Below are 72089 nucleotides of genomic sequence, written 5' to 3' on the forward strand. Positions count from 1 at the left end.
CCACGAATTACACATGATGTTTGTCAATCTTAAAAATAATTTCCATGTAAAAAAGTCACAGTTTGTCGTAAAACTGTTGAAATATAAGACTATGAAAAATACGCAACTAGAAAGACTACAAATCCCAGAATCCCGGTCCCGCATGCTGGCTCCGACTAACTCCCCTTTGTGTATGTACAGCTCTCAACATGCCCAGACTTGTAGTGATTTTCACCTTTTTAATACTTTTCGCCTCATTCTGAAAGAAAGAGGTGAAATGTGCCAACGTGACGGCCGTCTTGGTGTGTGGTGCGAGACGGGAGATGTAGTTCATTGAGCGGTTTCACACAAAAAAAGTGTTACTTCACAGTTTTACGACACATTTTTATTTTTTTGACTTGTAAAATTATCTTTTAAATTGACAAACATCATATGTGTAATTCGTGGCACAATTCAAACGGGATCGAAAGATAATCTTTCTCTTCCATTGACTTCAAACATAATTTTTCCGAAATAAGGTCCCATGGAGGTCCCCCGGAAAGGGAGGGACTTCACCTCTCTATATACTGTAAATGTCACAAGTTGAACAATGTGTGTCAATATTTGTTTTTTTATATTATTTGTTAACAACCCATTTTAACCCTAACTCTTTAAGGACTCACTGACAAGGAACAACCGTAAAAATAGAAATATAAAGAAAGAAAAAAGTAATTAAAGGTGGGGTAGGTAATTTTGGAGAAACCAGCTCTAGTGCGCTAGAATTTGAAAATACACAACCGGAAAAAATCTGCCACTTCCTTACAGAGCCCCTCCTCCAACACACACAACGCACACATGACCAATGAGGGCACGAGATAAGTTTGTGCACAGATGGAAGGCTGACAGGCAGGTAGGCCATCCATATTTTAGCCGGGCCGGCTAAAATGATTGGTCGTGCTTTTTACAGTATTACGGCTTCCACAGATGACATTTTTTATGGATTTTTTGTCAAAGCACTTCAGATATTCATTGCTATCGGGATGTTAAGAGCATTCCATGGAATATAACAAAAAGTGTATCTCGAGCCAGTTTCTCAAACTTACCTACCCCACCTTTAATACTGAAATAGAGCCCTGCTGTTTTGTTAGGGCTTTTTCTTTAAATACAATTTTAAAATGTCGATATAGTAGCTGTCCTTTTTTAAAATGTCTATGCTTAAAGGGGACCTATCATGCAAAATGCACTTTTGTACGTCTTTTATACATGAATATGTGTCCCCGGTGTGTCAGGGAACTCACCAAGTGTCAGAAAACACAACCCTCTCTCTTTTCCTCCATACCCAAATCTCTAAAAAAGGGGCTGCAACGGATCTGATACAGACTGATACAGATTTGAACATTTCTCTGCCGTCAGGACGGAGGAGCTCCGCCTATATGCCAACTCTCCACCTATCAGGGGAATGAGAGGTTGCCGTGGCATGGTAACAGCATGGTAACATGACGCTCGTAACTCGGCCCCCTCCTTTGCAGGGGGGCGTGGTCAGCTGCAGCTCATGCAAAGACAGGGTGGAGGAGAGCAAAATAGAGCGAAATGAGGCATGGCTAAAATGCATGATCTGTTTGGTATTTTGAAAAAGAAAACGTATAAATATACCTTATATAGGTATGGCCCTACAATATATTATTCAAATATAGCATGATAGGTCCACTTTAAGTTTTTATAGGTGTTGCTCTCTGCTTTGTGTAGCGTGGTTCTACGAGCAAGTCAGTGCATTCATTGGGTGGTCTCAGAGAGTTACAAGGGTCTGTAAATGCAATGAAAACAATTGGCCACAGCAAATCATTTATATTAAACATGTCATTTTTACTTTTGAATACTTCAGTACAAAGGATGTATTGAATACTTTAAGTGATATATGTGTATACATACAAATCATGAGTCAAAACAGGGCTACATTTGATTGAATTATAAAAGGTATATGTGGTTAAATGAAGAGCCGTTTGGGAGCCGAAAGAGCCGGCTCTTCTTGGTGAGCCGAGCCAAATGATCCGGCTCACTAAAAAGAGCCGGAATTCCCATCACTAGCATCCATACTCTGATGAAGTCAAAACGCGTTGTACTGTGAAATAAAAAGGAGTTAATGATGACTCGAAGGATGTCAAACAGGGTTTTATTGTATTTATTTTACGTTTGTTTTAGATTTTCAATGTCAACTTCAAAAAGCATTTACATGAGATTTTTGTTTCAAAATGCTCTGATCGATCTGTTCTCTTTATAGAAATATTCTTCGCATCATGGTCACATGTCGGAGGTTCCCTCTGTACGGCACGTGCTTCAAATCATCAGGATTTTCTCTCGCTATATTTCTTTGAAGACTGGACAACAGTGGTGTGAACTGGGTAGATGTTATTACGTGCGTGCAGCCAGCTCCTCCCACAGGATGAGTAAGAGCAGCACTGATGTCCAGACTTCAGCAGGTCAGTAAATGTTCCTCCAGCTACAGAAGAGAGTCTCTCCTTAACCCTGGACTTCCTCCTGTTATTCCTATGTTCTGCTTATCTGATGATGTCATCAAAGGAACTTCAACCTTCTCAACTCTGTATCTTAATAATAAATGATTTGTTACTTGGCAAAATATGTCTTATTCTTTGCCCACAGCTGACACTCATGACTTTGGCTTTTAGTGAGCTATAAAAAGAAAATCAGTTGGGCCAAAGAGCTGAAAGTCCTTTGGGCTCCAACACTAAAAGCAGAGCATCAGACAGCATCTGATCACAACGCCCTGCCGAAGGAAGTCCGTAAACTACTACAACTTTCCAACAACTCAAAACCTTTGGCGGCTTTTCCTTTGAGCTAAGACAGCGTCTTTGGGGCTGAGGTGTGATGGAAGGGACAACACAAGGCTCCAAATTTTAACACCCCCCCACCCCCGCCCCCAGTTTTTCCTCCCCTTCACTGACTCACACCTCCGCCACCTTCCGTCTTCCATTCTTTGTGTTTTGGTCTCTCTCGCAGCGGGCCGTGCTGCCGCTCAGGAGGGGATCATGCCTTTGTTCCTCTTGCGGTCGGCCATGTTGCGGCGGTTGTGGTTGGCCCCGCGGCCCTTGCTGGCCTCCTTCTTGCGTCGGTCCACAACCGTCTCCTGCTTTTGTCCTTGGCCTTTGGGTTGGCCCACCACGTTGTTGGGACGCGGCTCCGGCCGGAAACTGGAAGGGAGGGATGGAGGGAAGTGAACAGAGTGTGGAGGGAAGCAGCAGTGGAAGAGCTACAGGACTTTTATTTAATACAGCGAGAGCATGTTTCTATCCAAGGTCAAAACTAAATGTTCTCGAAATTAAAAATAATTAGCAAAATAACAAGCATAGTCACTGTTTTTTTATTGTGATTTGCTATTTTTTGTATTTCCATTCAGATCATATCCTTTGATATGAAGTGTATTCAGTATTTTAAATTGCATTAGAGGGCTCTTCAATCCTCTAACCTCAATTCCGTATTCATTAAGAGAAAAAGAAACCTTACTGAGAGTGGAAAAAGGATGAGGAAAAATCTAGAGAAGCATTATTTATCATGAAGAATGTTCTTGGATGGATTTCCAGCTGGAGAGTCTTACCCTTTCCTCTGATGCATGTCAGCTCTTCGAGCCTCGGCCCGCTCTCTCAGCAGAGCCGGGTCCTGCACAAACTGGTCCCTGTTTACGTTGTTCTGAAATAAAAATCGATTCACATGTCAACACGGGATTGGAAAAGGCACAAAGGAAACCAAAAACTGTAATTACCGGCTCCAGGTTGTATGCCTCGCCCAGCAGAGGGTAGTTTATTATTTATGGTATGTTTTAAATACATTCCTGCGCTTTGCATATGGTCTTCATTTTAAGCAACATGCAAAAATACTGTAACGATAAAACGTGAAGAAAACATTTTAATCTTATCACTAAGCTTGAGGTCTAAAAGAAGTTTTCTGTAATGTTGGATCTTATTTCAGTAGGTACCTGTAGTGGTTCTTCCTCCTCCTCCTCCTCCACCTCAAATTCTGGTTTGTTTCCTTTTCTGAGGATTTGTGGGATAGTGAAAGGCCTGCAAGGAAATACAAAGTTCAAATGAAACGCATTTGATTAGAATCATCCTATTCCTCATTTAGACAGCATTCCATTAGATATGGCTGTAACAGTCCGTGTCAGTTGATAGAATACACTGTATGATGCGGAACCAAAGTTCACAAGCACGAGTCCACCCCCTCTCCTAGCCGTACCCGGTTAGCAACATATGCTAATAACCACTCGGTTCTTTAATTTTGGTTTTGACTAACATTAGACTCCTTTGTTTACTTCTGTAACATAGTGACATCACTATGTAACACTTGCGCTTCAATTGGCCAGCACTCTAGCACATTGTTCATGATAGTCTAATGGGTGGATTTCTAAGCAGTTGAACAATCACAACAGGAGCTAACAGCTAACCAATCAGAGCAGACTCTGGTTTCCGACAGAGTGTGAGCCTAATATGTCCTCTTTGAAAGGTTCCCCCTTCCCCTCATACACTGTGCCGTACCTCCTGCTCAGCAGACTGTCTCCGTCCGTGTCGTTGGCTCCCACTTGGCCCATGTCGTAGGTGTCGTCGTACTCGTCGTCGTAGTCGTCCAGGCCGTACGCCTCGGGCTCTCTCCAGGCTCCAGGACCACCTCGTCCACCACCGTCTCGTAGGACAGGTAGCGAGCTTTCTGCTCCGCTATGTGCCTGCTTGTCGTTCAGTAACTCTTTGGCGCTCTCCCCTTTCCTGCAAGAATTATAATAACACGGGAGCAGATCACAGGCTAGTCCCACCTTTTCTTCTTTCTTTAAATATGTAAATGATTTTAGCGTTATTAAGAATCCTACTTTGCTTTCACTAAACATTTTGGGTAGGGTTTTTTTAAGCACATAAAGAGGAGTATTCCTTTTCTGTGCTCATTTTACCTCCTGCCTTTCCAGATGCGGGGACATGTCCACCTGGTCTCTGCGGAAAACGTCAAACTCGTCATCATCGAACACGTTGGATCTGACGTTTCAGCACATCTGGAAGTGGCTCCACCACTGGCCTGAAGGGACAGAAGAAGAACGGGAGTCAAACACGGCTTTGAGGATACATTTAGCTTCAAATGATTCACTACACCCATTCTACAAATCATCCTGCAATATATTTGATCATTTGTGGAGTTTGTCCCAAAAAGTATTAACAGCCATTTAGGTTATCAATTAACTGAAGTTATCAAATATATATAATTTAACAAGCAATAATGCTGAAGATTTGAATGTTTCATCTTCTTAAAGGGGCCCTATTATGCTTTTTGGGGGTTTTCCCTTTCCCATAGTGTGTTATAGAGGTTGTGTTGCATGTTAATAGTCTGCAAAGATTAAAATCCTAAAGAATCCTCCAGAGGGAGTCGAGTCCCTCCCTGCCTGAAACGCCTCCATTGGACTCCTTTGTTAACTTATTTTCGATTCGCTAGCGCTCCAATACATTATACGTGATTTGCGTAGGGGCGTGCATCACTATGATAACGCCATCAGAGTAAATAAGAAATTAGAGCAGCAAAAATAAGTGACATTTTTTAACTGAAAGCAATTATTTCTACATGTGCCCCTCTCTATCAAAATCAGACGGATTTTAACTGCGTTCCGAGATAATAAAACTTGTGATTGTGTTATTTTGGGGTTCAGGTTGATTTTAAATAAAGTGTTGAACGTATAATTCTACTCGCCATATTGAGACGATAAAACGTTTTTAAGCTTGTACGGACAGGCTATCAACTTAAGCTCTCACTTACACACACGTTCTTGATGCTACTAGCTTAAAAGTGAGTTAGCCTAATTCATAGGACAGATGACTCTGAACAATAATCTGCTGCCTGTTGAACATCATTGAAGGAACCGCCTGTTAACAAACTTTGTCAATAAAGATTTCAGAATCCAAGCTAATCCAATGCAAGCACCTCTTTTCACCCTCTGTCTGAAACCAGAGCCCAGTCTGCTCTGATTGGTTAGCTGGCCGGCTCTGTTGTGCTTGCTCAACTGCGTAGATATGTCCCGCCTCTTAGGCCATTACGTACAATGTGTTGGAACGCTAGCCGATCTATGTGGCAATAATAAATAATTAGCATTTTTAGGTAAAGGCCCCCCTGGTGTGGGGGTCACCTGCGGCATGGCTCGGTCCCAGCTGCGTCCAGGCTGGGGGCCAGGCGGTCCTCCAGGATGTTGTTGATGACCAGCTCAGAGTTTGTAGTGGTACTCCTTGAGGCAGGCCAGCAGGAAGCCCTCGCCCAGGTCCCGGCAGCAGGTCCCTGATGCAGGTCAGCAGAGACTCCTGCTCCAGCCTCGCTCACCGCACACACCGCTTCCTGAGAGGGACACCACGGCAGAGACTTCATTATCCTTACTGTCATTTAAGTTTTTAATGAATGGATTATAATATTATAGTTGTACTGATAAAGGTGCTGGTATATGTTTTATTGATCTCTACTCTGTTTTTGTTAGTGTGCATCTATTCTGCTTTTTAGATTAACGTTTTTTTTTATGGGTTTTCCTTTGTTTACAAAGATATAATATATACAGGCTTGGGAGTTAATAATTACATGTAACTGGATTACATTACTGCAATATTCCACTTACATTAAAAAAGACATTTCTACAAATGATTGCTAGCAGGATAACAATGTTACAAAACAAAATAAAGGTTTGCAGTATAGTGTTTGTTGTTAAAGATCAGATCTTATCTCTTCCCTGTAAGCTGTACTGTTCAGTAGGCTAATACTTCAAGTGTGAATCTATACGCCTACTACCTGAATCTGCTTTATGGCTTTCTTTCTTTCTTCCATTTGTTATTTTTATAATTCAGAAGTTGAACCTTTATGTTCATTAAATAGTTGTTTATGCGCACACTCGTTAGTAGTCACTATCACTAGTCATGTGATAGTGAACTGAATGTTTTTACTGTTGAACAAAGCAAGACAAATGAAGACATGCTGCTTATGAGATATATAATAATAATTAGAGAACTCACATTGTTCCCTTGTCGGGGAGCGTCCACCATGGCCTCGGCCCCCCTCAGGCCCTCCCCCCCCTCTCTGGCTCTCGGGCCTCAGCAGCACCGCCCGCTGCTCCCTGATACTGACTGTGGGGCCTCCGGTGGCCCACTTGAGTCCCAGGCGCTCTGCACCCCCTGCAGCAGGTAGGAGGTCCGGGTCTCATCTCTGATCGGAGCAGGAAGTTAGTGGAAATAAACCATCAATACTGCAGACATCATTAACCGCTGCTAATATTACAGTATGGCTGTGAGAACATTCGTCCATCCTGAATATCCCTCCACTAAAACTGGTGGTTGACCTGATCTTATTGAAAAGGCAATATTCATCCTACCAATTGCAGTCCTAAAGAGGGTGGTAAGGGATACTATGGCCCTAAATATAAAAAGGCGTATAAGGGCTGCCCCTACACTCAAGAAAAAACATTTGAATGTAATTTCTACCTTTGCAAACACAAAATGTATTATCCATCTTTGTCCCAAATGTGGCTTGATTTGCTCCACTAGCTCAACACAATCTGATGTGGTTATATAGGCTCTATGAACCTACACAAAATAAACTACGAGCTGTGGATCACCAGTGAATCGATTTATCATTTGGTTTATTAAACATCAGAAAAAAGGATACTAGCAATTTCATAAAGCCCAAACATTAAGTAATAGAATGTCAGAAATACAAAATGTACTATAATGTTAGACAAAGAGAACTTTAAAATTCTTACTTTGCAGAAACTGGAAGCATCGGATGGTTTTGAGCTTGAAATACTAAATATTCAGTGATTTTCGAAATAGTTGCTGATTGGTCCATATGGTGCCTTTTTCTGGCAGGCTGGGCACTGGGCAGAGCGTCCTCCCAGCATTTCATCCAAAGAAACGCTCCCAGAGCTTTTATATTATATTTCTTTGACAGTAATATCTTGACAACGTATCACCGCTGCTGTATGACGGACTAGCTTTGCCCTCATGGATTTCATTAGTTGTTTGTGCTACTATATATTCCTTTCACCATATAGCCCCACCGTCATATGCTTCCTCTCACACTCACCTGCAGCTGGCTGATTTGCTTAAACAAATGAGCTTTTCAGTCTTTGTATGATATGGAAAACACAAGGTTGAAAACAAGCTTCTCCTCCTGCTGCGAGGCATGTGGCTCTGTTTCTCATGGAATCAGTTGAAAAAAGAAGGTGGCGCACAGAAAAATCAGCTATGTGGCTCTTATCAACCAAATGCTGCCCCTACACTCAAGAGGAAACCAACATTTTACCCGGTGGAAACATAAAATGTATGGTCCATCTTTGTCCCGAATTTAGACTTGATTTGTTCTACTAGCTCAACAAAAACATGAACTCTGAAAAGATGGTTATTATCTGGTAGAAACCTATTCAGAAAATATATTTTTCGTTTTTCCTGTAGAGCGGTGAAGGATACATGACAGGGAGGGCTTGTTGTAGGAGGCTGATGTAGTCTGCGATGGGGAACTGCTCATCAAAGTCTGACAAGAACCTGAGGGGACAAAGAAAAAGGAATCCCATCATGCACTTTGTTATTGTGTCTCAATAGATGAGCGCAACGCCACGTCACTGCCCGGCCAAATAATCGCCCCGCCCACTTTCAGGTGAAAACAAAGAATCGGCATCAGGCATAACGATTTGTTATCATGCCTAAAAGCTGCTGTGTCTTGTCTTGCACGTCAAACACAACAATCCAAAGTTCAGATGTTCTATATTTTGACTAAAAGGACCGTCAAAGTGAATATCTGTGGCCTCTACAAGAGAGAACTGAGATTGTTATTATTGGGACCCGGTCAGTCATGAATGTACATCTACACTTCCTCACAGCTACATTGTGATGCCAGTAGTAAAAGTAAACATGTGTAAGGCTAAATGTCAAAGTAGTGACTGTAGATGCTGCATTAGAAGATAGAAAAAGTGAGACAACCCACTTTGGAAAAGCCCCCACCCCTAAGAACCAGTAGTTTTACCTTTTCTCAGGTAAAAAAGATGTGAAATGTTTGTAGCAGCTCCTCTGCACATGATTGCATGTTTTCGCCCCTGCAAGAGAACAAATGCAGCGAGTTAATGTTTGCACGTGGATGTCAATTCTGCTAAGATGCATGTAGAGAGTGTGGACGTCTCACCCCTCCAGGATGGGCTGCAGGCAGCTGTGATGCAGCAGCAGCTGGGCCATCTCCACTATCTTACGACAGGAGTGGGACAGCCTTTTCCACAAGTCCTCCTGAAGACTAAAGCATGGTTTGGGACATTATTCATGGGTGGGTGTCAATCTTTTGGCTTTAATTAAGATTTTTTAAATGCAGCAGAAACTCACCCTGTAGCATCAAAGTTCCTCTTCCTCACCGCCTTCTCCAGGTCGGGCATAGCGCTCTCATAAAACGAGACCAGTCTGCAAGAGAGATGAAAACAAAGTGGTGGTGAGAAGCTTTTGTGAAAGGTGCGGCTGCGGTACTACCGGGTCAGTCCATTGTTTACCTGCTGAGGAAGCCGTGGAGTGGAAGCTGGAGCAGGCAGCGGGGAAGATGTCCAGGAAGGCATGGATGGTGGTGGTGGAGTCACACAGGTACAGAACAAGATCTACCAGATCCTGGGACAGAGAAAAAAACCACACATTTATTATCACTGACATGAAGCAGCAGTGTAACTTTCTATGATTTGGTATCTCTAAATTCACTTTTAAAGACCCAGTTTTATAGAATAGAATAAGGGGCGGGCCCTTTTATGTTTTTTGGAGTTTCCCCTTTCCTGTAGAGTGGCCTGCTTTTTAGTACATTTATTCTGTGTGTAATAAAGGTGTTCCGTTTGAATGTAAAAGCAGTTTGTATCTCTGTTGGAAAGGTGCTATATAGATAAAGTGTCTTATTATTATGGTGCTGGTTAGCCTAGTTTCTACACATTTTATAAAATTACTTTTTACATAAATAGTCACTCTTGCAGATTTGTCTCCATGCCAGAACAGTCTGAATTATATTTGTATTTGAGAACACATACATACTGGATATTACAATACGTAGTATCTGTGTATGTGTGTGTGTTTGTGTGTGTGTTACCTGCTGGCTCATGGTCATGGCAGTGGGCTGTTTGTGTGCGTTCAGCTTCATCGGCTCCATGGCTGCGGCCCCCTCACAGTGGAGACCACACTTATCCATGATGGTGTCGAAGATCTAAGGGCAATGGAGAATAACAGAAAGAGAGAATTAGAGGAGAGTCAGTTACAATGTCACTGTAGGACATATACAACACTTTTCAAAATACTATTTATTTTTTGTCTAAGATGCCTGGGGTGCAGATATTGGAAAATTGTGAGTTTTTGATTTCTTTCCATTAATGAGAGTTTAGTGCAATATCCAACAGCAAATTATATATCTGTGCATTATTTGTTTAAAGAAAAAACATGTGTCTTGTGGTGCTGTACAGATGTCTGGGACTGCAAATCGTATTATTTAGACTCCATCAAAAATAGTTTGGTACAGAAAACAAATATCAAACATCATTATAATACATTTTCAATAACATCTTACAATACTTAAAAACTACAATAATCAAGAATCCTAATTTATGACATCCTCTTAATATTTTAAAGAGGCCCTATTATGCTTTTTTTGGCTTTCCCTTTCCTGTAGTATGTTATATAGGTTTGTGTGCATGTTAATGGTCTGCAAAGGCAAAAATCCCAAAGTTCCCTCTCCCACATACGACTCCCCCCTCCCCCCCCCGCCTGAAACGCCTCTGTTTGACTTGTCTGTAAAATAGTGACATCACTAACACTTGCGCTTCGATTGGCTAATACTACAACACAGCGTACATAATAGGCTAAGGCAGTAGACCGATCACAACAGAGCTGACCAGCTAACCAATCAGAGCAGACTGGGCTCTGGTTTCAGACAGAGGGTGAAAAGAGGTGCTGCAGCACAGGCAGTATGATACAAATAAAGAGCTTTTTGAACATTAAAGCTTGTAAACATGTCACAGTAGAGACACAACATACAAATATGAACCTGGAAATGAGCATAATATGTCAAGTCAAAATAAAATGCAATATTTTTTCCGGAGGTTTCTACTGCACTTTTCGTGTAAATATACAGCTGTGTTTTGTAATCATAACCTCACCTGTAACACAGTGGGCACTGTCTCATCCAGGTCGACGTAGTAAGACGGCTGGTGGTAAAGATGTTCTCTGAAAAAGTGAAAACCAATATCAAAGTAACCAAAGAGTGAACACTAGGAGTCTTCACCACGTCTACTCATCTAATGGATACATTTCCCATCAAAATACCCTATGATGATTCAAATGGAACCCATAATAAAAAGTTCACCTATCATCTTGTGCAGCAGCTGGCTGTTGCCCTTCCCAAAGAGCACACACAGATCCAGAAATTTGGGAATGTCAAAAAGGAAGTTCTCATAGATAATTTCTCCGAACACAGACGGAGTGAGGAAGCTCTCCTGAAGAAGAAGGGAGAGTCAGCAAGTGTTAAATCGATACAAAAGTGCTGTCAGAACTGTTTACTAATCAAACTGCTATTTTTAGTGATCAGTAAATGATTCTTTCTTCACATTTGGTTGCAGCTCCTACCTTGGACTCTTTATGCGTGGCCATCCTGAGGAAGGTCAGGAACACCGCCCTGTGGACGCAGCGCTGCATGTCTGCCACCGCCGGGGAGGAGGGCATGGTGGCCAGGTCCAGGCCGCGGGGGGCGTGATGCAGGTATGAGTCTAGGCACCTCTGCAGAGTCTCATCAAACACCACCTGATGGAGGAGAAAGAGCAGAGAAGGGAGGGAAACAACTATTTTAGCTGTCATGACTCAATCTACAGTGGTTTTTTGTTCTGCTGCCATACACTTTTGTGGCTCACGGAGATGAGAGGTTTACTATGAATCAGCCTAGCTAACAACATGTTGAGGCTGGCCAACAAAATGATCTCTGACCCCAACTATGTACTGAACAGCGATTTTATGAATATATGTTATTATCAAAGGAGATACAGGGTCCCACGTTTTAATAAGGTTAGCCTAAAGCAAACTTTTCAAACTCAAGACGTGCAGGACAAATTAGTCCCACCCCCTAATTCTATGTGGCACGCGAGAGTTTTGCAAAAAATATCATTTCTATCAAACTATTCCAAACTATTCAGAACAGTGTCCATAAACTACAAGTCCCACAATGCATGGCATTTTGTGACATGCGCACTGAAGCGTCTCAGGTGTTTTCTAGCAGCATTCTCAACACTGTAACCCACTTTATCAAAACCTATGTTGCTATGGATGTTGCTATGGCAGCATGACAATTTAAATAACCTTAAAATAATGAATGACGCTGATCGTACCACGACGGGGTTCCAGACAGGGGGTTTTCTGTCTCGGCTTTCACATTTATAAACTATTATCGCCTCAATCAAATGATAAATAAAGCGCCTAAATTGTGCTTGAAAATATTTGTGTAATGGTAAACAAACAAAACATAAGCCTATTATATTTGGGCTATTATAATCTCATAAATTCATGGGAGTTATGTTATAATAACACAGATACATGTGAGTGTGTGTTCCTATATCCAATATGAACTAATTGTTTAAATACATTTTACAATTGTTGTTTTAGTTGTTGAATATCTGCTTTTCCCTAGACTTCTGCTTTCAGAGCTAGTTGATTTGACTAAAACAAATAATAATCAAATGCATAGGCAATCATGTAACATTATAACGAGTACATATATTTATATAGTGTCAAAGTTACCACCGGCTCTTTAAGGGCAACCATAATGCTGATGTGGTGCGAGTTTGACAGCCCTGGACTAAAGCATTTTCTGCGCAACAGTCAATCCTACATTTAAATCCCAGTCTTCAGTGATGGTAATAGTATGTTAAATGTCTGTTTTTCTTGAATCTTGTCTTGTCCTTGTTTATGTTGCAAATAGAGCGATACATTTCAGACTTGATCTGAGTATTATGATATTGTATCTTAATGATAACGGCCCCTCACCTGACACCAGAACTTGTCATGGGGCAGTGCCAGCAGCCACTCCAGGTCCTCTGTGATGAATTTGGCATGTTCCAAAAACTCCTCCACCTCAGCGGGAGAGCCGTCTTCTGGAGGGGATTTGTAAGGCACAAAAAAACGGTCCTCCTTCCTTGCCGGGTGCTGATGGGAAACAAAAGGCACATGTTGTCCTTCTGATACAACTTGACTTTAAGAAAGGTGAGTAAGGTGATTCTTTGACTGTTTTTTTGAATAAGATGATGTGATACGACTCACCAATGCAGGCAGTGTCTGCTCTTTTCCCAGCGGGCCCTTCTCAGTCACCTGCTGCTCATCCAGTGGCACTTGGGCACAGGCCATGGCTTTTCTTCTTTAGTTTCTTCTACTACATCAAAACAACACAAAGACAATTCAATTACATTTTTTTTTTTAAAAGGTAGCTCTTATCATGTCATAGTTACACTTTTTTTAAATCATAGAACACACTTTGTAAACTCTTTGTAAAGACAGAAGTGTGATTTGATTTATATTATATTCACCAAAAACAGAACCTGTCATGGATTATTCTTTTTTTTCTTTTTAAACAAAGAGTTTTGTCTATACTTTATTAAATATAATGAGCAATTACAGAACTATAATCTCTCGTATTTTGTTGCCTTCTTTAAAAGCAGGCCACGTCATTTTACTCACCTTCATTTATTATATCACTTGCAACTACTTTTAATCACACTGAAAGACTTCCAGTCCCACAGAATTACAGCATAACGAAAACCCAAACTGTGCAAAGAAGTACTATATAATCAGATTTCTTTGTATTATCCTTAGTCTAAGAGGGTACATTTACATTTGGTTGCATTTATTTACAATTGTTGTATTTGTATTGGCTTTGTGCTATATATTTGTGAATGAACTATACGTCTGTACCTTGTCTTGTATACTGATGTTTGCACCTTATGCTCATTCGTTCAATGTGGTGTTTTGAAAGGCACCTCCATCTTCTTTTCTGCACTGTATAGTAATGGAAAGTATATATTGTGTCTTCCAATGTCTTTAATATAATGTTTAATCAGGAGAAGTACATATTTGTACATCCTGCAATGGAAAGGATGCAGGTAATATAGGGACATCGTTTATTACTCCCTTCTTCTGACCTATTAGCAGTTGGAACGTGTCCAAACTGCTGAAGCAGGGAACTGCTGTTAGCTAGCTAACAGCAGCTGTTTATAAAGTACTAACAGCTTGAGAGTTAGCCAAATTAACTAGCTGTTAGCTCGTTATATCAATGTTAGTTACGACTGCTTATAACAAGTAATATAGCCACCTGTTAACCACCAACGTTACAGCACAACAATTGTCTGCTTACATCGAGACTGTAGGTTAATTATCTAATTTCGACTAAAGAACTGCGTAGATGAGATAGCCTGCTAGCTATCTGCTAATCACCAAGTTACCGAACTGACAGCTCGGCAATGAATGGAGAGAAGCTAACGTTAATGTAACGTGGCTAACCTACCGGTGACTTCAGGACCGTCCCTTTGTGACTCGTATGTACAATAATTGAAACGTTATCGGAAATGAACGCTTTAATAAATATGCTCACCTCTTAATGTGACTGCCTGTAAATCGTTAAAGCCATTTCGTCTAAAAAGACGTAGCAGCTTTCTACAGTTTCATTAGTTAAAATCATTCAAAGTGACCTTTAACATAAATAAAACATCATACAAATCATTAGATGATAATTCATCAACCTTTTTATTTGAGTCAATCAGTCAAACACATAAACAAAGGCCAAATATATTTAAAAAAAACACACAAGCGAGAAAGTTGCTCTAATATTGAATCCAATCAAGTCCCATCCGATTAACAACAAAATCCAACACTCTGTCCTGAAGACAGAACCCAGAGTAACCACTAACCAGGATGACAGTCTGTAACACAGTCAGGAGACCTTTACAAACTGCCCCGCCCCCTCGCACACAGGAGAGAGCTCTCTCGTCTGGATTGGAAAGATCGAAAATAAGATCGAAAATACATCATAGACGCATTTTGTAGTCTTATTGCATATTAGAAACGGAGTTGGCGAAACTAAAACTGCAACATAATGTTCATGTAGCAATAATACATATGACATATATGTTTTAAATGTCTCTACCACTGTCTTTAATAATTCCGGCCCGGGGCCCGTTTAATACCGGGGCTCGGTACCCATCCCTACATGGGGAGAGGCGCAGCATATTGCTAAGGACTACATGCGATGGAGAGTTCTCATCTCAGCTGCAATGACATGTCTGGAAACCCCCTCTCGGGTGCCCCATGCATAGCGCGCCGTCAAAAGCTGCTTCATAAGTTAAGTTTCGTTTCTCCGCACCGCTCCGGGGTAAAAAAATGGTAGTTACATCACAGCTGTACGGCTGGCTGACAGCTGTAGCTATACGTACTGTGTGTATTTCGCGGGTTGCTAAATGCTTTGTGTGTGTTTATGTTGACAAGGAGGTTTAATAACTGTGTGCTACACAAAACGTGCAGTCAGTTTCATTTTCATCGCCGTTCGTAGTAGAGTTAGCAGGGTATTTTTATTTTAACTCTCGTCCCAAATTCGTCCCAAAATTAATTTGTATCCTCCCCGACCCGATTTTTTTCGGCCCCGGGACGACGGGAGGTCCTTAAGCTCGAGCCCTGGCAGCTTTCTACAGTTTCAGTTTCCTAACGTTTCTAATCACCTGTGTCCTGCCCGGAAGTGACGTAATGTTGTTTTGTCTTTTACAGTTGCCTGTCTTTACTGCCCCCTGGTGGGCACCAGAGCGCAGCACAAGAGGGTTCATTTATCAAAAGATACATTTATCTATCTATATACACTAGGTACACTTCTCAATAAATAAGAATATCGTGGAAAGGTTGATTAAAGGTAGGGTATGTAAGTTTGAGAAACCGGCTCGAGATACACTTTTTGTTATATTCCATGGAATGCTCAACCTGTTAAGCCCGAGAGACCCCGGTACCGGGGCACTGCCGCAACATCTTGCAGGAAACAGTGTCTGAGGGCATGTTCATTTAATAAACTATGAATGTTTTATATCCATGTAACGGGAAGAAACTCATCTAACTGATAATTTTTATATTTTTTTCAAAATAAAACCCACAATGCTAACACTGAGCCTCTGAATTAGCAATGAGCGAAAAATGCTAACACCTTACTGCACCGAAAATCACTCACAAAACCTTATTATTTATCTCTTCTCTACATCCATGACATCGTTTCACATCGTGAGGTGACACAGAATCGATGGACACCCACATTATCACTGAATTATACTAAATGGCGACGTTATAAGCAAAAACGGACATCAAAACAGGTGACGCTAGGTAGCTAAAAATGCTAACATTTTTACCTTGGCTCTGTAGTCTCTCCAAAGTGGTCTTCAATGGCATTAAAATGATAAAAACGCTGCTGAAGTTAATCCATAGGTTAATCCAATGTGTCTGTGTCCCTTTGAAATGATTTCTGATAATCCATAAGCATTAAAACTGCTTTTCCGTTTCCAGATGTCAAAGCTAGAGATACAGTAGGTTCACTCTGATGCAAAATTACATGCGTGAAGCCCCCACCTTTTCTCTTCACAATGAGTGTGTGTGGGGGACTCCCCCTTCGATTCTATTGGCTCCAACGGTCAGAAAGAGGTGTCAACCATCAAAATCGACCAAGGGGGGCCAGAGATATAGAAAATCCACCCAAATGACCCCAGAAGTGGTTTCTTTTTGCTAAATCTCTCTATAAAGGTCAAATGTCACTTGTTTTGCATCAATCTTGATACAGGGTACTTATTATATGTTGTACTTTGGATTCCTAAAGCTTTTAGTCTACCTTACCATCATCCAAGGGTAGTTTTCACTATAAGTACAAAATAATTTTTGGACGGACACTATAATTTACAGTTTTTTACTATGTAAAATCTGAATTTTCTTTAAAATAAAAAACATCTATATTGATTCTGAGTTTTCTACATCCAACTCACAGGTTTATCATTACTTTGAGAAAAAAGATTATTAATTTAACCCTTTTAGAAGGGAAGATATGGTCATTTGTTCAGGGAATGTCATTTTCGAGCCTGAGACCTGAAAAACAGGCTCAGGGCTTAACAGGTTAACATCCCGATAGCAATGAATATCTTAAGTGCTTTGACAAAAATCCATACAAAAATGTCATCTGTGGAAGCCGTAATACTGTAAAAAGCACGACCAATCATTTTAGCCGACCCGGCTAAAATAACTGGATGGCCTACCTGCCTGTCAGCCTTCCATCTGTGCACAAACTTATCTCGTGCCCTCATTGGTCATGTGCGCGTTCGTGTGTGTTGGATGAGGGGCTCTATAAGGAAGTGCCAGATTTTCTCCGGTCGTGTATTTTCAAATTCTAGCGATCTCGAGCCGGTTTCTCAAACTTACATACCCTACCTTTAAGTTCAATATTTCTATTAAAAAAGGAAACTCGTATATTATATAGATTCATTTCACAAAAAAATTATTATTTCAAGTGGACCACTGAGCCACAGACCAGTTCCTTTTCTCCTTAGCACAGGTAAGACGCTTCTGAAGTTGTCTCTGGTTCAGGAGTGGCTTGACACGAGGAATGCGACACTTATATCCCATGGATACGTCTGTGCGTGGTGGCTCTTGATGCACTGACTCCAGCCTCAGTCCACTCCTTGTGAAGCTCCCCAGCTTTTTGAATGGCCTTTGCTTGACAATCCTCTCAAGGCTGCGGTTATCCCTGTTGCTTGTGCACCTTTTCCTACCACACTTTTTTCTTCCACTCAGCTTATGAATATGCTTGGATACAGCACTCTGTGAACAGCCAGCTTCTTTAGCAATGACCTTTTGAGGCTTACCCTCCTTGTGGAGGGTGTCAATGACTGTCTTCTGGACAACTGTCAGGTCAGCAGTCTTCCCCATGATTGTGTAGCCTACTGAACCAGATTGAGAGACCATTTATTTAAAGGCTCAGGAAACCTTTGCAGGTGTTTTGAGTTCAGTAGCTGAGTCTACAATATTGCATTTTTTCAATATTCAAATTTTCTGTGAGATACTTAGCTTTTCATTAGCTGCAAGATTAAAACAAATAAACACTTGAAATAATTGAGTTTGTGAAATTAATCTATATAATATATGAGTTTCACATTTTAAATAGAATTACTGAAATGAATCAACATTTCCATGATATTCTAAATGTATTGAGATGAGTAACTGTATAAAGCATCAGGAATGACACTACAAAAAAAAGCTGTAGTGACTATATTACTATACAAATATTGTAATTCTATTATAGTTACATTGTCAATAATTACTTTAAAATATGAATATTTTAAATTATGAAACGTTTTAGGTTAAAGGTGGGGTAGGTAAGTTTGAGAAACCGGCTCGAGATACACTTTTTGTTATATTCCATGGAATGCTCTTAACATCCCGATAGCAATGAATATTTTAAGTGCTTTGACAAAAAATCCATACAAAAATGTCATCTGTGGAAGCCGTAGTACTGTAAAAAGCACGACCAATCATTTTAGCCGGCCCGGCTAAAATAACTGGATGGCCTACCTGCCTGTCAGCCTTCCATCTGTGCACAAACTTATCTCGTGCCCTCATTGGTCATGTGCGCATTCGTGTGTGTTGGAGGAGGGGCTCTGTAAGGAAGTGGCAGATTTTTTCCGGCTGTGTATTTTCAAATTCTAGCGATCTCGAGCTGGTTTCTCCAAAATTACCTACCCCACCTTTAAGTTGTATTTTAAAGTAAGGTACTCCTTTAAAGGGTTAGTGGCTCAAAAAATAAATATAGAATATGAAATCGGTATTTTGAGCTTTGTCTTAAGGGAAAACTTTAAGGAGAACAGTTTATTAGGAATAACATACTTTGGTTAAAAAAACAAGACAATGACACATGATTTTCTAGGAAAAAGGACGTTTATAAAAAAGATTTCCATGACAGAGAAAGCTGATGAGGATTCCCTTAAATTACAATAAGAATATTTTTAAAATCTCAAGAAAAACAAATTGATTGGTTAATTTGACGTTCAAAAAGGGAAACTTCTGTTGTATATGTTACTGCACCGTTGTCGTCCGTGTGCTCCTGAAGGCATCATCTGATTGAATGGTTTGTGTCTGACCTTAATATTACAAAGTTTAGATTATAATAACTGACCAGCAATTCTGCATCTGTGTGTATAAGATCTGACTTTTTAAACTCATTTAAATATGCAATCCAATATCCCATTTAATCAAAATTAAATATTGAAGCAAAGATAAACAAAACAACATTTGTATAGTTACATGTTTTGTAAACTGACACTGAATTCTTCATTTTGAGTTTAAAGCATAAAATAAATATCGTATGGCTCAAACATCGATACATAACCTCCCATACAGCAGCAGTAATACTGTACCTCATGGTACACGTTTAAAAAGCTTTCAGGAAAAACACAAAAAGTGAGGTCTGTCAAGGAGACAGCCATTATGACTTCCAGTTTCTATCTCTAAAACATATATAATAACATGAATTTACAGAACGGTGGGTTTGTTAGTGAGGATGGAACATTTATTCTGCGTTTAATTTTCTCACTAAATATGGATCATATATGGCGAGTGATTTGTGGTCTTAACAGTTCCACAAAAGATGATGTTGCTATGGTGCGAATGGCTGTTTTACCCTTCAAAATAAATACAGATCATAAACCGTTTTCTTTGGCCATAAGTATGTGGATATTAAAGCGGCTTTATTCTGCTCATTTTCAGGGTCATATATATATGTATGTAGTGCCTCTCCTGTGACATGTCTCCATGCTTTAATGTTCAAAAAGCTCTTTATTTTTCTCATGCTGCCTGTGCTGCAGCACCTCTTTTCACCCTCTGTCTGAAACCAGAGCCCAGTCTGCTCTGATTGGTTTTTGTTGACCAACATGGCAAAATGGCTGGAGCCAGTGAGTTTTGCCACAAAACAAACATTAGCATTAACCAAAAAAAGAACTGAAAAAAACATCATTGCAGGGTAAATGGATGAATTGACTAACTGTTTCAGCTATTCATTGAAGTAAGGCTCAACCTAGCTTGTGCTACAATTTGTAGAAATATTTATATTTTGCCTAACAATAGCTGTCAAAGTTCTACAGATATTATATATATTAATCTGTAAATCAAACACAACAGTAATATTTTAGAGGGACAAATTGGAGCCAACAATGAAATACTGCCCCAGACCAAAAGTGCATACAAGCATGTCCACATACTTTGGGCCATGTAATGTAACTCACAGGTTAGTCATAACAACCTAATATATAGTATATGACTTCATTTTTCAGTATTTTGTGTGATTAATATGGATAAGGTTACAGTAAAGAAGGCGAGGTGTGTGTGTGCATAATGATTCAGCTTAAAGTATTTTGAATGTCACTGTAAAAAAAGAAAAAAAATATATATATTCACTGCTAATAAGGGGCACAGATGGTTAACTATATGGAAAAAAATGTTGCCTGGATGAAGCCAAAAACTCTGCTCTTTATGTCGCTTCACATATCCGAACCAGGCCTCATTGAGGAATATCCGACTGCATGCCGAAGAGAAGTTTGCCCACCAAACGTCACTGTGTAGCCCTTCACCATTCTCAATGGCCTGCCCATATTTGGTCTTCAGGTTTTCTTCTCATGTATAAAAAATGAACGCACGAACAACAGAGTCCAGCAGGAAGTCAGTTTGACGTCGAAACTTCATTAAAATTCCAGTTTAGATCCGTAACAAATTATTTTTGGTATGTAATGATAAAAGGAAAAGGAGGGAACAGAACAGTAGAGACTCAATAATGTTATTAATACAGCGGCTGTAACCTGATTGTGCTTTTCCCACCTCCTGAGGAAGCGTTGCGGGCAAAGACCATAAGTGATATAAATACTGTTGAATCTCTACAGTGGTGGCTCAATGACGTACACTGAGGAAAAGAACGAGGGGGGGGGGAATCACAAGAGCAGAAGCCAAAATGGCTGATCAGTAGTCTGGGGAATAGAGAGAAGTGTGACTGGCTGAGTATTGCACATAAGTTCAAAAGTCTTTAACTCGTCCCTGCAGACGATGCTTCAGTTGATATTTCTAGACTTTAAGCAGCTGTCAGGGAAAGGTTGACAAAACCTAAAACAAAGAAGCCTGCCCCCTTCTGTTGGGATCTACTGCACGTGTGAACTTTGAACGAACGGTTACTCAAATATTTACGGTAGAGGAGGTGTGGGTACCTGCCGCACAGCAGCCAAACTACCCAGACTCCGGGGTCCTGGAAACTGGGGATCGGAAAAGAGAAAGTAGTTCCCTCCCCTTGGGGTCAGTTTACCCCAGCACAAACACGCTGACACCTCAGTTTCATTTCATGCTGGTCAGAGTAGGTGTTGGTCCAGAGGAGGCGGGGCTAGCCCAGCTGTATCTGCCCCGAGTACATGGTGAGGAGGAGCATGATGGAGAAGCCCGTCAGCAGGCCGGCGTTCTGGATGGCAAAAATGACAAGGAAGCTGCTGCCGCCCGCATCCTCCTCCTCACGACTCACCTCGTTCATCTCTGGAAACTGAGAAGCAGAAAGAAACAGAGACATTTATATTTTTTTAAACCTCTCTGAACTTATTCTACTTTCTCCAATTCCAAATATGGGGGGAGTTCAAGTCCATCTTAAAAGGACACAGAACAAGAAACCATTGGTCAATATGATTGCTCTTATATCCCCTAATTGAAGTCGTTTTAAAATTGTGCCAGTTTTTAATGTTTTATAACAGTTTATTTTATTTTGACTGGTTAATATGCCATTTCATTTGTGTTTTACGACAGCTGTATTCGTCTGCCTGTATTGTTTTGTGTTCATTTGTTGTAACATGTTTCATGCTGCCCTCTTGGCTAAGTCACTCTTGAAAAAGAGATTTTAATCTCAATGAGGTTAAATAAAGGATCTAAAAATAGCCTCTTCCTAATGTGTTTGGAGAACTTTTTTTCTTAAAGAAGTCTGTATGTCTAATGAGAACCCTCATAATGGCACATCCTCCCTTACAACACTTGTATCTATGTTTTCCCAAGTCACTGACCATGTCTGCCAGAGCGATGTAGAGGAACATTCCCCCCGCCAGGGCAAAGATCCAGTTGGGGGAGAAGCTGTTGCCGGCAAGGATGCCAAAGCCCATGCCCAGGTAACAGCAACAGGCCGACATGAAGTTGAAGAACAGAGCCTGCTGTATGCTCATGCCAGCGTTCAGCAGGATCACAAAGTCTCCTGGAAGAGGACAGAAAGATTACATCATGAAGAGAAGAAATGACATTTATTGGATTTGTAGACGCTCAGGGCAACAACATGCCAATAGGAAACATCGACTGGCTTAAACAGAGTGCTGCAGGAATAAGTCCTACAACCTGGTAGTGAGTTAGCATTTTATTACATCTGGTTCCCTTGTCTCAAAGTTGATGATTTTTTTTACTTGATTTTGATGTGATGCTTGAGATAAGGTGTGTGGTTAACACAAGCACAAGAGATGTTCATGTTTTGTTCTATGACATAAAATAAGACAGTAAATACCAGAGGTGGGGGACTCGAGTCGCATATTTTTGGACTTGAGACTTGCTTGACTAACATTGATATAAGACTTGACTTTGACTTGGTATTCATGACTTGAGACAGATGACTCGAAAGGACTTTACTTTTTTTTATTAAATATTTGCATTTGTTTTTGTATTGTACGGAGCCCCTAAAGGGCAATGAAAAAAAAAGATACTGTATCTCATTCGCACGAGAAAGTTACCGGAGCGCCAAGTAGGAAGTGGAGCACACAGGAGACAACCGTTTCATTGCAGACTGTTATGTTTATGTTGGGAAATGGCAGTATACATTATTTTAGATATATTTCGAACTCGGACTCTCATTCACTTCATGAAATCGCTACAGCACCAGGAGGCAGCGGGACGTGTAACTCCGCCTCTGAGAAGTGCAGCACCAGCGCGCAAAGAGCTGTGCCTTTTACGCAACGCCTTCACTGTGTTTACTTTCATTAGAACAGCGACCACATGCTGGCTATGACACACACACACACACACAACAACACACACACACACACACACACACACCACACACACACACACACACACACACACACACACACACACACACACACACACACACACACACACACACACACACACACACACACACACACACACACACACACACACACACACACCACACACACACACACACACACACACACACCACACACACACACACACACACACACACACACACACACACACACACACACACACCCACACACACACACACACACACAACACACACACACACACACACACACACACAGCATTGGCTTGATGCAATATTCTTTGTGCGCAGACACAGTTAGAAAACAATGAGACAGTGTCATATGGGATCACCTTAGACAGATCATGGAGGAATGCTGTGACCCCGCTGAAGGGGAGCCAGGGCAGGAGGCTTAACATGTTGATGTAAAATATTTGTGTAGTACTCCTGTTATCACTTTAGAGCCCTTTTAGAACTTATAGGGTTATAATTTCAGTGCCCCACTCTCCATTGCTGTTTATGTTGGAAAATAAATCTAAACTTTTCATAACCACAATATTTTTAACTGATTTAAATGCGGTTAAATCAGTTAAAAACTGGGGTTATTCATCAGAATTTCGTATGACTTGACTTGTGATTTGCTTGACCTGAGCAATGACTTGACTTGCTTGACTCTCACCACAGTGACTTGGGACTTGCTTGAGACTTGTAGGTTAAGACTTGAGACTTGCTCATGACTTGCACATGTAGGACTTACTCCCTCCTCTGGTAAATACCCTACTTGTGAACAAAGCTTCTATGTGTCATAAAAACCACAATTGCTAACAAATGGCTAAATGAGACTACAAAACGTCAATACGTCCAACATTAGCCACTTTAGCTTAGCGGTGGTGATGTGCAGCCCATGGGTGTACAAAGAGAACTGGATACAGCGTTGGAGGCGAGACCCTGTTCTTTCCTACGAAAGTTGCTCAGTGAGGCATGAATAAAACATTTCCCGACTCTTGAGAGAAAAAGTATCCTTATCTGGGCCCATAGAGAATGAGCATTTTAGCGCATTTCAAAACTTTTAGACCATAAGGATTTAAATAAGGGCTATACAAGTGGTTTTGCTTGGTAGTTGATTTAGTTCAGAGAAAAAAAAATCCGCTGATTTAGAGACGTCTCTCCCAATGTAAGTATTTTTGGGCCCATTGACATCACAGACTGACACAGAAGTTGTAGTACCATCGTTTGGCCGCTAAAATAATTTGCTTCAACGTCCGGCACACTTTCTGGGGTCTTGTTGCAGCCATGCGACCGTGATATAGCTCATTTTTTGCCAAAAGTTAGCTTTTTACTTCTGGCTAATGCAAATCACAATATGGCGTAAATATCTGGAGATTATCCTGCTGAGCAAAATGTGTAAGTATGATAAACGTTGATTTTTCCGCAATATTCCAAAATCCAATGAAAAGATCCCACTGTGTCTCTTCGCGGGGTTGCTCACTTCTGGGTTTGGCCTACAAAAATACGTCACCACTGCAGTACTGTATAAAGTGCAGACTCACCGAGCTCGTGGGGGAACTCCTCACACAGGATGGCCACGGAGGTGCTGACGCCTTGAAAGACGGAGGAAGTGAAGGAGGCGCCGATGGCCAAGCCGTCGATGAAGTTGTGCAGGCCGTCGCTCAATGTGATCATCCAGGCCAGCGTGCCGATGTCGGAGTATGCGACCCCCTTCAGCCAATAGCAGCCCCTGCCACTGCGGGACCGACCCCCACTTTCTGGGCTCTGGGAGTCCTGGGATGAACAGAGTGACGGACACCCATCAGATGAAAAAAAAATGTATGAACTCACTCTGAGCAAATAAATTCTCAATACTAAGAAAAATGTGTATCAATTAGGTAAAAGAAAACACTTTCTGCCACCCCAGCCTAACCTGTGGTGTCTGTGCGGGGCTGAGCATGAGCTCCCCCTCCCCTGCGTCCACTTTGCCCAGGGCCAGACTGCTGGCCTCTCCGTTCTGCTGCAGCTTCTCCTTCTCGCCCTCCACATCTCCGTCAGGGGTCGAGTAATGATCTGCACTCGGGTAATGACTGTGACCGTGGCCCTGGCCCTGGCCCTGGCCCTGGCCCTGGCCCTGGCCCTGGCCCTGGCCCTGGCCCTGGCCCTGGCCCTGCGATACAGAGAGACAACAGATATCAGGAACAATTCATGAAGTATTATTCATAAGTAATATATATAATAGATATTGGCGTATCTATTATCTAGTATTTTTTACTATATATTTTTTATTATTTTTATTATTTTTCTAGTTCTCTTGTTTTTATGCACCACGACATCAAGTCAAATTCCTCGTACGTGTAAACCTACCTGGTAATAAACCTGTTTCTGATTCTGATTCTGGTTTCTATTGCTTGTGGATCTATTCTTCATGACAAAAAAAATGACCTTGAATCTGTTAAATTAATAAGAGAAAAAACAGAGGAGAATTTACGCTCAAGTTATTTTGAAATGAATCACAAACATAGCGTTCCTTCTGCGTTCTGTGTTACCACTTCCACTTGATTGTTTTTGTTGCCTCTCTCAGGAATACACAACAGCCATGCAAATGCAAGCAGCCAAAACTTTATTTATAGCACATATTCCATTTCAGGTACTTCACACAGAGTGAGCAACCATGGAAGTTGCAGACACAAACACAATATAAATAGCATAAAGAAAAGCACTTTTTAGCTGTTCGGGTTCAAAGTCCAATACAATTGGTTTCCAATAAAAAACTTTACGACAGCTGTATTCGTAAACAAATTATTGTTTTTCATTAAACTTGCATCCTTGGATAACAAAAATAAAATGACAAAAAAGCTCTTTATTTTCCTCATACTGCCTGTGCTGCAGCACCTCTTTTCATCCTCTGTCTGAAACCAGAGCCCTGTCTGCTCTGATTGGTTAACTGGCCCGCTCTGTTGTGATTGGTCAACCGCTTAGACATGTCCCTCCCCTACAATGTGTTGGAACGCTAGCCACTAGAAGCGGCAGTGTTACATAGTGATGTCACAAGGTTGCGTGTTTCAGGCAAGGGGGAGTGTGACCGATTTTTGGAGGGGACTTTGGGATTTTAGCCTTTGCAGAACATTAACATGCACAAACACCTATATAACACACTACAGGAGAGGGAAAGCCCCAAAAGGAATAGTAGGGCCTCTTTAAAAAAGGTCATATTCCGCATGATGGCTTGAGATTCTGACTAATTCTCACAACACTCTATTGTAAAATGATTTGATCACAACAATCACATATTCATTATTTGTTCATCTTATTTAAGTTTGCAGGGACAGTGACTCTAAACCTGGCTCACATCTACCACAAAGTCAAAGCAGGTAAAGTCAAATTCAGTGTTTTGCTCTGTAACACTTCACCAGAATTGTTAAAGGGTTTCTTTTTTGCAGTGAAAGAAAAAAGCTGACAGCAGTACTTGCAGGCGCCAATATGGGTCAAAGAGCGTGTGTAATAGGATCAGCACGTAAACGTGTTAGTTGTTAATTAGGTTGGCTGGACCATATGGCTTAAAGCCGAGTAACCACAAGGTGGAGCAACTTTCCCAGAATCACCACCCATTCACTGCTGCTTTTTGTGAATGAAATCATTCAAGTTTAAGAATCCTATTTTGGGGGAAATGTGTTCTGTAACTTCACAAATGTGACTATAGATTTGCATACCAGTTATCAGAAAACTGTATAAGCAACTGCAACATACATTATCACTGCACTCCATAGTGACATCACCATGTAACAATTGTGCTTCTATTGGCTAGCGCTCCAACACATTGATTGGTTGGCCATCCAGCCAACCAATCAGAACAGACTGGGCTCTGGTTTCAGACAGAGGGTGAAAAGAGGTAAATTCTTGTTTCTTTAATGAAATATGCGCAGCAGAAGGGAAAGAGTTAAACTTTGTGACATCAGTTCGTAAATGAAGTCAAGTGCGTAAAACCTTCACCCAGTAAATGATAAATGATTCCTCTGAGTCGCATATTTTTTTCAGTGCGGCAAACAAGAATTTTCTGTTGACTTTTTAAGCATAGACAGCTGAACATTCCTTTCTGAAGGACACGTAAGAGTATAGTGGGGAGCCAGCTTACATAATGTTAAGATACACTTCCTTTTGGTGAACTACTGTAATCTGAAATCAACTCATCATTGCCTCTGGCCCTAACATCCTGTTCAACTGGTTAAACCAGACACTGATGAACAGATAATACAAGTAACTATTTAAATGTGTTATGAACAAATAACAATCTGATCTGTTGAACTTCTAGATAACGTTACAACGGATTGGTGTGGAGGATCAACACGTAAAATACATAAAATGAATGACCAATTATGGATTTAAAAACCTCACATTCTACTCCACTATAATTTAATCTGCAACGTTATCTCTCAGTAGGATTCAAATATCTTTAGTAACATTATATATATATTTTATTATTCAATTATTTGTGTAAGATCCAATTATTATTCAATATTAATGATTTTTTTTGTCAAATTCATTAAAAAAAGTATCTTATTCACAATTTATTATGGAAACATCATAGGACTCCAGTATTATAATTGTTAAATATTGAGCAAAATAATATTAGTTTTTTTTCTACAGAATTCAGAAATTTCACAGAAAATATGGTTCCAAGCTAATTGTGGTTCAAATCTAGAAAAAATAAAACATTGAAGCATTCTTTTACCGTATGGCATGTTGACTGATAAACTGAAAGACAGTGCAATACACATCAATTTAATATTCTTGCAATGACGTGTACAGTCGCCATATTTTTTAGCTAAACTGGTTTTGGTAAAATGTTCGTTGTACCCTAGACAGTTTTTTCATCCAATTTTTAAAAGTCTTGTTTGGCAGACGTCTTTTTGATCCGTGAGTTGATGGTGCACCTTTTCTTTATTAAGGGAAACCAATGACAGAAAAGGGAACAGAGCACGGTAGGTTCTCCTTTGATTGTTAGTCCTGGTTTCCACAATACCGTTTTGTGTCTTGACCTTGGATACAAGCTGTTTAAAGCTGCCATAAATACCAGCTCTGTGAGGCTGGCAGAGGATCGTTTTGTTGAGACTGTAACAGAGATGTTGATTCAGTGTTACTCTTGTTTATCTTTCTTCGGCCCATCTATATTCGTCAACTCCGGACTTACAACTCACCAAGGCTCACACTGCACCAAGTTAATTTAAAGAAAAACACATTTAACCGATCCATACATTATACGTGATAGTCTAAGGGGCTGAACATCTCTAAGCGGTTTACCAATCACAACAGACTGGGCTCTGGTTTCAGACAGAGGGTGAAAAGAGGTGCTGCAGCACAGACAGTATAAGAAAAATAAAGAGCTTTTTGAACATTAAAGCATGGAGACATGTCCCAATAGAGGCACAAAATACAAATATGAACCTGAAAATGAGCAGAATAGGGACCCTTATAGTGTAATGAAATGAATATCAACAATATATGGATAGACTGGAGCAAATACTTAGATTTAAAGTTCCAATAGGCGCGTTCACACCGCAGTACTTTTCCCACTTTAGTTCCGATGTTGCGTTCACACCAAAAAAATCCGGAACTAAAATTAGTTAATGAGAACCTTTTTACCCCCTTTTCCGTCCCTGCTAGAGAGCAGGTACTTTCGTGGGAGAAAAAGGTTCCTATTTCTGATTGGCTGGGCGGAATGCAAACCACGCCCCGTATAACTCCCAAAAGGTTTTGTGAAGCTGCCATTTTATTATCCTCGCATTAGCATTAATAGCATTAGCATTAGCCCAGCGCACAAACGCAAAGAGACTAACTTATGGCAACACAAAATAAAACATGGGAGCGGTGGAGATGAGGAGGTGTCGGCGTTCTGGCGATTTACTCGGAAGGCTTCAGTAGAAGCTGCTGGGAGTCCCAGCAGCTTCTACTGAAGCCAGTCCCCAACTAGAAGTGTTTCTGACTTAGCATACATTGGGATGTGCTGATTGGCGTTTACAGTAGTCGATAACACTGAATGTGCGTATTCAAAATGGATTTAATGGGAACTTGTTTTTGTAAAACAAAATGCCATAAAACAGATGAATTAATTAACCTTTTAAATATGTGATTTGCAGAATTGGTCATTTTAAAGATAAATGGAGGTGATTATTGCTCAGATTCAGTTTGGTTTTGAGAGCAACTTTTTCATCACATCATTCTTGCTGTTTATGTACTCACCCCATTTTTCTGTTTGAGAAGCACTCTGAGGATCTTTTCAGTGAAGAAGAAGAGGTAAAAGCCAGCGAAGACCACGGCTGATTTGGACACGTAGTTATCCACCATGGGGTTAAAACCAAAGGCCTAGCATTGCAGGAAAGAAGATGATATCAGTTTCTGATGGTTATTTATAGTAGCTGTTATATAATTACTGCCTGGCATCACCTGGTGTGTATATTTTTTAAATGAGGTGTTGCTTGAAACAATTGTCAAATGTCATTTGGCAGGATTTTTCAGTTGAACAATTAGCGGTTAGTGAATGTTTGAACTCTAAGAGGCTGTAGGCTGTGTATTAAGCTGTCATATCAGACAGAAACCTCCTCTTTTTTCTGTGAAATTATGCAATACATTTCACAACAGCTGTAAACTTGGCCATGGTGTCTAGACGGCATTTAAAGCCATAACACACGCTTTCCCATACTTGTGGGTTATACCACTCCTTAAGTAAGGCTTGAGTTTGAACCTTGCTTAAACATGTACCTAAGCTTCCCTTGTTAACCAAACTGATCAAATTCAATGTAAAGAGAAAACAATAATTGATGAATTAGGGTAATTATTCAATTATAAATATTATACAAGTACATCTAAAGGCTTCTAGAGGACTGTAGCCATATTTACTTTTAGTCAGGTTTCTTTCTTAAACTTCAGATACTTAAATGGCGACCAATGTGCAGCATATATCACCAACACACTTGGTCAGTCATATGTCAGCTTTGTTTTAAGGGATAATGTGTGTCTGTTCTATATATAACCCTAGCAAAAGCACCTACATTATTGCAATTAAACCTGTAATTTAGACCACATTTGATTTGGATTTCCTGTAATTGACCAACACAAAAGACCCCTGTGTCTGTTCCAAACACAGGGGGGTTGAATATGTTTGCAAACTTATGATTTATTTTATCATAATTTTTGTGTGATTAACAATTAAGAAATATTTTACCATATTTGGGCCGCCATTTAGCTTATTTGGTAGAACTGGCAACCAATGAACAGGGGATTGTCACCCATGCGGGGTAGGACCTTTTGCCGCATGTCATCCCCACTGTGTCCCCCGTTCATTTCTGTCACTTAATAAAGGTTACCCAAATACAATCAATTTTTTTTGCATCTTCTGCTGGGCATGTTGTGTACATCAAATAATAAAATGTTTCCAAACTCAGCTTAAATTACAGGTTTTGACGCAATAAAGGGAGGTGAAAACATACAGTTTAAACCTCTTTATTTACTCATACTATTCATCCTCTTCCTTTGACTGCCTAGCGACCCTGCACTGTGATGGAGCTGCAGCTAAGGGAGTCACGGCAGCAGCGACACTACCTCTGGGATGAGCTGAAACAGCGCGTTGGAGTAGAGCGTGCCAATGGCCAGGGCTATGAAGAAGAGCAGCAGCCGCTTGTAAAAGGTTTTCCTCATGAAGGGCACCACGCTCGCCCCGACCAGCGAACACAGAGAGATCAGTGTCACACACAGGATCCCATAACCCCACACTGATCAACGAGGAGAGTGGGCGAGAGGAAAAGAAGAGGGAAGGCAAAAAAAGACAGAGAGGTAATTAGTTGAGAACACGGTTTTTTCAGATTAGTCACCAGAGTAAGGAATAAAGAGCACCCGCCAGTAAACACCCTGAAAAGAAAAGAAGAATTGAATGAAATCAACCTGAGGAAAACCAAGAGATTTTTAAAGACACCGGAGAAAACATGCTTATTTGAAAACAGATCAAACACCACCTTTCATCGGTCCTTTGAAGCAGTCATCGCACCCCAAGCATTTTGATAGAGAGGGGAAGTGATTAAAGTGAAATTACAGTTTACTTGCACACACACACACACGCACACGCACACACACTTTTGTCCTAGTCCACTGGGGTGCATCTGTCCCTCTATGCTAGCCCTCGGGGTACACACTAGCTATCACTGCAAACACAAAAGGGGGCAAATGAACTTAAAATAGCCAGTGAGAATGGAGCATTCTTAACAAGGGGATGCCTTTACATTTGAAGGACACTGATGTTGCGCCCCAGCTACCCTGGTTTGTGTCACACAAACTGAAATTATGAGCCAAAAAATTGAATGTGTGTTTTCATGCGAGTCTGCTTCAGCCGTTCTTCATGCTGCAGCGGTAAAAAAAAAAAAAAGAGAAGGGGGGACTGTCTTTCAGAGAAAAACGTCATAGCTGGCCTACATCTACAGGTCCAGAAATGGTGCAGATACAAACATGCAGTTCACACAAAGAGAAAAGCACCGCAGATGATAGGTGATGCAGTGTGGGGAGATCGAAACCAAAAGGCCAAGTACAGTGCTTATAAGACCCCAAAGTTGCACTAGTTTCATAAGTGTGAATTAAAGAGGTTTTCAACCGTGTTTTTTTATTTGATTTGGAAAGTAAAATTGTATGGCCCAAAACATTTCCATTACTAGAAACGCGAAAAGTTGGCCAACAGTCACTGGAAATGTATCTAAAATCTAAAAGATCTGCTGTAAGATAGTTCACTAACATAGCTAACCTATTCATTTCAAATATACTGACAAAACACCTACAATTATGAAACAGACTGACTCTGCCAACAGTGATAAATGGCCAACTTTATAATCCTGTCAAGTTGGTGAAGATGTTTCTGCATTTGCATGGGCCAATTTGAGTTTTTTTATTATCATTGTTTTTGAAAGTGCAGCCCGTTTCACCTAATGGAAGTGTTTTGGGACGTTGAAGTGAGTTTGCACCGTAAAAATGTGATGTGAAAAGATGCAAAATGTGGATGGATGGATGGATGTATGGATGGCTGTATGGATGGATGGATGTATGTATGGATGGATGGATGTATGGATGGCTGTATGGATGGATGGATGTATGGATGGCTGTATGGATGGATGGATGGATGTATGGATGGATGGATGGATGGATGGATGGATGCATGTATGGATGGATGGATTGATGGATGGCAAACCTCTGGCAGGAGCTGCAGGATGGCAGTGGAGAACAGCGTGCCAATGGCAAGAGCGATGAAAAAGGTGAGCGCGTGTTTCATATAGCGCGTCTTCATCAGGGGCATGATGAAGACTCCGGTGAGGGAGAATAGATTGATGATTGTGACGCTCAGGAAAGAAAAACCCCACACTAGAGGTTTGAGTGGCAGGAAGGTTGGATGGGAGAGGAAGATGTAACATTAAAACATGCACATGTTATTTTTTTGCCCACAATACAGAAATATGTAAATTGTTGAAAAGGGTTGCAAGTGGCTTTTAAGGGTCAAAAGCCAGAAATGGGAAACCACTGCTTTAACAAACACCTGTAAAAACTAAATAAGGTTAGTGAAAATTAGTTAAAACTTTTACTGTCATTTTTGGCTGAAGAACCTGTGAAGTTTATGGGAAAGAAAGGTTCAAATTAGGAGAGATTTCTGACTAATCAGATGCTGTTAAATACTGTACCTTCTCATAGCTAAGAAAGGAGACCGAATCTAGATTAGGGGGTTTGTGGTAAAGCAAAGGCAAACCTCTATAAAGTACAACTCAAAAACAAAGTAAAAGTTTGCTTTTAAGTTAAAGTGCTATCAAAATGGTGCCCCTAGATTAGCTACATCTCAAATTTGGCCTGTGCAGCACCGACACAAATCTCTGATTGGTCCATATTCCACCTTGATCAATCTCGATCAATCTCGATCAACTCAATCACTAGTTTCTTCAACTCCTGTGTTTTTTTCCTGCTGAATTTCATAATACGAACTGAAGTTATTCATGTTACAAGAAACTAGAGAACTCTTCTTCAAAAAAGATAACACCAAAGTAGTTTCGCGGGTCATTTGAAAACAGCCGGCCTGTAGGTAGCAGTTGATAATGAACATCTTAAGATAGTTGCTAGGCATGGTGTCAAAAGGGATAAATAGTAGACATAGCAAAGATAATACTAAATCAGCATCAACACCCTAAAACAAGTAAAATCGTGCCGTTTGTGGTTTGACTTTACCATGACCAGTGAAAAACATCACATTTAGGTAATGAGAAAGGATCAAGATATACGAGAGAGAGTTGAATTTCCATGGCTTCCGCCTCCCTGCTGCAGGCAGACCTTCACAGCCAAGGCAAAGAAAACAGATCTCAGGCCAAAATAAGCGGTCTACAAGGGCGAGTGTGAGGCCAGCTGAGGGAATGAGAGAGTGATAAGAAAAATAAACATGTATCAGTGGAAGGGGAGAGATAGCTAACATATTTCTCCTCTACCCGATGAAGAATGAGATGTGTGGTTAAACTAACTGACATGTGAGAGTTGGTTTACCAAGGCTACGATGGCTTCATATATTTGAAGTTTATCAACTGTGCAAGTGTTACATAGTGATGTCACTATGTTGTGGAAGTAAACAAAGGAGTCCGTTTGAGGCAGGAGGGGAGTGTGTGGGAGAGAAACTCTCTCTGGAGGAACTTTGGGATTTTAGCCTTTGCAGACCATTCACAAAAACCTATATAAAGAACTACAGTAAAGGGAAAAACCCAAAAAAGCTGAATAAGGCAATTTTAAGCATTGCTGCTTTTTGACAATCGAGGGCAGGACATAGCACAAGATGGCCACGTTCTCAAAGTCTGTCATCAGCTAGCTTCTTATGAGAGCCACATACTGCAATTCAAATTAAGTTTCCACTCAACTATAGCTCTTGTTAAATTGGATGGAGAGACCAAAATGACTTCCAGGGCTCGCAAGGACGTCCTAATGGTTGTGTAAAGTAAGCAGTCCGTGTGGAGTTACAATGAGTCAGCAGCCAAGGAAAGAGGAGCAGTTTGTGGCAGGCATGGTTTCCTGTCCCACTGTCTTTACCTGGAGGACATCTCTGCTTTCCATCTGATGTGCTGACTGAGGCACGATTTCAGGATGTGTTGCTTTTGTAGCCAAACTGAGAAATCTAATCTGAGCCTTGGCTATCTGTGCGTGATTGTTATGGCTTTCATCTCGTTTGGGGACATCATGATAGCACTGTCTCCAGGCAACAATACACACAATTTGGAGCTCAGATCTGATGGAGAAATGTGTTTTTTAAAGCCTCCATGTATTAGCTGAAAATACAGTTGTAAAAAAAAGAGAGACGAGGACAAACTTTCAAAAGTTAGTGATTGAAAGTAATGATGATGTAGTCTCTCTAGAATAGGCAGAATTTAGTTAGTTACACAATGAACAGATACAAAAGCTGTAAAAAGAAATATCAACAAACTGCAAAGTTGTTTACCAACAGACAACACAAATGCAATTAAGTACATTTAGAGTACAGTACAGTTAAAGAATAAATTCAAAGGATAAGGCTGCTGAGACTTTTTTCTTTAGTCAACAAATTCATTGGAAAGACCAAAACAAATATTATCTCATTAAAGGGGCCCTAATTTGCACATTTTAAGGTTCATACTTTGTATTTAGTGCCTCTACTGTGACATGTCTCCATGCTTTAATGTTCAGAAAGATGTTCATACTGCCTGTGCTGCAGCACCTCTTTTCACCTTCTGTCTGAAACCAGAGCCCAGTCTGCTCTGATTGGTCAGCTGGCCGTCTCTGTTGGGATTGGTCATGCTTGGAGATGTGTCGAAAATGTCCCGACCCTTAGCCTACAATGTGTTGGAGCCCTAGCCAATAGAAGCGCAAGTGTTGCATAGTGACGCACTATGTTACAGAAGTGAACAAAGTATTCCAATGGAGATGCAGTGGGGGGGGGGAGTGTGTGGGAGAGAAACTCCCTCTCGAGGGAACGCCGGGATTTTAGCCATTGCAGACCATTAACATGTACAAAAACCTATATAACACACTACAGGAAAGGGAAAACTCCAAAAGTCATAATAGGGCCTCTTTAGTTATTAAAATGATCATTGGAATATGCTCCGTTAGTACAATTAATTAATTGTTAGTTTTGGTCTTTTCATTGGATTTGTTGTTATCCTCTAGATCAGGGGTTTTCAAAGTGTGGGAAGGTGAGCCTCCCCCCAGAGAACATAAGAACAGCCGCGCCACCCCCTCCCAATTATTATTGCTATTATTATTATTATTGTTGTTGTTGCTATAATGCAGGGGTATTCAATTGCATTTCGAAGAGGTCCAGTAAGAGGGGGGGGGGGGGCGCTAGTGAACTGTCAACGGGGGGGAGCCTCGCTGCGGGGAAACGGTGGACCTTTGTCGCCTGTCAGCGCAACTTCAATGATGCCGTTTAAAAACATAAAAAATGAAGGGCGGTGCCGGCCGTCAGCGAACCGAGCCGGCCGTCAGCGAACCGAGCCGGCCGTCAACGGCCCTTGACGACCGGCCGTTCTGCGATTCTACAGATTCTACAGAGGACCAGTCTGCCCCAAGTGACACACGCTTTCTGCCAGACGCTGTCTCCTCTCTCACTTTAGGTAACTTCACAAAAAATCGATCCATGTTGCCGCTCGCATAAAGTTAGTTGAAGTTAACTACCTAGATTTCACTGTTTCTCGTAAAAAGATTCTGACGCTGCGCCTCCCCTGAAGCTCTCTGGTATGAAGGTAGATATGGTGCAAAATGCGAGAACGTGTAAAACCTGATGTGAGCACTTGCAGAAAAAAATCTGAGCTTGTGTGCATACATTTACACTTGTATAAAATATCCACGTATCTGTGAACCACATTTGAAGTCACAGAAGAAAAAAAAAAGTTTTGTAGCTTGTAGAAAAAAAATGAACTCAGTGATGAAATGTTCACTTGCAGAAAAATATATATTTTTAAAATATATTTTCCATTACAACTGCAACTTGGTTATTACGACCTCTCAAATCAGTCATTACAACTTCACGAATCTGCTCTGTGACAGTATAAATTGACGAATCTGCGGCCTTGACTTTTGCTACACTTCTTGCGATGAATGTGTCGCTAAAGTAATTTTCACCTGTAGATGTGGGGGGAGGGAGGGGGGTTGGAGCGAAGGGGCGGAGCTATCAGAACGACGAGGCGCAAGCTCGGGTCAGTCACACACAAACAAGTGACTACTGTTGCCCCTTTCACACCAACGCAGCTCCCGTTCTAGCTCCGTGCTTCGCTCACAACAACAATGGGGGACTGCGTCTACAAGCTACAAAACTTATTTTTTTCTTCTGTGACTCCAAATTTGGTTCACAGATACGTGGATATTTTATACAAGTGTAAATGTATGCACACAGTGCTCACATCAGGTTTTACAGGCTCTCGCATTTTGCACCATATCTACCTTCATATCTGGCGCCCCCGCGGGGAGGCGCGCCTCACACTTTGAAAACCGCTGCTCTAAATCAAAAGAATGTAACCTAGTGTTCATTACAGGAATCTTAAAAGAAACATATGTTGATTGTTCTTAAGATCGATAAATACCTAAATAGCGTGTTAAAGATAAGTATCAAATCCGTGCTCACCTTCGCCGTCCGTTGGCCTGGGGCCAATGCTTGACTCCTCCTCTTTTTGCGCCCTGCAGGTGCCAGCATCCAGCTGCTGCAGCATGGTGGGGCACAGCTCCTGGAGGCCCCGCCCATCCAGCCGCGACTGCTCACTGATGCTGTAAATGGCCAGTGTGTCTGCAGCTAAGCACTGGAAATTAAAGTCAGCCAGTTAGCCTAAAGAAGTTAGCATTTTATTTTAAAATATTGTTTTAGCCAGGCTTAGGCAGTAACAGATTACATTTCGAAAAAATTGGATTACTAGCAGGCAGTGGCGAGCCGTGAGCTTTATACCTAGGCCCTCTGACCCCCACCCCTTCCCTCGAAAAAAAGAAAAAAAAAAGAGTTATTACGTCACAGCGTATACTTCAGCGGAATATCAAAACAACGGCCCAGGGTGCAAAACGCATCAATGACAGCGACCCTCTACCACACAAAACAACACCTGTGAACCCAATTTGTGTTCTTTGACATTGAAAATGATATTGCATTGTGTTTGTTACTTTCGTTGCAGTTGTATGTCTTAAGTGTAATTTGGCATGGTTTTATTTTGAAGGCGAGTTCACGCTGTTGACAGGAAGTTGTTGTTGCTATGGAAACAAGAAAAGTTTCACAGCGGGCGGAACTCGTCATAAAGTCCGCGATAATAAAACCCACCCATTTAGAGGGAAGATATGATTGGTCAATTGTACTGTCATTTGACATTACTCTCTCGTTCAGTTACTATAGAGTGGCGAAGTCCCTCCCCTTCCGGTTGAGCCCCATGGGACCTTATTTCGGAAAAGTTATGCATTGAAGTCAATGGAGAGAGAAAGATTATCTTTCGATCCCGTTTGAATTGTGCCACGAATTACACATATGATGTTTGTCAATTTAAAAGATAATTTTGCAAGTCAAAAAAATTAAAATGTGTCGTAAAACTGTGAAGTAACACATTTGTTTGTGTGAAAGGCTCAATGAACTACATCTCTGGTCAACCACACACGTCACCAAGATGGCCGTCACTACTGTCTTGTCAACAAACGATTGACTATCACCACAATGAAACACGTCCTGAAGAATGTCATGCAAAGCTGCCTGCCTGCCTTCCTTTGATTCTCTCTGAACTGCCTGGTCGTTTTAATGTTTAATGTCAACCATTTGTGCAGATAGCATGAAGTAGAAAAGATCGCCGATGCTAACGTTAGCGTTAGCATTTCTCCCCCGGAATTAAATGGTGTATTATAGAATGATCACACCGGTGACAGTACTATTCAAAGGGTTCACGAAATATGACTACTACTCTTACTGTTTAACATTTTGGGTTACTTAATGTTACTTCATGTTAAGGCTAATAAAATGACAAGGCTGTAATGCTAACTAACGTGCTAGCTACTAGCTAGGTAGCTAACTTGATCAAGCCACTCCTGGTCGTTTCATCAGACGGGAAGCAAAAGAACGAGCAAGACCCATTGCTGGTATAATAACAACCTGGTACTAAGCACACAGGCATCTTGTTAAAGTTATCTTATCTTAGCCAGCGCCATATAGATAGATTATATCTATATTGCGCTGATCTTAGGTATCTGAATGGTGGAGGTAAACAATTGTGACATCACTTACGCGACTCTGGGATTTGTAGTCTTTCTAGTTACGTATTTTTCATAGTCTTATATTTCAACAGTTTTACGACAAACTGTGACTTTTTTGACATGGAAATGATTTTTTTAAGATTGACAAACATCATATGTGTAATTCATGGCACAATTCAAACGGGATCGAAAGATAAGTTTTCTCTCCCCATTGACTTCAATGCATAACTTTTCCGGAATAAGGTCCCATACCCCGGAAGTAAGTGGGAGGGACTTCGCCACTCTATAGCGGGCCCTCTGTGAATCGCAGAGAGGTCCGCTATAGTAACTGACATTCAAACAGAGACTGAACAGGCAGATTCGAAGGATTTATTTCTTTGGAAATGTTATTTTATTAAATCAAGTTTTTTTTCGGTAAAACTAATGAAAAATATAACAAAAATAATATTAAAAAAATATATATTTAAAAAAAATATTTTTTTTTTAATGTTTTTAAATATTATTTTTTGGAATATCTTAGGCCCTCACAGAGGGCCTAGAGGGCCCTGACGGCTCGCCACTGCTAGCAGGATTACAATGTTACAAAAAAACAGCTTATAGTGTTTGTTGTAAAAGGATCAGATGTTATTTCTTCTTTGTAAGCTGTATTGTTCTGTAGGCTAAGTGTGAATCTATACAACGTCTGGCTGAATTTGCTTTATGGTTTTCATTTTCTTTTATTCATTTGTTTCAATGCAATAGGTGAACCTATATGTTCATAAAATAGTGTGTGTGAACTTAACTATGTTTTACACTAAAACAGATTGAGGTTGTACAAAATTAATCAGTATTCAGGTAACATTTTGAAACTCAGATTAGGTTACTGAAACATGTTTTTTAAAGTAAGCCTTGTTTGGTTCCAGCTGGATTAGACAAAAAAAACACATGTGAACACATCACATTAGGCTTTGGTGTATTTGAAGTGTCATTCATCACATAATAAAAAAAGAAAAATAGTAAGATGAGACAGTATTGATTATTTTCCTTAACCGACCCAAACCTAGTATGTTTTCTGCTTCTTTTCATCAATTCTATATAAGTTTAAATAAAGCTAGAAATTGGCATTTATCCTCATTTGACTTTCAAACCGTCTGTAATTCTAAGGTGTTCTAAGCTTGCCATTTCTAAAATCTATTTAATGTATGTATCCAACCGTAAAGCTCACATTGAAAAGTCAATAGATACTGTATCAGTGTAAATAATATTGAATTTCCCTATTTTCTTCCTGAGGAAGAAAAAAAGTGAAGCTGAAACACAAGAGGTGCTTTTGACAACAGCAGTAAATGTATTCAATATGCTATTCAACGATTGTATGTTAAACTGTTCTCAGAAAAACAAGATACATTTCACTGTGGCATCTGTGAATAATGGAATGCAGTGTGTACAGTGACGAGCAGCTGCCTCTGAAAGGTAATTACAGGCGACACGTGACTAAACACGTTGCTGAAGCGAGTCTCACACCTTACCCACAACAGGAACTCCCTACGTTTGTTCTGTATGACAGCAGCACACAATGGTGTGAATCCATTGCAAACGTCTGACCTTAGCCTTTTGTTCCATTTCATTTCTCAGAAGTGTTCAGAACTTTGCCAACATTACTCAGATTAAATCTATTCAAAAGCAGATCAGCAAGTGAGTCAATCATTGACGACAATAAGCATGGGAAATATGCTAAGTATTTCAGCTATTTGGTACCGGTGGCTCCTGCTTCCTCCAGGCAGGAGTAAAGCTGGATTTACCATGCCTGCTTCAGTGTGGCAGGGACTCTGAGGCTCCACCAAAAGAATTGAAACTGCTACAACTTTTAAAAAAAAGAAGGTGAATACTCAAAAGGCTAAGGAGACACTCCATGGAGGATATAAGAACACCCTTACATGGTTATTTTGCTAGAAGTGATCTCTTTAATGTTACAAATATTTAGAGATTAAGTGATTTAGAAACAGCCAGAATTGAGATTAATTTAAATAGCCTTTAAAGAGCCACCTGCTTAATGGCTAGAGTTTGAATTTACCAGCCATTCAAAAGATTACCATCGTTTTTTTGTGTCTGGTGGTGAGTAATGCAAATCTAGTGCCGTTTGCATATTTGACCAACATTTGGAAACACCAATTCTGGTAATATAATGTTAGGGTTGGGTCATTTTTGGGTGGTTCTTTTGACAATTTAAGACTTAAGCTGCTTTCACATGATACGCTGTAAAACACACGCACTAAAATATCGCCAATTCCAGTTGTTGGGCTGCCTGTTGAAATGTTAGCATATCGCGCAACACTATTTGATGCATCAAAATAAATGTGCAGCTTTGTTAGAAAAGACTACTTTTACTCATGCAATTAACCCAAGATCAAAAGAGCATGAGCACAGATCTGATTTGATTGAATTTAGACCAGGTCCCACTCTTTCAGAAGATCTCTAACTCATAATGGGACGACCTTGGAGCAAGCCCATGTCAGGAGCCATCTTTAAAGAAGGCAATAAAAGGAACCTTATCACCTATAGGGTTAGGGAACTGCAGCTCTGATATGATTACTCTGAACCAAGCTTTGTATTCAGCAGCAAGTCCCACGAATTACATGATCATTCCATTGACAAGAAAAAAAACACAATAACAAAAAAAAAGAAGATCAATAGTTATTATAATGTTGTAGTATATCAAATATCTTTGGGTTTTGACTGCTGGTCAGCAAACAAAGAAACGTGGGCTATTTTCTGACATTTTTCAGTTTAAAAGATTGATTCACACTGAAGGGATAACAGGGAATAGTTGTGTGAGTAATGGTCAAAGATGGACTGTCGTCTCTACTCATGTTTCCTAATTAACACTTATAGGGGAAACATCAAATCATATCAAGGTAAAACAACATTTGACTGTTTCATATATTCATATTGCTAACACAAGATGTGCTTTTGTTCTCACCTTGGAGCTGTTGGTTTTGTGGGGCGTGGTTGTTTTAGGTATCTCGGGCACATTGCTGCTGATGTTGTCCCCTTCAGCCTGACCCTGGCTGAGCAGGGCCAGCAGGGAGCGCAGCTGGGGCACCGTGATGGTGCTGTTGTCCCCATAGCGGGAGAGCAGGTCCTGCAGCACCTGGGCAGGGGACTGTGTCTGACCTTCCCCCTTACATGTCACCTGGCCATAGGGGCAGAAAAGGACAGCCAGGACCAGAACAAACATCAGCTTGGACTGGAGGGGGGTGGTGGTCACTGCGGCACAGCCACGAGGTGACCAGATAAGCATGGCTTCTTCACTGGCTGGGGGACGTTGATGACCTGGGGGTGTCAAGGATAAGAACAATAGTTGAACCAAACCTTTGAAATGACAAATACACAATGCTGATACTCTTTACTCTACACAGAAGGCAGCTAGAGCTCAGTCTGTAGGGACTTCAAAACAAATGGTCGCTAGCTCAAGTCCAGATTGGTGTCCAGGAGTGGGAGGGAACTCCCTCTGGAGGGAACTTTGGGATTTTAGCCTTTGCCGATAATTAACAAAAACCTATATATCAACTACAGGGAAGGGAAAATCCTAAAAAGCTAAATAGGGCCCCTTTAATGAATGCATGTGTATAGGTCCTGTTTGTGCATGTGCATACTATGTGTGATTGAATCTAAATAACAGAGCTCAAATAAACGTTTCCTTGGGAATGATCTCTCCTTCTCAATACACTATAGCAATAGCACTGAATATAAACAACTTTGTTTTCAAAATAAACCCAAATACTTTTGTTGTAAAATTGTGGTTTTACTAATCTACACATACAGTAATAAAATAACATTGCATAGATAAAAAAGTTTATTAAAGCCTAAATGATGCTGATCAACTAACAAGTCATGACAAGTTTAAAGAAACACTTGCTGCCCATTTTTAGTAGTCCCAGAAAGCTGTGGGTCAGAACCATTGACTGTATATAGTCAGAACTGAAAAAAAGGGAGCATTGATAACTATGCTATGTACTGATATTTATTGCATCAATTGTTGAGTAGAAAAGGGGTGCCCCTATAGCAAATGAAACCCCCAAAGTGTTCAAAGGCCCAGTGTTAGGCCGTTGCCTGAGGCTCAAAACACAGAGGGAGGAGGAAACTGGTGGGATAAATACAGCCGCCAATTACACACAATTATAGCAACACATTCACCACACAATACACCAATGTAATAACCCAGCAAAGGATTACAGTAACGCTCTTTTAAACACAAAATGCACTGATAATTCAGAATATCTGAACAAATACTTTAAAGTGATATCAGCTTTTATTATAATGGGTTGTTAGGTGCCCGGTTTCAATGCACACACAGCAGGATTACAAACTATTTTTTTTATAAATCAGCCAAAAAATTATGCAAGCATTTCAACTGCATAGTGCATGCACTTTAGCCATCTCCGACACAAAACTTCAAATGTACACAGCACAAACACATATGGAAAACTGTTCCCGTGTGGTTCAATGCACAGAGCACTGATTCATTACAGTGCACCCTGCAGGTCCACACGCAAAAGTGGGCTGAATAATCACACCCATTCATTTTTGTGTGAAAAACGCACACCTTTTCCTACAGAGCCTCTAATGATAACTGGGTCTGTCTGCCTGGAGGCTCCGAGCGTGCTGAGTAATGCCCACAGGTTACCTGGGAGCAGCGAGGGGGTCTGGGGAAATAGCGAGCGGAGAGGAAGAAACGCCTGAGGAAAGCATCAAGCTCCTCAGAAGTGCAGTGGACTGTAGAGGAGAGAGACAGACGGTAAAACGGAGGTTACGATTCACCGGTGGGGAAATCTGACATGGCAGCTGCCATCTTAAATGTTCTGTATTCACTCTACCGTGGACTTTTTCAGATTCCAAACACTCCAGCACTGAGCCAAACCCACACCATTCCTTTTCTAAATCTGCAATGAGCTTCCCTTATTAATCCTAAATAAAGAAATGGCAATTTAGTTAGGAATCTGACAGGGATATACTGCAGCTGTATATTGCAAGCCAATATAATCAAGTTTATGTCACTGAGGGCTTAGGAACTCCAGAGAAGTTGTTTATAAAGCCAGGAGAGTCGAAAGAAAGAGAGTCCTCTCTTTTTAAATACTGCTGTGATGCCCTTGAGCAAACAGAACTTGAAAATGGATAGTCTGTCTGCCTTCTCCTTCATGTCATAGGCCAACTGTTTCCCTCTCTGAGGAGGCAAAGAGAAGACTCTCCTAATATGTCAACTTCTACCAATGAACTGTATCCTCCTCTACTTGCTTTATTAAGTGTTTTTTGGACGTATCTTTAGCTTCATTTGTTTCCCTTTCCCTGCACTTTGCTTTCATAAAATCATTGTAAAAGTAAGAGGAGCTCTGAACCTTAACCTCCTTACTGTATGGCTGCTATTGTAACATAGGTCAAAGCCAGGTGTAAAAAGAAACTAGCAATCATATCAAAATATGGAAAATATGATAGACATATTTGGGACTTTTTGTAGGCATTTTGTAGAATGTATAATAACAATAATAGATACAAGTATTCCATTACAGTACGTCATTCTAAAGTAAAATACGTAATCCCTATTATGCTCATTCTCATGTTTCATTCATCATTGTATTTTATGCCTCTACTGTGACATGTCTCCATGCTTTCAATGTTCAAAAATCTCTTTTCACCCTCTGTCTGAAACCAGAGCCCAGTCTGCTCTGATTGGTTAGCTGGCCAGCTCTGTTGTGATTGGTAAACTGCTTAGAGATGTCCCGCCTCTAAGCATATCATGTACAATATGTTGGCGCGCTAGCCAATAGAAGTGAGAGTGTTACATAGGGTGCGTTTCACTTCTCTTATTTTTCATTTCCTCGCTTCTCGGTCTCGGTATCACCGGAAGTTGATTTGTCTGCGCCATTTTGAGTAGCGTCCCAGTGGCCTTATTTGTGCCGGGGGATCGAGGATCGAGGAGCGAGGAGCGAGGATCGAGGAGCGATAACGGAGGAGCGATAATCGAGGAACTACCAGACCATCCTCCGGTGAAATCCTCAGACACTCGCCCCGCCCCCTTACTGTGTATCGCTCACTGATTGGACGATGCAGCGCATGCACTGATCTGGCTGCTGTCAGACGATCAGCTGTGCGGCGTCATCACAAACGGACGTCGCTTCACGTGACGCTCCGGAGGAAACGACGTCCCATTGCTCTTAAAACTCATTTCCCTGCTTCTCGTGGTTTCCTTGCGTCTCTCCATGCTTCCCTGGTGGGAATAGTGTCACTATGGAGTCCAGTGGAGACGTTTCAGGCAGGGGAGTGTGTGGGAGAGAAACTCCATCTGGATGGAACTTTTAGCCTTTGCAGACCATTTACGTCCACACTACAGGAAACACCAACATGCATAATGGGGCCTGTTTAATGAAATAAGAGATGGGAATTAGTGGGTTAGGGTTAGTTAGTTAATATTTCCAAAGTATTGGATTTGAGTTGATATACGTAAATGTATCAAACCTTTTTTACTTTATTTCCATGCCTTTTACGTAATATGGCATCAGTTTCTTTGTGACGCGAAGCTATGCTAAAATGAACCCTGGCAGGTGAAGATCAACGTGGGCTTTCTGTTTGTTTGTCGAAGTTAAAGTCGAGGATCATAACCACGCAGACGTTCGACATGCTAAGCCGTTACTTCATGAAAAGATGTGTTTAAAATGATTTGTTATTTTGTTTCTGTACATCACTAAACGGACTACCGTTTCCACCAAATCCAAACTTAAACTCCTTACAAATCATAACAACTACATCACTTTAATGTCACTTAGTTATTGCCCCCGACTCGCAGAATTGTTAGAAATGTGTGAACACAACCAGAGCAATGGGACAGCTCAAATAAATCTGAAAACCCTGGTCCTTTGGTGGTTTCCAGCACATTTTTTATTTTAAGTCTTTATATCAATGGGACTTACATGGTTATAAAAATATTGAACCAAAAAAGAACACAACCTTCCAACTATGAGCCCTGCTTGTCTTCCTCCAACCCGCCTCTGGCTGCAGGAAATCAGCCAGAGGTAAAGTGATATGGCTCTCCTTCTCCACATTTATTTTTTATTAAGAGAGATAGGAGAGGCAAGGTGTTGGAGAACATTTTTAGGAGAGGCAGCAGCAAAACATAAAGACAGCCATGCCCTGGATAAACATGGACCTTTTGATTGTTAACATGTGTGCACTACTGCAATCTCATATATGATTTATTCTACAAACACAGGTCAAAAAGCAGAGTACATTAGCATAAACATTACATATTACATATATTAGACATGTAACAGTTAATACTGTGGACAATACCCACAGGAGCGAATTAAGCTTACTTCCTGCTAGTCCCGTTCTTGATAAGATTTCATTGGCCATTAGATGGTGATCATGGCAATAATCATAGTTATTATAAGGCTCTTTTTAAATGCATGTTTTCTTTTTGTAGGTAGTAAAACTCATCATGGGTCAATTTTGGCCTATCAGTATTCAAGGTTTAAAAAATGATTCTGATTCTGAACGATATCATTTTCAAATATAGAATCTGCTCTATTCACCAAAGAGCAAGATAACCGTGTGTTATGTCGTTTTTTGTGCATGTAAATGGTCTGCAAAGGCTTACATCCCAAAGTTCCATCCAGAGAGAGTTTCTCTGGAGTCCTTATTTTGCCGAGGAGAGATACAGCTCCAAACAGCAAAGCTAAAAGTAAACACGAAAGGAGCAGAATCCTTGTTCACTGGCAGACATTTGCCTTGGTCTCAGTGTGGCTACGGTCCAATTTAAACAATACAAACTGCTTTTAAATGTCAGCATGTCAGGTCAGACTGATGTCACCGCAATCTCAGACACACATGCATTTGGAGTCCAAGACCTATTTGTAGCAGTGGAGATAAAAGGGTGGCGAGGAAAGACGGCAGGCAGTCTGCAGAAGGGAAGTCCTTCACCACGACAATGAAGGTCGCTGCCATGGAGTTAAATATGAGTTTTACAAGAGAGCCAGCAGCAGAGGAGAATGAGAATAGAGTGGTGTAATGATGAGGTATTTTTGTAGATGGACCCAGAAGGCTCCCTCTAGGAAAAGCAATGGGATTGATCCATTGGATTTTGGAATATTTCAGAAGATAAGATATTTGGCACACCTTTATGATGCTTACACGTATTGTGCAGCAGGATTCTTCCACATATTAGAATCCCTTTTATTAAATTTGAAGCGTAAATCGCCAAGAGTAAATAGTAGGGCTGCTCGATTATGGCAAAAATCATAATCTTGATTATTTGGGTCAATAATTGATATCACGATTATTAAAAACGATTATCCATTTACTTTGAAAACATCCATTTATTGAAAAAAAATATTTGAACAGTATGTTTTTAACAGTTGATTACCCTGAACTTTAAGTATAATTCAACTGAAAAACCAATACAAAAATAATAAAAAAATAAATAATCGTTGACTTCCACACAAGGGAGCCCTAAAGTGAAAAAATCCAGACTCATTTCCGGGTTTTAGGACTCATTCCTGCACCATTCTACAGAGGGTAGAGAAGGACAGGAAAATGCTTGGTCACAGTCTGCTGGATTCAATTCCCAGAGGCAGGCAGATGGTTTTACTCTGCTCAGCCTTTCAAATATGTCACTATTCTTTAGGGATGCTCCGATCACCAATTTTGGGGCCGATCGCCGGAATCAGTATCGGCCGATACCGATCGCCGATCCGATCGAGTGGGCGGGGCCTATGGGGATCTTCCATTTAAAACTCAGTTAATGGGGCTCATTCACTGGCGCTTCCACAAACAACAACCAACATAATTATTACATTCAAATTAAGTACATTATTCAAGTTTACATTAACTTTGGATAATAACACAGGAGAAATTAGTGGAAGCGCTCTCTTTTCCTCTCTCTCTAGCCCGTCAGTATCGTCTCATGCAGCTCACTGATCCAGTAATGAGTGACCCGACAGTGAAGAATAAATATATTTATAACTAGTTTAGCTTGTTCCAGAGGTAGATCAAATAGCTAAGTGTGTTAGGTCTAACTCTTAGTGTGTGTTTCGCTCCGCTCACGGGTCCGTCACAGCGGGTGGAGCTGCAGGATTTCTGCTTCACACACACATTGCATACCGCTGTTTTATTGTCATTTTCGGACACTTAAAATAATGCCAGACCGGTGAAGCCATTTTGGCGAGCTTGTTTTGCCGCGCACAGAGAAAAGTGTCATGTATTTTACGTCATGCGATCGGCTCTCGTGATCGGAATTTTTAGAGAGCACCGATCGATCGGCAGAGTGAGTATCGGCCGATATCGATCGGAGCATCCCTACTATTCTTATAAAGTCACCTGTTTGCCCTGCTTTGAATTTTACACTTCCCTCTCATGACGTTGCTGTCAGATAAGAAACCACAAACAAAACAGGCGACTGCTAGACAAGCCACGAGCTAGGATGTAATAAAGAAAGAAAAGGTGGTAGACAAACACATTTTACTTTCATCACCATTGTCACCAGGAAGTCTGAGCACCGAATTTGAGTGAATTAGCACGTGTGGTGATTAGGCTTCATCAGGCAAACAACAGTGTTATCAGAATTAGCGTCACATCGTCGTCACACAAGAGAATGTTCCCTTGCCATCATCACCGCCTGCCTGAGAAAGCTCTTGATTGGTCACAAGTCTATCAGGAGCTGAGGCAGGAGACGCAGCCAATTCAAACACTTATCCACCAGCCTGTGAACGCCACATGGAAAAAGGAGATTAGAACAAAATTAGGTGCACGAGGGACCACTTTCTGCACTTGCCAGGATTTAAAAGCAAACAAATCGCCACCACTCAAGACAAACACCTTTCAACAAATGAGAATAATTTAGCTTCTTATGTATCTTGGAAAAGTGTTGTTTTATTTAGAGCTGCTTATCAATTCACCATTACAGTATGTCTAAATAAAAGGAGTTTCCCTCAAGGCGAAGCAATCTATGACTGATAAAAGGGCTGATATAAACTTGGCGTAGTAATCAGCAGCAAACCGCTTCAACACGTGTATTTCGGTTTATTCACGGCATTCATTTTGTTATTCTACAGTATTGTTGTTTTATAGTTATGTGTTAATGTATACAACCCAATTTGTGTTCTTTGAAATTGAAAAGGATATTGCATTTTGTTTGTTACTTTCGTTGCAGTTGTATATGTCTTAAGTGTAATTTGGCTTGGCTTCCTATTTTGTATGGATATGCTTTTATTTTGAAGGAGAGTTAGCGCTGTTGACAGGAAGTTGTTGTTGTTGCTATGGAAACAACGTGACGGAGATTAACGGAGAAAAGTCATATCTACATATAAAGACGGAGAAAGTAAACGATAAAGTGTATGGTTAAGTATTAGCACCCCCCGAAGAGGCACAAGCTCTTACGTTGATATTGGAGATTTCAATAAATTCCATTTGAGAAAAAAAACAAAACGAATATCCGAATAACGAAATTGAAACCCGAATAGTACTCCAACGAACGAATATTCGGATATTCGGGTACAGCCCTACTGTGAGTACACCTCAAATGCATTTAAATTAATGTAGCCCAAAGATTTTTGACATTGCTTTGTCTTCTGGATACTAAATAATCCGATTTTGATGTAATAAATAAATAGAAAAAGACTGGCGCAAGAGGAATAAAGTCAAGACACAATCTTATGGATCAAAACAAGTTTCTCTTAGTGGACACATTTGAAGTGGAAGAGGCTACCACATTACAATTTAATTTATCAAAAAAGTCAGCAACCACGAAAAGTATTTAAGCCTGCATTTTCAAATGAATTTCTTTATAGATTATTCAACTGGTAGCTTTCTTTCTATATTCATTGTTTGTTCTCCGAAATTTCAGAAAAATGTGTCAGGTCATGTTTTGCCAAAAACACAAAGATATTCAGCTAACTGACAAGACACAGAGCATCTTTTGAAATGGATATCATGATTATTTATTCGATAGGTGTGGTGATCCCACCCTTAAATTCAACAGAATGTGTTTAACTATCTGCAGCACCTACATATCCCTTTAACAAATATGACAGTTATTACCTAGTTCTCAAAGCGCCACGTGTGTGGAAGCCGACTCAGAATCAGACCCCAGCAGTGATTACTCTCCTTAGTGCTCCTCTCAGCTGTTCTGGTGTCAGTATCAGAAAAGAAACATGTCTGATCATTCAGAAAGGATAAAGCAAGGCATGTTAAATAGCACATTGGGCTCGCGAATCTAGTAAATCTAGCAAGTTAAAATGTAGGAAAAAACAGCACTATTGAACCCGGATAAAGCATTGCCTACCTTTTATGATTAAGGACACAAACGGCAGCAGTCCCTCGCTTGTTCCCTCACAATTTAGGAGCAATATGTTCCTTAGAGAGAGAGTGGTTCGTCCTCTCACATCTGTGCTCTCCACTGTTTCATCAGGGTTCACCTTATATACCGTTAGAGCAGGGGGATGTTCACCTGAACATCGACTCATCCACCTTCACCCAAGGCCCATAATTATTGCTAAGTCCTCAGGCTGATATCATAAACCAAGACTATCATTAGATGAGAGAAGGATGGCTACGGGCATGATGTCGGGGTTCACTTAACGAATTATCTACTCATCCTGAGTGTACAACAAGGCACCATTCACCATCAATTAAAGGGTTCCAACATGACTTGGTTTGTCTCAACCCCTCACTTTTACCCAGAGGTCAGCTTAGAGGTCAGAGACCAGGAAGCAGAAAGCCACAGGGCACATGTAACCTACTTCCTGCACCTGAGAACAGTTATGAAGTGTCAGTTTTAATTTGTTTTACAATTTTACAGTTCTGCAATACATTTGAAGGAGACTTTTGGTTATTTTGACTAGTTACATTCATCCAACAGGAGCAGTTAAAAAAAAAAAATGAATACAACATAACTGATAACCAACACCCTAAAACTCAACTCCACATCACTCCTGTTTTAGCAGCATTGCACTGGCTACCAGTTAAGTCCAGGATTGATTTTTAAATACTTTTACTCACATACAAAGCGCTCAATGGTCAGGGACCATCCTACCTACAGGATATTTTAATCTCCTATTGCCCCTCTAGGGCATTAAGATCCCAGAGTGCAGGTCTGTTGGTGGTTCCCAGAGTCCACAAAAAAAGGTCAGGTGCTAGAGCTTTCGGCTACCAAGCCCCGTTCCTCTGGAATCAACTTCCAGTGACGATTAGGGAGGCAGACAGTGTCCACACATTTAAGAGTAGGTTAAAGACTTTCCTCTTTAGTACAGCGTACAGTTAAGACTGGTTTTAAACCCCCTTTTCTACATCCTCATGGAGCCTTCGTTTTATGGAATTGTATTTATTGTACTCTAACTGTATTTGTGTCATTGTGTTATGTTCCTTTTTAAATTACGTTTGTTATTTTTACATTGTTTTACATTGCCAATTGTGTTTGTTGACTTGTGAAGCCCTCTGAGACAAATAGGATTTGTGATTTTGGGCTATATAAATAAACTTGAATTGAACTCCCCTTGAATGGCAAACATGTCAGTTTTGATTCCGATTACAGAATTGCTCAAGCTGCAAATGTATTTGTATGGCTTTTCTGTGGTTTGAAACCAATTCCATAAAGAAGGCTCTACAAATTAAGTATACAAGTAAATTGTTGCATTGTTGGAAGAGCCAAGTTCCTTCTTAAAAAGGGCACTATTTTGCTTTGGGGGGTTTTCCCTTTTCCTCCCTTTCCACACTCCCCCCTGCCTGAAACACCTCCATTGGACTCCTTTGTTAACTTCTGTAACATAGTGACATCACTATAACTCGCTCTTCTATTGGCTAGCGCTCCAACATATTGTACATGGTTAAGGGGCGGGACATCTCTAAGCGGTTGACCAATCACAACAGAGCCAGCCAGCTAACCAATCAGAGCAGACTGGGCTCTGGTTTCAGACAGAGGGTGAAAAGAGGTGCTGCAGCACAGGCAGTATGAGAAAAATGAAGAGCTTTTTGAACATTAAAGCATGGAGACATGTCACAATAGAGGCACTAAATACAAATATGAACCTGAAAATGAGCAAAATAGAGCACCTTTATATCTTAAATCTTCCATAGACCTGGAGGAAACAAATGACTGTTCTAGGTTGATCATGGTCATCTGAACCATGATTGCTAGTTCTCCTCAGGGATTTGAGCCCTTTTCTCACCACTACAGAGACCACAGGAAGGCTGTCAGATGACTGAGATTTCTTTATAATTATGCTGACTGTGTTAGAATGTAACTAAGCACGTGTAAAGTGTTCCCTTATGTGCTTAAAAAATACTTAATTTCTTAGGCTAAAAAATATATAGATTATGATACATTGCTGTATATTAAACTACACAATAGTATATTAAAAATAAAAAAAACAACCTTTAACATTTGTAGCAGTAAAATACAAAATATACATTAATGCAGCATTTATAATAACCAGTGATGTTAAGTAAACTTTACTCAAGTACTGTGCTTAAGTACAATTTTAAGGGATTTGTAATTTCCTTAAGTATTTCGATTTTATGCAACTTAGTACTTCTATCCCACTACAATTTAGAGGTAAATCGTGTACTTTTACTCCACTACATTTATTGAATACTTTTAGTTAAAGGTGGGGTAGGTAAGTTTGAGAAACCAGCTCGAGGTACACTTTTTGTTATATTCCATGGAATGCTCTTAACATCCCGATAGCAATGAATATCTTAAGTGCTTTGACAAAAAATCCATAACAACATTTCATCTGTGGAAGCCGTAATACTGTAAAAAGCACGACCAATCATTTTAGCCGGCCCGGCTAAAATAACTGGATGGCCTGCCTGCCTGTCAGCCTTCCATCTGTGCACAAACTTATCTCGTGCCCTCATTGGTCACGTGCGCGTTTGTGTGTGTTGGAGGAGGGGCTCTGTAAGGAAGTGGCAGATTTTTTCCGGTTGTGTATTTTCAAATTCCAGCGCACTCGAGCTGGTTTCTCCAAAATCACCTACCCCACCTTTAATTTGCAGATTTGGATTAATGATGTGAAATATAATAAACACTTAAATAAGACTTTAGTTACACCTGAGTAGAAGTCAACAGCTACCCTGCAGTATACAAAGTCATTCAAACTAGCTGCACCTTTACCAGCTTCGAGAACACTTTAATGCATCAATAATTAAAATCAAAATATATATTATTATGAAATGGGCCGATCTGCATATTGAGTACTTCTACTTTGTGTACTTTAAGTATATTTTGATTGCAGGACATTTGACTCAAATCACGGATGCAAACTTGTCACCTCTCGGCGAAATTCGCCGTTTTGAATCCAAAATAGGTTGTTTGTGTGATTCATGTAGATCTGCAATAAAAATATTTTTGGGGTATGGGGGGGGTCTGGGACCCGGAGTAATCTGCGGCCGCGAGCTGTTATGTGCCATCATGACACGCATGGTGTTATTTTTTTATATATTATAATGAAGCGCGAGCTGTGTGCTCGAGTCTTTCTGCTTGTCGGCTCTGCTCATGGATGTATAATAAAAGGCTCTGCTGCTCCGGGATGATGGTCTAGCTTCAGCAGCTACATTACCTACGGGTGCGTTCGTTAATATTAACTGTGTGGTCCGGAGTCACTGTGGCACAGACTGGACCGCTGGTGAACAGGTGTTAGAACGGGCCGTTCAGGTGTTCAGAGCAGAGCTCCCTGTCGGAGCGGCAGAGCGTGATGTGCACTGAAAAGTTTTTCTGTCGCAATATTATCGTTGAGCTAGCTAACTAGCATACATTGTCACTATCTGCTAACGTTAGCTTTAGCCTTCGTTTTCTAATAGTTTTTTTCATAGGCTATAAACGGAGGTGGTATAAGTATATATCTTGTACTTGAGTAAAAGTAGAAGCACTCAGATATTGTACTAGAGTAAAAGTAGAAGTACTCAGGTCTTGTACTTGAGTAAAAGTAGAAGTACTCAGGTCTTGTACTTGAGTAAAAGTAGAAGTACTCAGGTCTTGTACTTGAGTAAAAGTAGAAGTACTCAGGTCTTGTACTTGAGTAAAAGTAGAAGTACTCAGGTCTTGTACTTGAGTAAAAGTAGAAGTACTCAGGTCTTGTACTTGAGTAAAAGTAGAAGTAGAAGTCCTGCATTCAAAATGTTCCTCAAGTAAAAGTAGAAAAGTATTCTTATCAAAATATAGTTAAAGTAGCGACAGTAAAAGTAGTCGTTGTGCAGATTGGTCCATTTCAGAATAATATATATGATATGTTTTATAATGATTGATCATGAAAGTGTTCTCAAAGCTGGTAAAGGTGCAGCTAGTTTGAATGACTTTGTATACTGCAGGGTAGCTTGTGAATTTACTCCAGGTGGAACTAAAGTCTGATTTAACACTTGATTATATTTCACATCATTCATCCACATCTGTAGAGTAACTAAAGGTATTAAATACATGTAGTGGAGTAGAAGTACACCATTTACCTCTGAACTGTGGTGAAGTAGAAGAACAAAGTAGCAACACATTGAAATACTTAAATAAAGTACAAGTATCTCAAAATTGTACCCAAGTATAGTACTTGTTGAGTTTATGAACTTAGTTACTTTACACCACTGGCTATAAAGATAGAAAGACTAAGCCTTACACAGAGGCATGCAAATACATTTTCAAAATGCTCAACAGTGCTGCCAAAATTATAAACTGACTGCTACACAATTCAAATAAATGCTTTTATACATTTCTATTAGATGTGGCTCTTTGGCGTTTCTGTTATTATTAACTGCTTTAGTTGTTCTGACTGCTAAAATCCTCTGTTATTCCTCACTTTAAAGCCGATATTCCGTGGGGTCGGGGGGCTCGGATCCTTGTCACCTTTTTCATACCTGATGAGTTTGCATCCCTGCAAATACAAGATCTGAGTACTTCTTCCACCTCTGATGATAACAAATAAACATATCGTAAAATACTGACAGGGACCACTGTCAATAAATAGCTTTGATCCTTTATGTAGGCTGCATTCTGCTGATACATACTGACTTAAATCATGTTTTGAATGCAGGGCTTTTCCTCCTATTAGTATGTTGACAGAGTGGCATTATTGTCAAGTAAATTATCTGATTGCTCCTTCCCCATCAAAAACAGGAATGATTTTAAGGGGTGCATAAAACACTAACCTAACCTAAGTTATACTATGCTTTGAATGGAGGATTACCCATTGAAAGCTTTTCCTATATCTCGCCTTTAGACCCACAAGTTTGCCCTCGCACTATTTTTGATTTGTATTTTCACAATAGTAAAACACCGAATGATGGATACAAGTGAATGAGCAAGATAATTGTAGTCTTTCTTTAGCTACCTTAGGTTAGCTTCTATAGCAAGTCTTGACTCAACCACGCTCCACTATTGGTAAGCTAACCAAGTGCGAGAAACCTCTGATATTTGAATCTACGTCTCACGGTCAATAGTGAGCCGGTTACAGTTAGCTAGCTAAGGAAGAGCCAGGTAACACTAGCCGGTTTCTTCCTATTAGCCGTGACAATTAGCTTACCCGGTGATGCTGTTGAGGGCAGAAAACCGCTTGACGTCCACTCCTCTCTTGGCTCTGACAAGACCAGAGGTGTCACACAAACATACACGGGTAAATAAAATGTCTCTTGGTACGTTCACTCATTCACAGACGGACAGATTTTTCCTCCCATTCAATCACATCTCAGCAGCAGCAGCGTGGAGGATGTGGGGGTCATGCTCGCTGGTGACGTCGACACCTCGTCCTCCAAACGGCTGTGTCTCCCTCTCCCGGCCGATAGCGAGTACTGCAAGACCACACGTTTTGATTGATTGATTGATTGAAAAGTTTATTAACAGCTTGTATATTGGGTACAGTACAGTACAGCTCAAAACATACAATTGTTAAGGGGATGCAGACCAGAGAAAGACTTTCGTCTTGTTTACATCAGGGTCCCCCATTTCCAATTCATCATATCATTTAAGACATATAAGACATATTTGACATACAGATGGCTTATTTACAATTTACATACAGGTGGTTTTTTACATACAGATGGCTTATTTACAATTTTCCTTTTAGATTTCGTTCTAATACATCCTAACCGGACATTTAAGACATACCAAGTCTACAGATATACAGTTAGTAACAGAGTCTAAAATGCGAGTATATACATAGATGGGGGGGGGGAAGCTGTCCATTGTACGACAGGTTGAGATTTGTACCATTACCGGGGCCAGTTTTGCAATGCTTTCCCCCGAAGGTGCTCTTTAAGAGAGGTTTTGAAGGTAAGTATAGTTTTACTTTCCTTTACAGTTGTGGGAAGAGCGTTCCACCTTGATGTGGCATAATTGCGAAACGTGTATTCCCCTTTTTTTGTGCCAAATCTGGGTTTTACATGATTTGTGGAGCTCCCTCTGGTGTTATGATCATGGTATTCCTTGACCTTTGGGAAGAATTTTGACATGTACATGGGTACCATAGAGGTGTAGTGGATCTTGTAGACCAGGCCCATTGCAAGTAGCTGTACTCTGTCATCTACTCTAAGCCATCCTAGGTTGTCAAAGTGGGCAGAGGTGAGGTGGGTTCTAGATGAAAGGTCAAGCAGTAGTCTGACCAGTTTATTTTGCGATGTTTTAAATAAGTCGCTTTCCATTGGGCATATTACAAATATAAAAACACATTTATTTTAAATATAATGTGTTATCATATTGAAAAACAGCACTTTAAACCTTTATACATGAAACAACCATAGTAGTTAACCATAGTTCGACAATGAAAATTATCCTTAAAGATGACAACATAAAAAGGAAACATAAACATACACTGTATAGGCTACAGACATAACCGTGAACAAGGGAGATGTATGCTATAACAAATACTGTACACAGTACACATTTTTAAATGTTTCCGATTATTTCAGGAGTCTTAATACGTTTTTTATTGTTTGCTAAGAGAAATGTTTTATTGAGAAATGTACAAAGTCTAGACCTACTTGTGGTTGGCTTGGATATACTCAGTGCCACCACGTATGCGGATACTTGTCACTGTATACAAGTCTAACCCATGGTTTTATCATATTAATCTTAGAAGTATTATATAAGTGGTGAGAAAGAACATCGTGTGCAGAAACCATGCGATGTATAAATGTAGTAACTTTTAACAAACGATGGGCTCGTCCGGGATTTGAACCCGGGACCTCTCGCACCCAAAGCGAGAATCATACCCCTAGACCAACGAGCCACACTTTTACAAGAAGATGTTTGCGTTCAGAAAGTAAAACTGTTTAAATTGTTAAAGGTATTGAGGCTTTCTAGCAATTGAATGGCATTACACATATTTCCAAGTACAGCCTTAGGTAGTGCAATTGTAGCTTACTACTACATTTTCCTTTTAATCAAATATTGCAAATAATTATCTGTTTTCAAACGAACGATTTCAATCTAAGATAAATTATTATTTACTATGCTAGCTCGTATTGAATGGTGGGACAGAGCAGTAGGACCAAATGCAACCACTGTTACAAATCAATAATATATTAGCTAATATTAGTGGTTTTTGTATAATTAATTTGCTAAAAAATATTACATTATTAGTTGTTTTCTTTTTTTCATATTGATATGTTTACCTCTGCCAAGGAGGTTATGTCGTACGGTTGTTTGTTGATTTATTTGTCAGCAGGATTGTGGAAAAACTTAAATTCAACCTGATTTCCTGTCTTTTTGAATTCTCAAAATAAAGTTATGTCTAAAAACCCTGCAAGCTGAAAAGTGTTTGTTACATTAATCTTGTTGACATTAAATAAAGAATTTTGTGTGTGTGCGCGAGGAGGGCCGGCCCTAGGCACTGGCGAACTAGCCGCTCGCCTAGGGCGCCAGATCTGGAGGGGCGCTGCGCTGGGAGAAAAAGAACAATAATAAAAAAATAAAAATAATAATAATTTTTAATTTTTATTCTGCCTAATTTTCTGCCCTTGATGTAATACATTTACATTAATAGTTGAATAAAGTAAACACCCTTTGCACCCCGGGCCGGAAACATTTTGCATTTGCCCTGTACGATGGGCGCTGTAAGTGATGAAAGTGGGGGATGTTGACTTATCAGGCGCCCGCAGCTCACAGCCAAAGTGCGAGCGAGCCTCCGAGCGAGCAAGAGAGATCTCTAGAGAGAGGGTGCGCATGCATCGGTACCGCAGATTGTTGTTGGATTGAGGCTGCTAGTAACTACAGCTCAGTGAGGTAAAGGACTCTGAGTGTTTAGATAGTTCACTTTAGTCTAAAGGCCGCTACACACCCACCTGAGACCAAATAACGCGTACCGAAGGCGTACCGAAGGCGTCCCGACTTTTACGTCAGCTTCGTCGCCTGCGTCGGCTACGCCGCCCGCTACGCTGCCCGCCTGCGAACACACCGCAAATACTTCAGTCGACGAGTGGCAATAACTGTCCTTACCAGCAGGCAGCGGTAGTGTGAACAGCCAATCAGAGTGATTGCTTGGGCCGACTTTCTCTGACCTCCCGAGGCATCGGGAGGTGTGAAAAGGTGCCGTAAAGAGACGACGGTGCGGGACACACCAACCTGAGTAGGGCGCCGCGAATGCCCGACTGCCTCTGACGGCCTCTGACTCCCAAAATCGGGTTGGTGTGTTGCCAACAAATATTTCCAAGGCACACCTTTATAATTATTAGGATAACTAAAAACAGGTTTGAAATCATTCCAATGTATACTATAGGACAGTAACCAAAAATATCGTTTAAAACTGGAGATATGAAAAAATATGCATGAATAAATAAATGTTAACTAGGTAAAATAAGATATGAATGAACAACAAATAATAAAATACGTTATATTTATTTTTTATTGGCTATGGTAGGTTATTGGTTATGTTCACATACTTATTTGGTTATTAAAATATAAACCGATCTTTTTCATATGGGTGTTTAGAGTTGTACCCCCTAGAGATCTAGTCTCTAGTAATTCTGCTCAAAGTGCACCAGATTGGGGGGGGGCACCAAATCATAATCTCGCCTAGGGCACCAAAATGTCTAGGGCCGGCCCTGTGCGCGAGCGAGAGAGAGAGAGAGAGCGCACCGGTACCGGAGATCGTTGTTGTTAGCTTCTGGTGCTAGCGAGCTAGTTGCCGGGTCTCAAACGTTTTGGTCACAATTATTATTATTATTAATGTAAACAATTATTTCCGAGGCACACGTTTATATGACCATTATAGTTGTAAAAAAATAAGGGAATACATGAAAAACAGGTATGAAACACTATATGACAGTAAAAAAAGAATAAAGTTTAAAAGGTGAGTGATTTGTAAAATATCCATAAAGAAAGAGTAAATCTGTTTACAGTTCTGTTTCATATGGGTGTTGGGTTAGGGTTAGAGATGTATCCATAGATCTCTTCATTTTGCTCTCAAAGTGCACCAGATTGATGCTTTTAACTTCAACATTTAAAAAGAAATCTTCCCGGGGGAGCATGCCCCCGGACCCGGGTACACTGTGTATTTGCGTGGGGAATGTTGCAGTAGAAAATTCCACTGTAGCGACCGGTACATTAATGGGAAACCCTAAATGTTTGAGCACCCTCTATGAAACGTCAAGCTACCCCACAGCACCCCCAAAATAAATCTCTGGCGCCGCCACTGAGCCTGCAACCCCGTTTTGAAGAAATGTGCAGTGCAAAACAGGCTCATTGCAGCCACTAATGCTGTGATAAGACACACTTTCTTGCCACATATCAGCATTTTCTTTCTTTTCATTTTTTTGCATAGATTGCAAAGTGGCAAAGTATTATAACTTATTGTTCTAGCAAAGGGATTGCACAATTGTATTATGTATTTATTTTTTTGAGCACACAGACTTATGGAGCATTGTTTTATTATCACTGTTCTAGCAAAGGAATGCTCACGTTCATATTGATGTATTTTAATAAATGTTAACTTGGCCCATTACGTGACTAATTGTGTTGGGGGGGGCCCAACTTTTTTTTTTCTCCAAAGGGGGGGTGACAGAAAAGGTTTGAGAACCACTGCTCTACTGTGACATGTTTCCATGCTTTAATGTTCAAAAAGGTCTTAATTTTTCTCATTCTGCCTGTGCTGCAGCACCTCTTTTCACCCTCCGTCTGAAACCAGAGTCCAGTCTGCTCTGATTGGTTAGCTGGCCATCTCTGTTGTGATTGGTTAACCGCTTAGAAAAAAAGAAAAACCTAATCATCCAACTGGAACCTAAACCCGCATTAATCATGTGATGATACATTCTAGACTAAAGGTTATTTAGTAGCTGTATTGAAGCTTTTGACCATATCACATTTTCATCATCATCAGATTGATTTTGCTCAGTTCGAATTTCACAAATAAAACAACTTTTAAATAATACAAAACAATTAGTCCAGCAGTATTTCTCTTCTATAGTTTCACCACACATCACAAAGGCATTTTTTAAGTTACTCAATATTTGTACTGACAAGATAACTTAAAAACACTTCACTAAATGAACATGACATGTTGGTGGAAACAGGAGAAGAGAGCTTTTCTGATGCTCTTCAAAAATCAACTGACACCGCCCTTTCTCTCATTGCTCGTCACTTTGAGGACCTCTGAACAACCACAAAGAATCAGTAGTGTAGTAGTGTAATAAAAAAAATACAAACACATGAGACTATGAAGACATTTGACATGTGACCAACCTCGTTTGAGCTGCCCCGCCCTCCTCATCCTCAAGTTTCACAGACAAGCGTTCTGGATGAGCAAAAACTGTTTCCTCTAAAGGAGTCATGGCATTGAAAGCAACACTTTGGACGCTCTCGTTCTGTGAGGAAAGCTACGGTGTGACGCTCGGCTCAGCCTCTCTCATGTCTGTCCATTATCAGGTTTTCAGTGTTGGTGTGTTTGCTGACTTCAGTGTGCTGCTCCTCAGAGAATAATGGATGCTCCAGCACTTTAAAGGTCACCTATTATGCAAAATCCACGTTTTCATGTCTTTTATAAATAAACATGTGTCCCCTCTGTGTAAAGAGATTCTGAAACAGAGGGAATTATGGGACGCTACAATGCATGATCTGTTTGGTATTTCAGCCAAACACTTCAGAGACATGTTTTGTATATATCTGAGACCTGACAGATAGACAGACAGACAGACAGACACACAGACAAACAGCTACCTTATGTCTCCAGGTCTGCTGATCTAGCTCCCCTCACTGTTGAAGACGAGGCTGTTTTTTTTGTCTGCAGTTCAACAGGTAATCTGGAGGCTGACCCACCAAGTCCATAATGTGTTTCAGCGCATCATACTCGTGTTCTGCGGGGGGGAAAGCAAAGCCTGCAGCAATTCATGCAGAGACCCCATGTCTATATGCTCGCTGAAGTCCATTCCCAGGATGACCTCTGGTACCCTGAGAGAAGAGGAGAACTTCTTGTTCACTTTTGTTTCTTTTCCGGTAAAGAAACAGACTTCTAACGTTTGCAACAAAGCCACAGTTTCCATGCCACATGTTTTATTATCTCCAGTTCCCGTACCTAGCTATACCACAGACTCTGCACAGCTGTCCCTGGAACAGCCTCAGAAACGTGGCGAGCCAGGCCGAAGTCAATGAGCTTGACTTGCAGCGGCTGCTGACAGCGGTTCACGACCATGATGTTTCAGGCTTTAAGTCGGCATGCATGGTTTCCAGGGCCTTGAGATGGAGCAGGCTGTTCAGCTGAAGAAACACAAAGATTGAGATTCACTAGGATCACAACAATTAACATGTTTAACTTTTCCTATTACATGTTAAGTCTTTTAAGGATACTTCTGAATAAAGTAATAATTCCACATTGTAGGAGCCAATTAACACTGTTTGTATAGTCAAAGTCAACTTTAATGTCAATCTTCCAGTTTGTGTGTACAGACAGAGAGATCGAAATACTGTTTCCCACAATCCCGAATATAAAAACAATGTATATAGAATATAACATATTAAAATATGTGTCCAAATATGTATGTATATATTATACACAGTGAAGGACACATTTGTACATGTGCACACATTAAGACCTAAATAAAAACACAACAATCAATACAAAATAACAGTCACTTCAATATTTTGAGAATGTACATTAGTGCAGATTGTCCATTGAATGTGCAAAAATAAATATTAGTGCAAATTGTCCAGAATGTGCATTATTGCAATATTGTCCACAGCAGCGTAAAAAGTGTTTGGTGCTGGATTTGAGTGTCTGGGGGAGTTATAGTCCAGTGGGGGCAGGGGGGAGAGGGCGGAGAGAGGGGAGAGAGTTCAGCCTGCTGACAGCCTGGTGTAAAAAACTGTTCTTTAGTCGGGTGGTGCTCGACCTCAGGCTGCGGAACCTCCTCCCTGGAGGCAGGAGGGTGAAGAGGCAGGTGGAGGGATGGGTGGGGTCACCAGCGATGCTGAGTGCTCTGCGGGTGAGGCGGGTGTTGTACAGTAGATGTCCAGGAGTGATGGGAGTGAGGCACCGATGATCCTCTCATAAAGGTAGGAACCAATGTTTGTGGTTAGAGGTTCCGCCGGAAGGCCAAACACGGAGGACACACACACACACACACACACACACACACACACACACACACACACACACACACACACACACACACACACACACACACACACACACAAACACACAAACGGGATTACAAGCATTTGCTAAAGGTATTGTGTAAACCGTAATATTATGTATGGTGAATGAGAAAATAAGCAAGTTAAATGGACACCAGTACAAGGAAATAAATGGACTATATTTAACTGGAAACTTTGTATCGGACTTTTATTCACCTGGCAAACTTTGTGTGCGTCAATTACGCCAAGATAGTGGATCCTCAGAGGCTAAAGCGTTGGCTTAGCCTCTACACTACAGTTAGTCAAAAACTGTATGGCCTTCCGGCGGAACCTCTAACCACAAACATTGGTTCCTACCTTTATACCCACAGAGCCACAGTGTTCATTTGCTCCTACACACATACTTGATGTAAGACTGGGCAGATAGAATGAGCCATACCATTTGACCAGACTACATGTGTCTGCATCCAGAGTCTGCAGCTTTTGGAGAATTTGAATCTGTGGAAGACATCAAAAACGTGATTACTCCCATTTGCTGCCATCTTCAATACAAGGTTGTCGGGATCTCATTGCAAATATCTAAACCAGCATATTCCAGCTTTATAATAAGAGTTCGTACTCTCTCTTTCTCGCTCAAAGAAAAAGGGGTCATCTTTGGTTATCTTGATGGCCTTCTCGGTTACAACGTCCACACACATCGTCACCTTCCCAAAGCAGCCCTGCACATATTTGAGAAACACACTCTGAACATAAGTTTTGTAATTTCCAGATTGACATGGCTGAGAAATGAATAAGCAAAACACAAGTATTGAACAAAGAAATATTACTTTGATATGAGAAATGTTAGGACATTTCTGAGGTGATTTAGAAATAAATTAGCCTGTAATTATCAACAAAAACATTACCTTATTACCTTATTAAACCTGTTTTAACACACATTTCCCCCCAGAATAAAGTACTAATTTTGTACTTGAAAGAACAAAATATCAGGATAGACAATAGTTACCGTGTGTGATATGGTGGAGGGAGCTGGGCAGGAGTTAGCAGGTGAGGGGCTGTATTCCAAAAAAACATTAATGTGTGAAGTGAAGAATTAACAAAACGTATCCAAAAGCGTTTATTTCTCAAATGTTATTCTTTTAAAATAAAATGAGGACATGGCCTGGCCGGGAACAAAAAGCTTGGCAGTAGGCAGTCTGTTTCTTGTCGGGCGGTAATATATGTAACCTCATCCGGTGATTCAAAAGTTAGCTTGACGCTATCATTAGTTTGTGGTGTCTGTTTTACTGTCGTGATGCCTTCTGAAAATCTACGATGGGAAACATTACAGGCGTTAAAAAATTCACCAAAGGGAAATATCACTTTTGACCCGTACTGGTCGGAAAGGGGCGAGGTGAGTTGAAGTAATACTAAGATAAAATAGACATTAGCTGGCTGGCTAATGGCTAGTTAGTGTTAGCCGGACCAAGTTGTAGTGAGTTAGTTTCATAGCTTAACAAATGTATTTATTCATCTAATTTAAGTGATCCTTTAACCATATATACCAACAAAAACAATATGTAGTGAGGGCATTGCATTACCAAAGTAAAACCACCATTAAGACTAATATAAAGCAGGTGGAAGCACTTTCTCTTTTGATTTGAGTTAAAATAATACACCTAACAAATAGGATACCATAACCTACTCAAATAAAGAGACAAACGCAAGCATACTAAGAATATGACAAAATAAATAAATACATGTAATAGAATCCCTAAGCTAATTCAAATAATTAAGTTGACCGTATCGATATATATTATAAACCGGAATATACATATGATGATATACACCCACTCTTCCGCATTCCATGTTGTGTTGTTATACTTTGTAATGGTTTATAGCACGTTAGTTCCTACTCACTTACTTTGAATTTCAATATTGACTTTTACACAAACATTGTGTTTATAATGTGACGACAACTTTCAAACCCATCATATTTTTTAAAGATTTACATTTAAAATAAGTGATTGCTCATTGCCATTTTTAGATATTATTCCAACAAACTTGCAACTTATGGACAATTTAAAAAGTAAATTAAGTTATTTGACTATTGCATGGCCACACTAAGCCACTTTTTTCAATTTCAAACAAAGTTTAAAAACAATGTACAGCTAATATTTGTACATTTTAACCTTAAAGCAGGCTTTGTGAATGACGTACACCTGAGTTTGAATGTCTCTTATTTGTGTGTCTTTCAGCCCATTTTGTCAGGATGCAAAGAGCCCCTCAGCCTGTCCCCTCACTCGGGGGTCATCCTGGAGCGTCTCTGCGCCTTGCCCCTGCAGAAGGCCTCCTTCCTGGGCTCCAGCTCCGGAGACTCCAGCCCCGGCCTCTCTGAGGATATTTTCACCTCCCTTTCCTCCACTGGGTCCATCCCCGACCTCAACGCCAGGCGCACCCCGTCTCTGAAGACGGAGCGCGAGCAGGCGAGTCTGGCATCCCGAAAACACGCTGACCCAACCTGGTTTTAGCACCAATCTGTTTGGGAGTAGATTAAAGGACATGCAGTCAGTCAGTTTATTATATAGCCCAATATCACAAATGTACATTTGTCTCAGGGGGCTTTACAGTTTATACAGAATATTATTGTGAATACAACAGCAGAGAGCGAAAACTCGTCCACATTAATACATATATGGTTTAAATGTATTTATGGTGCTTTAAGATTGGCTACTGTCTGCTCAGTGTGCTTCTCTTTGTTTGCAGCAAGCAGGAAAGTAAACAGTTTTTTGAAGCACAGTGAAAATGTTGTTTATGAAAGGCTAAACGCAAAAAAAATATAGGTTGAAGCAGTATATTTGTTAAGATAAAAAAAAAAAAATCGTGAGGTTTAGAAATGATTACGTTTCACTTTTTGGAGTACATTTTGACTTTTCAGACTTTACAACGGTCAGGTCATGCAGCCATCACTGACATCTAAGTCTATAAATGTATAATACTAATCATTTTAATGTAGCCTAAGCACTTTCTAAAAGAAATACATTTTAAACAGATTGAATATATCTACGTATGTCTACGCTATGAATTACGCTTATAACCACTTAAATATTCAGTATGTATATATATTTGATCAAATCTACTGCACATTTCTCTTTTGTAGTATTATTTTTATTTGATTTAATTCATTATTATTCTATGTACTATTGCTTTTAGAAAGTAATAACGTTTGTTATCAGTTTGAGGTTTTCAAGACTTGGATTTTTTTGTTGTCAATTTCCCTTATTATTTTTAACTTAGCTGCACAAAGTTTATATACATTTCTGTGACTTGGTTTGATCTCTTAATTCCTCCCTCCTGTCTGTGCTGCAGGCTGTCAGTGATGAGGCTAGGGATGAAGATCCGGAGGAAGATGTCAGCGAGGTTTCCAGTCCCGCATCTCTACCTTCCATTTCCCTTCTGTCGCCTAAAGCCATGGAGACGGCAGGCCAAATTATCCGATTTGCAGCAGAACAGCAAGATAAAGCAAAGGTCAGACATAATAATATCACCTTCGCTTGTAGTGTGTTATACATGTTTTTGTGCATGTCAAATGAAATCCCAAAGTTCACACCACAACTCATTTGATCCAAAATTAATAATAATGTTTATGATGAACGATTAGTGGTTTATCCCATTAAACCCAAAATAAGTTTTAGGATTTTTTGTCTCATTCTACTCACTGTAGCCTTGTTTATCACTGCTACAAAACACTTTATGGAAACATCACTAACATGGTTATTATTAGTAAAAATTACTAGTTACTTCAAATGACAGTTATAATCAACAGGTTGAAATTCTTTAATACTATCATTTTAAAGAATGAATACAATATATATTCGAGTTTCCTCAAGTTTGACCGATATTGGAAAACATTTAGACTCCACATGATTTACATATTGATTGAGATTTCAGCTTCTTTAGCCTGCAGTCAAGTCAAACATTCGTTGCTTTCCAGTTACGACGAGGAGCATGACATTGAATATGTTGACAACAATTGGTCAATGCATTTGGGTTATTTTTGGTAACATTTTGAAACAAAATGTTGAACCGAGCCATGTTGGTTTTTAAAAAGCTGACTTTTCAAAATGAGGTGGAGCACTTTTGAGTGAGAGATGAAGAACAAAGTGATTTTTGATGGTATAACACTATTTTAAGCCATTTTTACAGTATGATAAATGGTTTTATTATGGCAAAAACATACCTTTCAAACACATTAAATCAGCACATCCAAGGGATTGTGGGTATCAGAGGGTTAAAGAAAAAAATAACAAATGTTTTATAAAAAGAGACTTGTCTTAACAATTAGTTTACTACAGGGGTAGGCAAGTAAGTTTGGCCGTGGGCCAATTTTTTGCTGAGCCACAAGATGGCGGGCCAGAACATAATCGAAGCCTAATTCAAGGAATTGATTTTGGTAAGAGGGCGCAGCGCCCCTGTTCCCCGGTTCAGAAAAAACTCTGATATCGCTGATAACCCTCCCCATCAACACTCTGATGCGCAGTCAGATCCGCTGATTGGTTCACTGATGATATAGGCGCCCAATCCAGAGCCTCTGGATAGACCCGCCCAAAGGGAGGCTCGTCGTCTCTAGCCCCATTTCAGTCCCATGTTAAAAGTCAGGGCTATTATCTGTATTTTAACAGACTTATCTTTTAAATTGAGGTGTATTTATTGTTCTCTTCAAAGTTTATTTTTTTCTGAAATTTTAGGGAGGATGGTCCTCCCTTTCTTCAATGGACGAGCCTCCACTGAGTGAGTTATTAACTAGGTAGCAGTGTTATTTAACATACTTTTATTCTGATAAGTATTGTCAAGTTCTCTGGGTTTTTGGCATTTATTTGAGTGTTTGCCCACATTTGAGAGGCTTGAGGGGCAACAGAGGACGCATGGACAACTGGAATCCTTTTTCCTTTTCTTTATTTCAACTTTTCAAGGACACATTAGGATTCTTTCAGGTTGAAAACCTTTAAAAAATACAAAATAAATAAATTACAGCATGTTTTGCTTTGCAATTTATTTAATATATTATAACCTAAATTAATCAGTAACCAAGTATTTTACTCAAACTCAATGTATTTAATAGTTAAAGGGGACCTATCATGCAAAATGCACTTTTGTACGTCTTGTATACATGAATATGTGTCCCCGGTGTTCCAGGGAACTCACCAAGTGTCAGAAAACACAACCCTCTCTATTTTCCTCCATACCCAAATCTCTAAAAAAGGGGCTGCAACGGATCTGATAAAAACTGATCCAGATTTGAACACTGTCCTGACGTCAGGACGGTGGCGCTACGGCTATTGGGCCAACTCTCCACCTATCAGGGGAATGTGGGGTTGGGCCACGGCCGGCCATTGCCGCTCGAAAGCGCTGGAGACGCTGTAGTACATATGCCAGGCCTGTAAGTGGCGCTGTAGTCTGCCACAAAAGCAGCGAAGAAGACTTCCCGCGCATGGTTGCCATGGTTACCCTTCTGTTTATTCTCCGCTGTGGCTTTTGTTCTCCCTCCCCGAGGCAAGCACTGTAATTCTCTCCGGTTAGTCCACCAGCAGATGACAAACACCCACCTCTCCGTCTCTTCCAAGGAACGAGGGGACCGTGCGGCAGAGTTTCAGTTAGGTTTTCTTTCGCCGGTCAAGATGTCCGTTAAAGTTTAAATCTTCCGGACAAAATTAGAAAAGTGCCGGTCAAAGGTCTTCTTTGTTATTTATTGAGCTTTAAAACAAATGAATAACAACTCTATATAATAATATAAGAATAAAACACGGAGGACGGAGATTTCTTTTTCTCCCCCTCTTCTGACTTGATCAGAGCACGCTCCCCTCTCCTGCAGGGGGGCGTGGTCAGCTGCAGCTCACAGAATCAGCCCCCTGCAAAAACAGGGCTGGAGAACAGCAAATAGAGTGAAATGAGGCATGGCTAAAATGCATGATCTGTTTGGTATTTTGAAAACAGAAACGTATAAATATACCTTATATAGGTATGGCCCTACAATATATAATTTAAATATAGCATGATAGGTGTCCTTTAAATAAGTACTTTAATTGACGTCAGTGCACCCCGCTGCCTGATTGTGCCTGTGCTGTATGTCATTCATTCTCAACATAGATAAAAGTACAATAAGCATTCTTCAGGTGTAGGTAGATTCTCTATTCGGACATTATAGCCTATATGTGCGACTGTCGGTCCGATGTTGTAAAAAAAAAAAAAAAAAAAAAATCTCAAAATATTTTTTTATTTTTTATTCTCAAAATTACGGGCCAAATATTATTGCTGGCGGGCCAACAATGGCCCGCGGGCCGCCTGTTGCCGACCCATGGTTTACTACTTGGAAAAAAATATTTATTTTTCAACATGACCTATTTTCTTTGTCATTTTATTGTAATTGAGTTTTTTTCCTTTTTCTGGCTTGATATACTTATTAGTTTATCGAGATTGAATGTTTGTTTATCGTTTCTTTTTCTTTTTAACTGAAATGTATGATTTTTAGAAATAAACCAATTTGAAGGCTCATTAGTCAAGGACTTCATTCTTCCTTCGCACCAAACCAATATATATGTAATCTGTTAACTATAAGGCAAAATAACCGTCACACATAGACAGGAAGCTCTGTGATCTCACCTGATGGATGTCTTGACCCTCAGATGGCGCTGAGGCTGCGGCAGGAGATGCAGGAGAAGCTGGTGGCGGAGGTGGCGGAGGTGGCCAGTGAGCAGCTGAAGCGTTTCGAGGAGTTCATGGAGCTGAAGCAGAGGCAGGAGTTCCAGAGCATGAGGGACATGCTGAACAGAGAGTAAGGTCGCATTCACACCTAATAGTCCGTTTCTCTAGTACGCACCAGACGATAGTTTGTTACATTGTTTCATTTTTCAGAAGGTTCGGTTTGTGTTCACACGGGCAAAACTCAAACGGACTATAAACTTTAAACACAAGTCATGTGCTCGGAAATGCTGTTCAATAATTGGTCAGACATTAAGGGGTGAAAATGCAAATCCCGGCAATTTCTACCGGAGCCTCCGCCATGGAGCATTGGCAGGTTATTTTCATGCTGTTGTTAATCTGGAGAGCATATCAACAGCAACGGCGCATATGATTATATTATCAGACAACGTGCGATAAAAAACATTATAACACATATAATGAGAGACGTTCTGCAGTAAGGAGGGGGTTTCACCGACGGCAGGTGGCTCTGACTTTTATGTATAGTTTTTAGTTTGATAGTTGTTTTTACTTTCCACGTCACTGTTCAACACTTCATTCTGCTTCACTCTTTCGCTAACGATTTTGAAGACACCCGCGTTCTTATGACACGTAAATACTACGCTTCCTATGTTTTGGAGCGGACTGCGTTCATACCAGCGATGAACCGCTCCAGAGTTCACTAGCAAGCGGTCCGAGAACACGTATTTTAGCGGACCAGAGTCCGGTTGTTTAGTTCACTTAAGAGGTCTCGGACTGCGTTCACACCGACCCAAACTAACCACACCAAGCGGTTAAACGCACCAGGGTTTGATTCAACCGGACTATAAAAGGCTGGTGTGAATGCGACCTTGAGTCTAAGTGGAAATAGAAAGGATATACAGCTCTGGAAAAGAGACCACTGCAAAATGATCAGTTTCTCTGGTTTAACTATTTATAGGTATGTGTTTGAGTAGACATTTACGTTTTTATTTTCTTCTATAAACTACTGACAACATTGTTCTGTGTTGGAATTCAACCGACACTGGAATGGAATGGCTGCCATACATGTAGAGATTGAGATTTAAGAAAACACTTGAGTGGTCTCTTAATTACTTCAGCATTTGTATTGCAAACTTGTTATGCAAATAAGTCAACCAAGATTAGTTAGAACATGTTTTCAACTTGAATTGACTGCATTTATTTGAAAATTGGCCGTATTAACACTGAAACAACAATGAATACTGTGTAATATATGGTTACATGTATATATTTTAGAAGTACAATGTAAGACGAGCACAAGTTTCATGTGTGGGCCATATTCCATTATACTTTAATAATTTGCTGTGGGCCGCAAAACAGAACATAGGCCACAGTTGGCCCCTGGGCCATAGTTTGGACACCCCTGCCCTAAATTATGTTTAACACAGAATAGAATCAAATGAAAATGTGTATTCAGCTCGCCATTTTCTTGAACGTTTTTTTCAATGCGATTAAAACGGGTCTGGGTTTCCACTTCCTGCAGAACTAAAGAGAGCATCGGGCGTCAAGAGAAGCTGAAGGAAGAGCAGCGACACAGATTGAAGGTATGATCATCAGCTACAGGAAGGCATGTTGTTATAAAGGTCTGGAATCACCATGACGTTAAGGGGCTTTTTTTCAAGCATCTTATAGCAGAAAATCAGCCCTACCTGTCCAAAATGCATTCATACTTTTTGCCTAAAAGGGAGTTTTTCTTATACTACATTGAGCCTTGGGTAAATGGAACTGATGTTTTGTCTATGTATGTCATGATATTTTATTTCTTGGGATAACAAAGTTTTCTCGTGCCAAAAGACTCAATGTAGTATGATAAGAAAATGAATTTATCTCAGAAACTACTAGAAGCACAATCAAGTTAAATACAAAGATATGCACATAAGCAGCGTAAACAATGAATGAAATACTTTTTGAATAAACACAAAAATATCATTATCTTTTTTTAATTATTTTTAATTGCACATTTTAGCTACATAAATACCTGATGTTCTCCTCCAGGTTTGCATGTTTTCAACAGTATTAATAATAAGTGTTTCGGAGAGAAACTCCCTCTAGAGGGAACGTTGGGATTTAAAGGGGACCTATCATGCAAAATGCACTTTTGCACGTCTTTTATACATGAATATGTGTTCCAGGGAACTCACCAAGTGTCAGAAAACAAAACCCTCTCTATTTTCCTCCATACCCAAATCTCTAAAAAAGGGGCTGCAACGGATCTGATAAAAACTGATCCAGATTTGAACACTGTCAGGACGGTGGCGCTACGGCTATTGGGCCAACTCTCCACCTATCAGGGGAATGTGGGGTTGGGCCACGGCCGGCCATTGCCGCTCGAAAGCGCTGGAGACGCTGTAGTACATATGCCAGGCCTGTAAGTGGCACTGTAGTCTGCCACAAAAGCAGCGAAGAAGACTTCCCGCGCATAGTTACCATGGTTACCCTTCTGTTTATTCTCCGCTGTGGCTTTTTTTCTCCCTCCCCGAGGCAAGTGTTTGCTCCCGCTGCTTTAATTCAATGCAATCCCTCCCCGTCGAGGCAAGCACTGTAATTCTCTCCGGTTAGTCCACCAGCAGATGACAAACACCCACCTCTCCGCCTCTTCCAAGGAACGAGGGGACCGTGCGGCAGAGTTTCAGTTAGGTTTTCTTTCGCCGGTCAAGATGTCCGTTAAAGTTTAAATCTTCCGGACAAAATTAGAAAAGTGCCGGTCAAAGGTCTTCTTTGTTATTTATTGAGCTTTAAAACAAATGAATAACGACTCTATAGGCCTATAATAATATAATAAAACACGGAGGACGGAGATCTATTTTTCTCCCCCTACCTTATATAGGTATGGCCCTACAATATATAATTTAAATATAGCATGATAGGTCCACTTTAAGTCTTTGTAGACCCTTTACATGCACAAAAACCTTTATAACACACTACAGGAAAAGGAAAACGCCCCAAAAGCATAATAGGGCCTCTTTAAAGTGAATTTGAGGTGTGTTTCTCCAGAATGCTAAGCAACAGTTAAACCCATGTTTACTTCAAGAGCCAATAAACTAAGACACATTCAGATTGTTAATATTCTCCCAACCTCTGTGAGCAGTTTTGTTCAAACACATCTTCTGTCCTCTGCTTCAGATCCTCAACCTGCGCCTGAGGGAGGCGGAGCAGCAGCGCCTGCGGGAGGCGGAGCATGAGCGGCTGCGGCAGAGCGACGGCAGGGAGCGGCTGCGGAACCTCAACACCATCCAGGAGGAGATCCTGCAGCTCAACCAGCTGCTGGAGCCCTCCACCCAGACCAGGAGCGACCTCCCCCCCGCCAGCCTCAGCTGCTTCTCCACCCGCGGGAACCAGCTGTGCTCCCAGCTGTCGGAGGTGGTGCGCAAGACGGCAGAGGTCAGTTTCACTCCGGATTATTGGGTCCTTTCATACACTGAGAAGGAGGAAAGATTAATAACTGTTCTGT

The 72089-nt window shown here is 40.5% G+C and overlaps 3 protein-coding genes and 1 non-coding gene across 9 annotated transcripts in view; 1 reads left to right on the plus strand and 3 right to left on the minus strand.

Annotated features, from left to right (window-relative positions):
• Positions 1-1788: 1788 nt before the first annotated feature.
• Positions 1789-14681, minus strand: ascc2 (activating signal cointegrator 1 complex subunit 2). The gene is given in 30 exon segments (XM_034117525.1): positions 1789-3164; positions 3569-3660; positions 3947-4031; positions 4506-4611; positions 4614-4689; positions 4691-4730; positions 4910-4929; positions 4931-4999; positions 5001-5031; positions 6128-6210; positions 6212-6259; positions 6261-6302; positions 6304-6330; positions 6993-7054; positions 7057-7126; positions 7128-7182; positions 8442-8516; positions 8995-9023; positions 9025-9064; positions 9151-9255; positions 9342-9416; positions 9503-9521; positions 9524-9614; positions 10078-10191; positions 11138-11202; positions 11344-11473; positions 11604-11777; positions 13011-13169; positions 13284-13392; positions 14608-14681. Coding segments are annotated over 29 exon segments (2241 nt in total). The 5' UTR covers positions 13368-13392; positions 14608-14681; the 3' UTR covers positions 1789-2989.
• A 5427-nt stretch (positions 14682-20108) lies between these two features.
• slc39a14 (solute carrier family 39 member 14) lies at positions 20109-55055 on the minus strand. 6 transcript variants are annotated; one of them, XM_034117512.1, is made up of 9 exons: positions 54864-55055; positions 41291-41643; positions 36743-36914; positions 30691-30860; positions 29332-29454; positions 25025-25261; positions 24654-24885; positions 22106-22290; positions 20109-21597 (listed from the first exon to the last, which is right to left on the minus strand). In XM_034117512.1, exons 2-9 carry the CDS (start codon positions 41609-41611, stop codon positions 21445-21447), a joined length of 1593 nt encoding a protein of 530 aa, XP_033973403.1. In that variant the 5' UTR covers positions 41612-41643; positions 54864-55055; the 3' UTR covers positions 20109-21444. The 6 variants fall into 6 exon arrangements, with proteins under 6 accessions (XP_033973403.1, XP_033973406.1, XP_033973405.1 ...); XM_034117515.1 differs by lacking the exon at positions 30691-30860 and adding an exon at positions 32318-32487 and having other exon boundaries at positions 25025-25237; positions 54864-55054; XM_034117514.1 differs by lacking the exon at positions 30691-30860 and adding an exon at positions 32318-32487 and having other exon boundaries at positions 25025-25243; positions 54864-55054.
• A 1437-nt stretch (positions 55056-56492) lies between these two features.
• Positions 56493-56564, minus strand: trnap-ugg. Its single transcript has one exon. It is a non-coding gene; the product is annotated as a tRNA-Pro (tRNA).
• Positions 56565-63194: 6630 nt separating this feature from the next.
• The window catches only part of gle1 (GLE1 RNA export mediator), an 18310-nt gene continuing 9415 nt past the window's right edge, over positions 63195-72089 (plus strand). Inside the window, exons 1-6 of the mRNA XM_034117509.1 lie at positions 63195-63293; positions 64138-64365; positions 65249-65407; positions 68563-68711; positions 70122-70182; positions 71762-72019. Of these exons, the coding sequence (XP_033973400.1) occupies positions 63195-63293; positions 64138-64365; positions 65249-65407; positions 68563-68711; positions 70122-70182; positions 71762-72019 (954 nt within the window). The remainder of the gene's footprint in view (positions 63294-64137; positions 64366-65248; positions 65408-68562; positions 68712-70121; positions 70183-71761; positions 72020-72089) is intronic.

Source organism: Trematomus bernacchii, unplaced genomic scaffold, assembly GCF_902827165.1.
Source record: "Trematomus bernacchii unplaced genomic scaffold, fTreBer1.1, whole genome shotgun sequence".
Lineage (NCBI taxonomy): Eukaryota > Metazoa > Chordata > Actinopteri > Perciformes > Nototheniidae > Trematomus > Trematomus bernacchii.

Excerpts from the sequence above, each read along its gene's own strand:
- slc39a14 (XM_034117512.1), bottom strand. The coding sequence starts at position 41,611 with ATGCTTATCTGGTCACCTCGTGGCTGTGCCGCAGTGACCACCACCCCC. Across the intron at positions 36,915-41,290 it reads ACAAAACCAACAGCTCCAAG|TGCTTAGCTGCAGACACACT; the intron begins GTGAGAACAAAA and ends TTTAATTTCCAG. Across the intron at positions 29,455-30,690 it reads TGTTTCAGCTCATCCCAGAG|GCCTTTGGTTTTAACCCCAT; the intron begins GTAGTGTCGCTG and ends CTGCAATGCTAG.